This window comes from Sceloporus undulatus, chromosome 2 (assembly GCF_019175285.1).
Source record: "Sceloporus undulatus isolate JIND9_A2432 ecotype Alabama chromosome 2, SceUnd_v1.1, whole genome shotgun sequence".
Taxonomy (NCBI): Eukaryota; Metazoa; Chordata; class Lepidosauria; order Squamata; family Phrynosomatidae; genus Sceloporus; species Sceloporus undulatus.
Window position 1 is genome coordinate 236,495,621 of NC_056523.1, and position 72,089 is coordinate 236,567,709.

The window sequence follows — 72,089 nt, forward strand, 5'->3', positions numbered from 1 at the left end:
TGCCACACAGCACGGCCACAGAGGGTCAGAGCAGGGCTAGCAAGGCAGCTGGCCAGAGACTCACCACTGCCGGTGCCGACGCCACCATCACCGTCAAATGGTGCAATCACAGAGGGCTGGAGCAGGGCTGGCAAGGAGGTGGGCTGGAGACTTGCTGCCACTGCCACCACACAGCAAAACCATAGAGGGCCAAAGTAGGACTTGGAAACCAGAGACCCACCACTGCCACTGCTGTTAAACAGCACAGGCAATGAGGAGCAGAACAGGGCCAGCAAGTCAGAGACTTTGCTGCTTCTATTGCTTCTGCCACTGAATCAGTGCCCCATTTGCTCTTGACTCTGGATCACCATGGCTGGACCTTCATCAGATGAACTGAGGAGGATGGATAGAAAGGGAAGATACCAGATCCAGACCACTGAGGACTGGAGAGCATGAGGAAAGTGGGTGATAAAAAAGAGTGGGGTTTTTTTTGGGGGGGGGGCAGGGAATAGACCTGAGAGAAAGAAGACCAGGGAAGCAAAGAAGGGAGGAAAGCAAAACTGGAGGATGAAAGGAAGAAACTGAGAGAGGGTTATAAAGAGAGGATCTGGAGCATAGGTGCCTAAGGTGGCAACTACTGGACAGCAGGAGTAGTGGTAGATGAAATTGAGGGAGGATGTTTCTGATATTAAACAAATGACACTGCATGGTGTGTTAGCACTGCATGGCGGGAGGCAAAGGTGAACCTTGCAATAACTATTCACCAAGAAAATCCCAGGATGGGACAATCTAAGACAGAACAAGAAAGAGCAACAGAACACAAACAAAGAGCTAAAGAGGCAAAACAGAGGGCAAGTACAAACAGAGATATGGTTAAGGGCACAGTAGAACTAAATAAGATGGGAAACCATGCAGGAGAGTTTATTTAGTTAAATATAGGCGGGGTACAGACCGCCAGAAAGAGGCGTCAGGGAGGCGCCTCTCTTTGCTGTGCAGGAGCGCCGCAACATACAAATTGAGTGGCACTGCTGCACAGCAGAAAAAGAGCTCCAAAAAGCAGCTCCTTTTTGTGGCGCCGCAAAGCGCCAAAGACAGCACAGTTACGTCGCAGTTGCGCAGCACCATTTGGAGGCAGCACAGCTGCAACATCATCATTATGCGTGCTGGCCAGTCTGTATGGCACTGCGTAATGGCGGCACGTGCACGACGTGCTAGGGTTGTGGGGCATGTGCATGCGCCACCCCGAGGCAACCCTAGCACGTCGTGGACACGTCGCAAGGGCCCATCTGTACAGGGCCATTCTTAAATAAGTAGCTGATGCAGTCTACTGGCCACCATTTCTGGTTGTGTACATGGATAAAGCACACAAGAGAGGATACTTTCTATATTGGCTTGCCTTAGGTTCATGAATAAAATGAGATTAGAACTGTGAGTTACCTAGCTCTCATTCTTTGTCGAGATGTTGCTGCAACTGTAGCATCCATATTTCACTGGGATATCAGTTATGTTCCTCACTGATGCTACACTATTGCTGTTCCAACCTGAGTAGTGTAGCACATAGAAGATTTATCAGACAAACTAGGACATTCCAGAGGTTCACCCAGAAATTAATGGAGTTTGTCTGCAGTTACTTAGAAGCTATAAATGTTAGATGGAAACCTATATCTTAACAAAACTGATTACAGCAGTAAGTACATGCTGAAATGCCAGCTTTGTTTTCTTGGGAGTGGGAAGGAAAGGTGGGGGGGAAGCATATAAATAATAAAAATAATAAACCCTTTATCTTTCAGCTGTAATGTGCAATTTTTCAAAGAAAATCATAAAACAGCTCTACAAAACTGTTCAGCAGTTCATTTTCAGAGCTGTTCAACACATTTTGCAGACTGAAGTGTAGAATTCTGGACAGCACCATTTCAGATTGGAAATGAGGGGCAGGGAAGATGAGATGTTCATCTTTTAAAATTCATTATCAAGATGAAGAGGGGAAAAAAAACTTCTTCCATGTACTAAAGTAACATATTCAGGAGATGATTCACTTTCTCATTAGCTTCTCTACTGTACTGTAGAATCTTCTTCAGTTGTTCCACGAGTACAAAACACATGAAGGCACTTCTGAGAATGCAGTAGCCAGCCTTGTCTTCTAGAAACTGGCATACATTCAGTAGTGTCAGTTTGGAAAGGGTCCTCCATACAGATAGTTTTCATTCCCATGGAGAGATTTCCATTTGCTTTTAAACATAAGAAGACTGTGATAGATCAAACCAATACAGTGGTGCCTCGGGTTACGAAAATAATTCGTTCCGCGGCCGCTTTCGTAACCCGAAAAGCCTTCGTAAGCCGAAAACCCATAGGCGCTAATGGGGAAAAAAGCCGTGGCTCTGCCGCGGCTCCATTTAAAATAGCGCCGGAGTTTTTTCGTAACCCGAAAAAACTTTCGTAACCCGAAACAATAAATCCCTATGGGATTTTTTCGTATCCTGAAAAATTCGTAACCTGGGTATTTCGTATCCCGAGGTACCACTGTAGTCATGTTTAGCTCAGCACTCTGTTTCCACACTGAACAAAGAGATGCCTCTGGGAGTCCACAAGGAGGACACATGCAAAATAGCACTCCCTTGGTTATAGGCCTCAGCAAATGATATACGTACTTTCTTTGATATGGGAAGCAATGTAAAGTTATCCTGACTACTAGGCACTGATAAGTAGCAGCCAACACTACTAGCACTTGGAAAAGTGGTTCTTTAGGCTATAGTCTTTAGATTACAGTTCAAGGCAACCTCCAAACATCACAGCCATTGTTCATGCTGGGTTTGGGTATTTTAGGAAGTATAATCCAGAAAAGTGATCTTTTGGGGGGCTAGGAGGGGAAAGTAATACAGTGGATCCTTTGTATTGGTGGATGGGCAAGTCACAGATTTGATCACAAATGGAATGCCACACCCCATATTATTCAATGGTGGTGTTTGCAGGCAGATGTGCTGATGCATCCATATGCACATCATTACGGTGAATAATATGGGACCATCCACTTTATTTGCTATCCACAGGGGCAGAACCATATCCCTGAGGATGGAAAGGATACACTATACACACATGTATGTATGGCAAGCATCACCTTTTGTTAAATAGGGGCATGGACATGATCTGTACTGGAATCTCAAGAGTTGGGACTAACAGCCTGTGTTGTTTTTTAAAAAATTTGACACCAAAGTGTGTGGAAAAACATTAGAAATTATGAACCACCCAGGCCATAAAATACTGTTTGATAACACTGAAATCCTGGATCATGCCATCAACTATCAGGTCAGAATGCACAGGGAAGCCTTTGAAATCCATAAACATCTGGATAATTTCAACCGGAAAGAAGAAATCCTTAAAGTGAACAAAGTTCAGGGTCAGGGGCTTTCCCAGCAGTTAATGATCACCAATTAGCAAACACTAATCCTCTTTACATATCCTCCCGCCCTGAGGCCCTGCCATCAACAACAGAACAATACACAGATTAACATGGAATTTCCTCCCTACCCAGGATCACACACAAAGAGAGAGAGAGAGAGAGAGAGAGTACACACACACACACACACACACACACACACACATATCCAGCTCTCTTCTATGCCAACATTCTCTAAAGATGCCAGCCACAGACGCTGGCGAAATGTCAGGAATAAACTCTTCTAGAACATTACCACATAGCCCAAAAACCCCACAAAAAACTATGCATTCCGGCCATGAAAGCTTTCAACTTCACATTATTATTATTATTATTATTATTATTATTATTATTATTATTATTATTATTATTAACCTTTATTTATAAAGCATTGTAAATTTACACAGCACTGTACATACAATCTTTTAATTAGGCGGTTCCCTGCCCTCAGGCTTACAATCTAAAAAGACACAACACAAAAGGAGAAGGGAGTGGTGGAGGGGAAGGGGATGAGGGCTAGCAGTTCTTCTCTACCTCCGAGGTCTGGACCAAGGCAGATGGACTGGAGGGAGGGCTTGGCTTCTTAATGGATGGGTAAACTTCTTCCAGGGAGGCCTGTTGGAGTTAGCCTGCCTCTCTAGTAGGATAATACATATAAAATACATAGCAATACAGGAAATGATTCAATAAAACAGACAACAAAAGAACATCAAATAGCAAGTGACAATTATGCCGTGCCTGGGAACGCTTCTCTGAACAGGATGGTCTTTAACTCCGTTTTGAAGCTGGTTAAAGAAGACTCTTGCTCGCGGGGGAAGAAGGTTCCAGGAGTGAGAGGCAGTGAGTGAAAAGGGGCGAATCCAAAATGGGGCAGAGGAAATCCTGGGCTGGGACAGCAGACCTTGACTACCAGAATGGAGGGCCCTATAGTGGGAAGGTGAGGAGAAATAAGGTCTGATAAGTAAAGAGGGGCCAGCCCATGGAGGGCTTTAAACGTCAACAGCAGGAGCTTGTACTGAATGTGGAAAGGGAGTGGGAGCCAGTGAAGGGATGCCGACACAGGAGAGATGTGGTCAGAGCAGTGGGCGGATGTGATAATGAGAGCAGCTGAATGCAGGACAGAGATTAAAGGACGGAGGTGAGAAAGAGGAAGCCCAGCCAGAAGGACGTTACAGTAATCAAGTCGTGAGACCACTAGGGCATGGACCAGGATCTTGGCAGTAGGGGCAGGGAGATAAGGTCGGATTTTGGCAATATTGTATAAGAAGAATCTACAAGCCTTGGCTGTGGTCTGGATCTGAGGGATACACGCACTTCTGAATTTACTATTCAAGTCTAAGCAATCTACTTGATATTCCAGTTTTGCATATTTCCATTCATACCTCCTTTCTGTCTGCTTTGACCTAAAAATTGTATTTAAAAAAAATTGCACAAAATAAACATGGAAATATGGAGTGTGGGGGTGTGGAATGTAAAACTGAAAAGATAACCAAATTCAAAACTGCACATGAGTCAGGGATAATCACATTAGTTTTTAATCGGAATTCTCAAATAACTAATTCCTGAAGCATTCCTATTTCAGTCTGTGATCTCATTCTGGCCAATGGTTATACCAGCGGAGTGTAGACACGTTGGTGGTCCAATGGCTTATGACCTTTTCTCTTTCCCCAGGTATATAAGGACAGCTGAAGGCACACAGTACCACCCCCCTTCACTGATTTGTATACTGGCTGCAGGAGAGGACTTAGAGTTTTAATTCCTCAATGTAACTTTTTCAAGCTTTGACTTGGGCTCTGTCTTCACAAGCCAAATAAAACACCCCCCCAGTCCTATCAGCAGGGAGTCTGGATGACACATAGCCCAAATCCTGGTTCCAGTGTGATAAGTGTGGATGATGTTCAGCCTATTCAGTGTGAGAACTGGGATATACTCCCCCTTATAATGTAATAAAACATTATTCTTTGCTCCGAATCTAACTGGAAGATCTGGAACCCTTCTATACCACCTGATGTGACTGCTGCCATGGTGCATTATGTGCTCTGAGGTCAAAACAAGGCACCCAGCCATGAGGTCAATGCTGGGTACCTCATTCTGATTTCAGAGCGAGTGTTGTGACACAGAAGTGGCTGTGCCAGATGATACAGTGGGATATGTGTGTGTGTGTGTGTGTGTGTGTGAGAGAGAGAGAGAGAGAGAGAGAGAGAACAGCTGCCTGGCACCACAATGGAGGTCTTGTAATGGGAGGCCATTGGGACTGCTCTGGGGCCAAAATGCTCTGGGCCACTCCCAAGGTATTCTGGCCAGTACAGACACCACCGAAGAAAGCAATGGAAGAAGGAAAGTGAGATAATCTCCAGACAGAGACAGTAGGTCTCCATTATTTGGAGGTGGTAAATCTACACCATACAGGAGCTACTGCAGATTTTATGGGAGCTATCCAAAGTAATAAACCCTATTCCCAAAATAAGACCAGCAGTTTGCTTAACTTCCAAAAATCTGAGAATACCTTCTGTAAAACCTAGTATGGATTCACCACCAAGAGCCAATGTTACTACTCATTGCTCCTGCGAACATCATTTTTCCAAGCCACAGAAATGGGAATGGAACAACATTCTTTAGTACAACCATGGAGATATTAAACCAAGGAAGGGGGGGCCACTGCCATCTTTTGAAGAGGACAATCCTCTACTGAAGAGGTAGCAGAGCCAGTCTTCTCTTTGAAAGTGCCCTTTGTTTAAATGAGTTTCCATCCTGAGTGTGGTTTAAAGATAAAGAATAATAAGAAGATTAGGAGTAGGAGCCTTGAGCACTTTCATCATCAGATGTGTTAGATCAGCTCATAGTCACAAGACACCTGGTCACCATCTCCCTCACTCTAAATTTGCATCCATACATATGCATCAGTATATGCACAATTGATGGAAATGACCTCATTTTGGGGGTGAAATGTAAGTGATCACTTTGCATTCAGCTAAATGGGGGGAAAGAAGAAGATGTGTGCACACTAACTTTGATTCAGTGTAACTCTTTTTTTTTTTGGATAATGAAAAAAAATCACAATTTCATCCAAAAATATGATTGAGACAGACTATCTTAACAAGGTGATGCAGTGTTCAAGGATTCAGAATGTTTGTAGCATCTTTTTCTTTGGTGAAACTAGTGAGTCACATACATTAAAGAAAAAGGCTGATTGCTCACAATGTTACACACAACTCACCAAATGCTACTACCTTTGAAAGGTTTATGAACGAAGACTGCATTAGCATAGTTTAATTTTTTTTTACATTTACCAAAATGCACACAAATTAGACACACAAACACACACATTATCTATAAAGCAGAAACCTCTTCCTCCATTCTGTTTTCAAAACCAGGAAGCTCCCAGTTTTGCGAATTGGCTGGCTGAGTGCAGCTTCTAGCCAGAAGGTTACACCCGGCCTGTGGCATTGGTGACATTTTGAGTATGATAATGTCCAGATGCAGCCCAAATTAGGATTCAAACCAACAAAGGTGAGCTGAGCTTTTTTAAGCTATGTGCTAAACTCCTTAGAAAACAGATTTTTTTTTTTGTTCTGATGTGTTAAACAAGGATATAAACACATACACAATTTCTTCACCACATCGTAACAAAAGCTGGGTTTTTTTTAGTTGTATGCTAAACTCCTTAAAGTAAGCAGGATAATGGTTAGTACCATATTTCTCCATCATTGGTGTTAGCAGGTTTATCATTGTTATGGTGTTAGAGTTTTGCTGAGTTCTCCCATCATAACTCAATAGAATATTGAGATCCACAAACAGTAATTTGCAAGGGTCATGTTTTTTGTCTGTTGGTTTTCAAATATATGGAGGGTGTTGAACCTGTTTGGCTCTGATTTACAGGTATCTCACTAACTTTAATTCTAAAAATGTGGATTTAGAGGTGAGTTTACAGCCTTGGATTTTAATTAAAGTGTTTAATTGATTTATAGACAGGAGCTGATCTAATGCTATTGAGTTCAGAACAGCAATTTGTAAATATCTTGTAAATCCACTGTAGCATTTATGGATTTCTTATGTTAACTTTTAAAAAAGAGCTTTTAGGAACTGCAGTTCACTAGAAGAGTGAGACTTCAGTAAACACTTGCTTTATCTTACAACAGTAATTATGGAAAGACACAATACTATGGGCATTTAGAGAGTTTGAAAATGTTACTGTTTGGATGGCAACTTCTAGAAAGGCTTAAATATCCTAAAGGGACCAAATCCTATCTGATCCTGGAAGCTGAGCAGGATCAGCCCTGGTCAGTACTTGGATGGGAGGCCACCAATGAATACCAGATGCTGTAAACTCTGGTGGGGTACAGATCGCCAAAAAGAGGCGGTCTGGAGCTGCCTCTCTTTTCCGCTTAGTCGTGCCACAGCAACCAAATTGCACGGTGCAGCTACGCAGAAAACAAAGGAGTGCTGAAAAGTGGCTCCTTTTAGCGCTGCCATAAACTGCTGGCGGCTGTGTGAGCACGTCACTGCTGCGTGGGTCCATCTGGACCAAACTGCTGGCAGCAACCCTAGTACGTTGCCAGGACGTGCTAAAGGGCCTGTCTGGACCGGGCCTACATTTCAGAGGAGGGAACTGGGAAAAACAGCTTTGGGATTTCTTGCCTGTGAAAACTCTATGAAATTCATGGGATCGCTATAGGTTGACAGGTGACTTGAAGTCACATAAAAACATTTTTGGCTATTGTTACTGATGAAGAAAAAATACAGAATAGAGTGGCACTATTATTTCCCTCTATCTAGACACAAAATTCCTGTTGATGCAGACAGGAATCATTGTCTTTTTTAGCTGCCACATCATACTGCTGGCTCAAGTTCCTCTTGTGGTCTACTGTGATTCCTAGGCATGGGACAGACCACCCCAAAAGGGCGGACTACCAGTGCCTGTTTTTCCGCCCGAGGGAAGCCACAGCTGCCAAACCGCATGGCTCCCTGCCAGCAGAAAAAGAACCCGTGAAAAGCGGGTTCTTCTAAAGCCGCGGCAGCATAATGAGTGCACCACTGATGTACTGGTTATGTTAGACCCGCACAGTGGCGTGCGGATGTCATGCAGCACTTCTGTAACAATGCCAGCGCCCATGTATACAGGGCACTGCCATTGTTATGCACTCATCACGTGCTAGGGTTGCGGGGCATATGGCTGCTCTGCCCCCAGGCAACCCTAGCATGTGATGAGGGCATCGCAAAGGGCCCTAGATTCCTTACACATGTACGGTTGTTAAGTCAGATGTCGCCCATTCTTTATCTGTGCCTTTCATTTTTCTGCCTAAATGTAGTGCCTTACATTTCTCCCTGTTGAAATTAATTTTATTAGTTTTGACCCAACTTTCTAATCTGCTAATGTCATTTAGAATTCTGATCCTCTCCTCTGGTGTATTAGCTACCCTTCCTAATTGCTTTTGGGAAAATAAAATTCATGTGGGACACTGCAGTGGGGGAACCAGCTATATCACTTGGACAAAAGGGACAGTATGTGTGTAATAAACACTGAAAAACACAAACAATGTATTTTGCTCTTCAAAGGCTTTCATACTAGTCTCGAAGCAGAAAATGTTACCTAGGCTTGTCTTCATTTGCCCCCCATGCACACAGTCTTGTAACCTCTATACCTTCTGTAAATTAGAACAAATACATTTTCTTTGATAAGATGCAGTCACTGTTCCCTTGATAGTTTTCTACCTACTAAAAACAATAGTCAAAACAAAATAGCAGGTGTTTTTTCTCTCTCCAATTACTATTTATTCAGGGTATTGATTTACACATGTAATACACAACAGAACCCCCCAGGGCTCAGTAAAGTTGCATTAGTAATGCCAAAAACCATTCCAAAGTTGCATTTGTTCCAAGAATAAAACAAATGTTAAACCAACCTGTAATGACTCATCCATTTATACAGTTTTCTGCACTGTTTGTGCATCTTAATTCCTGCTGTGGAATATGTTTGTGAAGATGTTAAAATAATCTCTGAGTGCTTAAATTGGACATGTGAAGGTCCGGTTCCACTCATGGATTTTCTCCAACTATCTCCAAATAAATAGTGTCTGTGTAGCAGAAATACCAAAGGTTATTTGTCAAGAAACATTTTCTACTGATTGGAAATACAAAACATGCAGAATTTAGAGGTGGATTAACGAAGAGTCACAATATATTGTCCCAAATACTCCTAAAAAGACTATTGTTTCCTGATCAGCTCTTTTATATAATTCAAAGGTGAAAGTGATGATTTATATATTCCTACATCCTTAAAAGTTACATCTGAAACATTCTACTTCATTCATATAAATTCAAGTTCAGCACTACTTTACAGCTCCCTGAACATCCAGGAAAATCAGAGGTCAAGAACTAAGGAAGCAAGTGTAGGGCGATGGAGACAGGTCTAACAGGCATGGTCCCGTCCCTCTACTTGCTTGGAGCCCTCACATATTCAGCTAAACACCTGAACAGAGCTAAGGTTTCATAAATGTTTGTAAATTTAGATTGAGATAACAGCTCAGGAAATAAGAAGGTCATCCTTACCAGCATAGTAGTGACCCTTGAATTGCCCCCTCCCCCAAATGCATGCAGCAGAGATGATAAGAAACCAAAAGCAAAACCCTCCCATTGACACCAAAAGGAGGTAGGTGTAGCTCTCTGTGTGTGTTTACTATCTATGAACTGTAATGGGCAGTGGTGTCACTAGGGGTGTGTGGTGGTGCAGTCTGCACCAGGTGACACCCTGGAAGAGGGTGACACCAAATCACTCTCCCTGGTGCTTTCAAGTCATGTTCTCAAGGCAGTCCACATACACTCCCTTTCCCACATGCCACCTGGGCCCATGCTTCTCCTCATGAGGAGGAGGACAGAGCAGGGCAGCACAGGGAGAGGGAGCACACATGCCCTCTATTGGTGCCACCCTTCCCTGTGCTTCTCCTCATGAGAAGGAAAACAGGATGGGACAGGGTGGCACTGGGGCAAGGAGCATGCATGGCCTCTGTCACTGCCACCCTTCCTTGGCCTTCTCCTCATGAGGGGAAGGATGGGACAGGTGGCATGGGAAGAGGGAGCACACACAGTCTCCATCAGTGCTGCCCTGCCCCATCCTTCTTCTCATGAGGAGAAGGACAGGATGGGGCAGCACAGTGGGTGGGAGCACACATTCCTCCATCAGTGCTGTCCTGCTCTATCCTGCCCTGTCCTCCTCATGAGGAGAAGGATGGGATGGCACAGGAGTGAGGGAGCATGAGTCGCTCCAAGAAGCCCCTAAAAGCCCCATCCCAGAAGCTCTGCCCCAGAAGCTCCGCTCTGCATCCCAGGTGACACTGCTACGGCAATGCCACCCACTGGTTGTGGATGCTTTTACACTGTACAAATATTGCAGTTTGATACTATTTTAAGTGTTCACTCCCATGGAATCCTGGAACTTGTAGTTTTGCAAATTCTTTGGACTTCTCTGCCAACGCAGGCTGCTGCCTCACAAAACTATAAATCCCAGGATTCTGTAAGATGGAGTCATGGCAGTCAAAGTGGTTTTAAACTGCATTGTTTCTGCAGTGTAGATGCACCCAATGAGGTTCATCACTGGGAAGTGAAAGATTAAACCACTTCTCCTGTACACAATCCTGATCACTGCCACACTCACTTTGGAGTACAGAAACAAACACAATGGATACAAAGAGAGTTGCATGCTAAGGATGTGATGAATATTCAGATTTTTTTCTCATCCTGTGTAAAATAAAATGAAGGTAACATGTCTCTGCATGAGAGTAAAAAGGCCTATACGTTCTTCTTTTTGTTTATGTTTGTGCACAAAAATAATATTTTATGGCAATAACTTCACAAAATCTTTTGAAATGCAACAAACAAATAAACAAATAACAGAAAAGGCATGCCAAAATTTTCATACTCTCAGCAGCAAGGAGACTTCTGATTTTTTTGTTTTCACGTAGATGAGTGAAATATACTATGAATTCCATCTCTGCTGCATATTTCATATTTACCATCATGTGTCATTCAATTTTGTGTGGCAGAACCAATGTCTAGTACAGTCAGGGGTGCCATCATTTCAAGGAAACAAAAATGTGTGCCTTACTGGGGTCCGGAGTGAGAGAAGTCAAAATAAAACAAAGAGAAGTTCTGGAAAATGAAGTCTAGTGGTTTCTGTGGGGACTGTGTGTGTGTCTGTGTATAGCCCCATGAAACTGTTCACAACAGATGGGTGGATCAGTCTATTTCTCGTCCATGTGATTAAGAAATGTTTTTTCTTACAAGTTTGTTTCATGCTGTCCCTTCATTAATGTGTCATTCTACCTCCCCCCCAAAAAAAGCATGCATTTTTAATTTTAATACATATTACAAGACATCCCTCATCCAATTTTTTTTTGCCCCCAATGCATTTCATAACATATTTTATTTCCAAACACTGATTCCTAAAAAGTATTTTGATATATTTTCTTTTTGTTCGAGCTGAGCACTTCATCACAACATTCAGAGAAGTGTGAAATCTGATTGATAGCTACGTTGCAGCCTGAACATACAGTTCAGATCAATTCGCATCAGAATTCATAAAGGTTGAATTTTGAAGCATCGCTATTGTTCACCTGTGGCTTATGACCTTTTTTTAAAGGCTGGGGTGGAGAGACTTGGTACCACTTGCCTTTCATATTGAAAGTAAAAACTTAAAATCTTTTCAGAATCTTTCAGATTCTGAACTCCCAGCAACTAATGATGGCTTATGAAAACATTGGATATGCTACAATTACATAGATTAACTAAGGCCTGGGACAGACCGCCCCAAAAGGGCGGCCTGCCAGCAGCCTATTTTCCTCTGCAGGGATGGCACAGCCTCCAAATGGCACACCATCACTGCAGAGGAAAAAGAACCTGGTATTTCTGAGTTCTTTTTGGGCGCTGTGACGTAAGCTATGTGCTGTGCCATGTGGATGCCGCTTGGAGCTTACTTCACAATGGTGGCACCTGTATGAGCGGGACACCACAATTGTTATGCCGCCACTGGGTACTAGGGTCAGGGACCTTGAGGTTGCCGCGCAGTCCCTAACCCTAGTATTGGCGTCGGTACGCCGCTTGTTGATGATGTGTACCGGGCCAATGTTAATTAGAGGAAAATCAAAGGAGAAATGGGGAAAAGATTGGGAAGTCTTTAAGTATTGTAAGAAGAAATGGTCTGTTGAAATGTAAAAGGACAAGACCAATAAAGAACAAATAGATGGTGTGGTAAATGGATAAGGAATACAAATGTAACCAAAATTAATATATGATTGTTTAGTATATAAGCAGAGTGAAAGAACAGAATTAATATTTTCAAAAGGAAAAAAGAGGTAATTTACTTTGTATGGAGTGAATTGATTTAATTATTTATTTGATGAAATAGAAGAAAGAATGGAAACTAGCTAATAAACTAGGTCATTGTTATCTGTATGTATTTGTAAGATGGGCAGGGGGATAATTTGTAATGAATTTAAAATGGAACCAACTGGACTTGTTTACAGAAGTCAGCGTGTTATTGTGTTTAAAATGTTAACTTTAAAACTCTACGCAGGCTTATATGATAGTGAGTCTAGTGAGAAGGTGTGTGATGAAAACCATCTTTCCTCTTAGGGACATGGGAGAAATTCAATTCAATTATTTTTTTAGTAATATGTACCCAGTTTATACCTCCTAGTCCTAAATATGGACCCGGATACAGTCTACAATCAGAAATCTATAAATGTGCAAATCTGTAGTCTGAATCACACACAGTGGATCTCCCTATCAGCGTGGCTAGGAACCTTATACTATAGTTTGTAATAAACATATAAGTACTGAATAGCATCACTAGCCTCTTAAAATGCACTTTAACCATTAATTATTGCAACTGCTCAGAGATACATACAACCCTGCAGTACCCAGTGTTCATAGGAATTATTATCCTTTATAGAAAGCAATACTTGTGCAGAAAACAAATAGTAAAATGTTTCCTGCATTGAATTTAGTGGACATTTTTATTTTATTTTATTTATCCACAATAATAAAAGAAGATGTGTGTTTGTCAGAGCCCTAGCTCTAAGACTATGAAACTTAAACACTTGAAACGTGATGTGCATGCGAAGGGATCTCAGGGGTGTGTAGCAGGGGTTTATTTGGATTTAAAATTAATTTATTTATTAAAATTAATTTAAATTTGCTGGCTTCCATGAAGCCTGTAGTACTACTTATGAGGTGGTTTTTTAAAACTAGCAGCCCTTTATCCTTTGGCCTACTCACAGACTATTATAACCTTCCCTTTCGGGCTATTGGAAGACTGTGGAAACTTTGAAAATTTCACCTGAGAACTCAAGACTTTGAGAGGTTCCCTTACTTTCAGCATATTCCCACATGAGCCTCATTCTCACCACCGTTGCATCAGTGAATAGAAATGGAAACATGCCCATTTAAGACGAACCGTCATCACATGTCTTGTCAGTTGTGTGACTGGGGCTTCTTCTGTCACCATGCTCTTTTTTGCTTTCCCCCTTAAACCTGTTTCTGTCCTATGCCCTAGCATGTCTTTCACTTTTAAATTTTTTATTTCATATTTACTTTTTAATGTAATTATAGAGTTCTGCTAATGACATTTAAGTTTTTAAAAAGAAGAAAAGAAATAGCGGGGGGGGGGACCCATGAAAGCAGGCTGCTTGGGAATAGTGAGGGAGAGGGGCAAGATGAGAGGAGACATTGACATCACATGACTGCCAATATTGCAACTGCCCTGACAGCAAAGTTTCGCACTCAAGGACCAGCGTGACTGTGAGCTCATTGACTGGTTTCCCATGTCAATGAAAAGGGACACCTTAACCTTGTTTTCGGTACACAGCAGCTATGGGTTGGAGGTGGCAATATGTGATAAGTATCACCAAATCTGTTTTTTTCCAGCTGTTATCATGGTTACTACAAGCCATGTGTAGTAATCTCCTCATTCATGTGTCAGAATCCACCTTCAGTTAAGTATTCAGGGTGTCTTCTGCCAGATAGATAGATGGATAGATAGAGGGTAAATAGATGGATAGATAGATGGATAGATAGAGGGTAAGTAGGTGGATAGATAGATGGATAGTCGCCAGGCACTCGTAGGGTTTGGGCCAGATAGATAATTATAGGGATGGATAAATGAAGAGATAGATTGATAGAGGGATAAATAGATCGACAGTCAGACAGACAGACAGATAGATAGATAGATAGATGGACAGACAGCTAGAGGGATAAATGGATAGTTAGAGAGATGAATAGATAAACCGCCAGACAGTCAGACAGGCAGACAGACAGATAGAGGGATAGATGAACAGACAGATGCATAGATAGATAGATAGATAGATAGATAGATAGATAGATAGATAGATACATAACCAAATAGGCAGCAACTTTGAAATGAGTGGGGAAGGGTTCCATGGGGAACGAGCCGGATGGTCACGTAGGACATGGCAACAGGTAAATTATGAGGGGCAATTGGGAATCTGAGCCCAATCCGGTATACAGCCTTAGATCTCTGCGCCACAGGAAAAGCCAGGAACCAAATGGTCAAACCCCCACCTCCATTTTACAAATCAAAGGGAAGGTTCCTACATCAAAGGGAAAGGTGCTGGGAAACAACTCAATGGGAGGGGTTGGAGGGAATCTTAAGGTTCTGATTTCATTCTGGGTCTTCAGTTTTGGCAAAGACGTGGCAAGGATACTTTGTTCCAGTTCTATCAATAAATTTTCTGCTTCATCTGAAGTTTGTTGTGGATTTTTGGCCAGAGTATTCCCAAAGTCTCACATCATGATGGAATGCTTTTGAAATCCACTGTAAATTGTTACTGTATATACTTGACTGTAAATCAACCTCATGCATACGTTGAGGGCACGTTTGGGAGCCAAAATTATAGATTTTGAAATGACCCATAGATAGGTAGAGGTAAAATTTAAAGGCAAGTAACAAGTCACATTATATGGAGCAAAGGATGGAGTAAAGGAAAACAATGTCAAACAATTTACAAAATTCCAGCAGGCATGACTGTTTGTGCTCACCCTGAAGGCTGGATGGATGAGAGAGTAGAGGGAGGCCAGTGCTTCCAGGATAGATTACACTCTTGCCTTTCACCAGGGGATGATTCTTTTTTTAATAAGAGTTAAAGTATAGTACTTACATTGACCCATAGATAAGTTTACTCAGGTTTTTTGGGTCATTTTTTTTTGTCTAAAATTTCTAGACTTATACCTGAGTATATATATCGTAATTGTTCTTTTTCCTCCCCCCCCCTTTTTTTTTTTTGAAAAAGCAGTAATGAGGATTTCCCTGGAGAAGGGTTCCAAATCCTACTACTAACAAAGCCCTATTGCTCCATAAAAGATAATTGCTCACTTCCGGTAAGGCATGGGGAAACTCTACTCTATGGCTGAATTTAGCCAGTGGGGTTCAAAGCCAGCCTGCCAGTTTCTTCCCTTTCTTTCCCCCCTCTCCTCCCTCCCTTTAGTAAAGGAAAAGTGCTTATCTGCATTTGATTGATGATATGAAGTCTTTCTTGGTGAGCACTGAAGAACGGCTTTCATTCTTAGCAAAAGCTTTTATCATCTGGTGATTAGAGATAAGATCTTTTCACCACAGAGGAGTGGGTGGGTTGTACCTGAAGAGTTGCTAAATAATTTGGTCTAGCACAGTTCTGAGAGCAGTCTTGCTTACTTCTAAACAATCATAAAGAGACTGCAGTTTGGCCCTTGTATAAAAAAAAGGTTTGCCTTCCTGCATGTAGAAATATAAAAGTCCAAAACAGGGATATAAAGACTACCTGGATTTTTTTCATCCCTGGTGAAAAGACATCCATTGCAAAAATGGCAATTTCCCATGAAATTTTTCATCCCTAAACCAGACTGAAAAGGCCAACTCTCTCACTCACTCACACTCTCAAAACAAGAAGCAAGCAAGCAAGCAAGCTCCACAAGTGGGTTATGCACAGACACATTGGCTGGAATCCTATGGGGAAGTTATCAATGTGTAATTAACTTGTGTACAGAACTATACAGTGAATTTTGGCCCAACATCCCACAGTCTCCATTTCCTGGGAAACATCTGATGTGATCAATGACAGTCCATTCCCCTGTCATTGAAGAAGCTTCTGACTGCCATTCCCAACCCCCTCTTGTGAGTGATCTCTTTCCCAACAGGCAGAAGTAGTATTCCTGTCACAATCCTCCCACCATACTGGAAATCACTCACACAATGGGAAGTAGGAACATCAGTGACAGGGAATGGACCCACATTGATCACAATAGCTGCTATCCAGTAATTGCTGATTCAAGGACTTTTACAGTCCCTACATGTACCGGTAACTAGAGGCTATATAGGGGTCATAATTACTACACATTTATGAATGGGTAGCTGCAGGTTACACATTCATAACTCCCCAACATGATTTTGGACACTGTTTTTTATTCAGGAACCAATACATTTGCATCCTGAAATGTGAAAAATCATAGAAAAAATGTACAGAACTCTCATAATCTTGCTCAGTGGAGAGAAATGTTTTGGATTCTTTGTTCTTGCATGGGAAAATAAAATGAATGAAGATTTATTTCCCTAGCCCAGACCAGCATCCTGAATGTGACTCAGAGATGAGTAGGCACCCAGTGTAATTGATATGCCACATGTATGTAGAAATAAACAATGATCTGAGCACCCATCACACACAAACCATCTAGGTGCTCCATCCTGTATCAGTTGCAGTTTCTGTAGTAGTCTCATTTGTAGTAATCTGCCATCACATCAGTGAACCAAATCTAAGTCAGTTTCAAGAGTATGGCACAGTTTGCCAACCAGCCCAACCTGGTAAAAATTGTTCCTGGAAACCCATATCATTTCACAGAGAGTGTTGAGTGAAGGAACATTTCCAGATTGTACATCTGGCTCATCGTGAGTCAGATCTAAACATCCATTTAGATTAGAATATTTTTCAGTTCACATTACTTCCATCTTAATTCTGATTAATCTATTTTCAATACTTCCTTCAGATAGCTTTCCAAAGTTGCTGTCCAACAGGATAGGACTAGGTGATAGAAAAGAGAAGTATGACTGTGTAGCATCCATATATTGGTAGATGGTGTATCCCAGGCATTTCATGTACATATTGGAAAAAACATGGGAGACTTAGTCGTATCATGAGGTATTCCAAATATCAATAGCCAGAGAATGAAAGAAATCTAACCTGTATCACATGTTGGTCCCTCTCCAAGGATGGGATCAGCCTCTAAACATGATCAAAGTGAGGTGGCCATTAAATGTGTTGGACATGATGTGAGATTATGAGAATGTACTTTTTAAAGAGTTTGATCCATAATGGTTGTTTCATATGTGACAAAGTCATAATCATCAGACTGCAAAGTTTTAAAGAATCTTATGAGATCCATTAACTAAGGCCTGTAATAGACAGTCCAAAAGGACTGCGGTGGGACTGCTACAGTGCCATTCCTGAACCGGGCCGCCATAAAGGAGCGGATTTTCCACTCCTTTTGGCCTGGTTCTTTTGGGAAGACATAACATCGGTGTGATTTCCAGGCATGTTCAAAAGGTATGTGTCATCTAAACACTACACCCCAAACATGGCCAGAAACCGTGTCATTTGGGCTGCCTGTTTTGGGCCTAAGAAACCTATTTGGTATTCATACATAGGGAGAAAATAAAAATTATGCCATTGAAAGATTAAAGCAATGACTCTAACAAAGGCATAGTCTTTCAAATGTGTGTCTGGGGAATTTTTATAGCTAATAGCTACACACATCTATCCTATTCTACCCTATCCGCAGAGGACAAGATTTCTTTTTCCTGCTGAAGCCAGTAGGACCTTAACAAAACAGACTTCTAAAGGCAGGATCTACATAAATTCCCCAAATACCAGAACAACATGCAATGTTTCAGCCCATTATCTGAAGTATTTTTTTCTTTCAATTCTTTTTTAAATAACTGAACACAGTATCACAGAGCAAGGTTAAGCAGAGTTGTTGTGGTCGTTGTTAACCTGAGCTGATTGTGCAGATTTTTAAAGGTCTATTTATTAATTTATTTATTGTGAGAAACAAATCCTAAAGGGCACAGAATTTGCTGATGGCACGCTACTTAAAATAAAATAAAAGGCACATAGAAGCCTCACTGTATGTACTATTTTTGAAACTACAGAAGGATAAGGAGGAGGGGGGGAAAGGTACTCAGACCATGCAAAACAGATTAGTCAGGATTATTCCTGCTACAATTCTTAATTAAATGTACCATTAAGGCATGATCCATTTTTTCATGTACTTTCATTCATAGTTATGCCTTAAAATATGCACAGGGCAAGAAAATATTAGACAGGTTATCAGCAAGAATGCCTGTCAGCTGTCAGTGCTGAAGTGTGAAGCAATCATTGTGTTTTGTGTTGGCTATGGTGGAGCTGATGAAATAAATAGAATATGTAACACGATGTCTCTTTCATCTATAAAAGTATCAGCTCAGAGGTTATGCTTCATTAGCTTCAAATGTAGCATGCATAATGAAGGGAGAAGGCTTCACATTCCTTTGAATCATTGTAAGAAAGCTTATCACTCCCACTTTCAAGTGACACTTTATTAAATAAAGTGAATAATGGGGAAAAATAGGCTTGCAAAGACTGAAATGCAATTTGGCAGGGGGGAGGGGATGCCTATTGCAAAATATAGGTGACAACTGTGCACTCCTATATTTTAGAATACAGTGGGTGGAAGGGATGCATGGATCACTCTGTAAACAGCTTGCCTTCAGAAATGGGTATAACTGAACACATGAGAAGAGAAAAATTACATGGAGAGAAATAAAGTGATTGTCTGTCTTGTTCCATAATCAGGGTTATGGTGAGGAGTAACATAAAATAGAGATTAGAATATGAACCAATGGATCCAACATCTTTATCAGTGTCTTGGATGATACAGTAAAGGGCATGCTTACCAAATTTGCAGATGACACCAACATAGGAGGGGTTGCTAATATCCCAGAGGACAGGATCAGAATTCAAAGTGACCTCAACAGATTAAACAGTTGGGCCAAAACTAACAAAATGAATTTCAACAGGAAGAAATATAAGGTACTACACTTGGGCAGTAAAAAATGAATGGCTGAGATATAGGGTGGGTAATACATGGCCTGACAACAGTACATGTGAAACAGATGTAGAAGTCTTAGTAGACCTCAAGCTCAACATGACTTAACAATATGGAGCAGCACCTATAAAAGCCAATGCAATTCTAGGCTGCATCAACAGGAATGTAGTGTTCCAATTTATTCTGCTTTGGTCAAACCTCAACTGGAATCCCATGTCCAGTTCTGAGCACCACAATTCAAGAGGGATATTGACAAGCTGGCGTGTGTCCAGAGGATGGTGACCAAAACAGTGAAGGGTCTGGAAACCATGACCTATAAGGAATGGTTTAGGGAGCTGGCTATGTTTAATCTAGGGAAGAGAAAGTTAAGAGATTACATGATAACAATATAGAAAACATGCAGGGGGAGCTGTGCTGGCCATTTGGCAAATTCAAACAACAATCCACCAAACAGTGATACCTTTATGCACAATATACTTGTTGCAAGCTTTCAAAGCTCCATGGCTTCATCTTCAGGCAAGGTGTTATGTTTAAATATTGGAAGGGAGGTCATATTGAGGATTAAGCAAGCTTGTTTTCTGTTGCTCCAGAGACTACGAAATGGAGCAAATGATTCAAGCTACAGGAAAAGAGACACCACCTAAGCATTAGGAAGAACTTCCTGACAGTAAAAGCTGTTTGACAGTGGAATACACTGCCTTGTGGTTTAGTGGAGTCTACTTCTTGGGCGGTTTGGAAACAGAAGCTGGATGGCCATCTGTTGGGATTTTGTTGATTGTGTGTTCCTGCATTGCTGGAGGTTGAATGGGATGACCCCTGTGTTTTTTCCAACTCTATGATTTTATTAATCAAATTACATGAAAGGAGATTCCATTGAAATATTTGAAAAACTTTTTTATTTTTATTGTAAGAACTGTTCAGCATTGGAATAGTTACCTTGGAGGACTCTCTTTTGAGGTTTTTAAGCAGTGATTAGATGGGCATTTTCCCAAGGTGCTGGAATTGTATATTGCTGCATGGCAGGAGGTCAGACCAGAATCCCTTGTGGTTCCTTCCAACTCTAAGGTTCTATGATTCTATAATGAACCACGGTGGACCAACAATTCCAGCTGGAATGGGTTAAAATCTGTTGTGAAAGAAGTGCAAATATGGCACATGTCTCATCTTTGGGACAATATTCTCACACTGGTGAAAACTACCCCACCTTATGGGTGTATAGCATGAGCAATAGTAGTACTGCAGTGGAAAACAACAGCAGCACTCCTGTATTATGCAACAATAAGCTGTCTGCCATTTTGTTGTTCCCATGGTGTCTCTATATAGTGCTATTCAATGGCATGATAGGAATACTGAAGGGGATACCTCCCTAAATGCTTGCCATTTCGGTCCCAAACAGACAGGAATGAATGATGCCCTATACAGGCATCCATCAGAACAGGTGCTACCCCTTCAGTGATAAAAATGGAAAACTTAAACTGGCAGATAGTTATCCAGTATTGCGGGATCTAGCCTTTCTGTATCAATATTGTAGGGTCTAGACTTCTTTTTTTTCAATAGAGGCCTTAAAAGAGCCTTTTCAAGCAAGTTGGAACCCTGACTTGAGATATTATGCATGCAGCTGTATCTCTGTGGCCTGATTAAAGAGCCTAAAACAAGATCAGAAACACCTGTCCTCACTCTAAAGTTCTGCTATAATATGCACTAGCTGATTGTGACTGTGAGCTTGCTACCATTTTGATATCCCCATAGTACTGTCACTCTCCCCATTTGTAATCTTTATGTCACTTTTTGTATATCCCCTCTTTCCCTTCCTGGTTTCATTTCCCTTCTGTTTTGTTGATGTTGATGATGATAGAACATAAAATATATGTGATTAAAATTGATGAAAAGAAACAAATAAGCATTAATAAAGTTTTAAAAGGTAAAAAATAATATAAAATGATACATTTACAATAGAGTGTTATAACATTATATGTTGTTATTTTGAAGCCAGATTAAGAATCAGAATCTGTCTACCAACCCCACCTCCATGCAAAACCGCATAGCCTTGGTTTTAATCAAAAGTTTTACTTTGCTATGGTAGTAATGTTGGTGTTTTATTATTGTGGATAATACCAGGCAAACCTTTTATTATGCAATTGCCTTGCCTCAAAGATGAAAATTCAGGGACGTTCCAGGTAATGTCATCTTCCCAATACTTAATTGTTTGTTTGTTTGTTTTTAATCCTTTATTTATTTCATTTCCACAAAGAATACTAAGTCATCAACAACAGCATAGGACATGAGTGAACAGAAAAGCACATATTAACAGGCAGTTCCATCAGGATAGTTATCTGGGTGGCGTTGTACGAGTAGGATGAACACAAAAGTTAATTGAAGGACCACTTTCCTTCTGTTTTGAATGCAGAAATATTTTCTTTTTGGGGGGAGCCAGAAAGGTGGTAGAGAGAAAAGAAAGTGGCCAAAACTTTTTGAATAAAGTCATACACATAAATGTAAAAATAAATCAATGGGCCTTCCACTGTGTCCTGCCACTGAGGTCAATACACTGTTTGGAGACATGGGAGATGATCCTCTCAGCTATGGTACCTCAACTGTAGCATGCCCTTTCCTTGGAAACCCAACTAGTACCAAGTCTGGTTTTATTTAGGTGCAAAGTCAAAACATGGCTATTCATCAAACCCAGAGGAGGGAGGGGGAGCTAACTGATTCACTCCAAAATATTTGCGTACATGGTTTACATTGCTTTACCTTTTAGGCCCACTTTTAATTTTTCAACTTAATATGTTTTAGTCTATGTACTCTATTTTTATTATTTTCAATTGCTGTCATCTGCTAATATCAATTTTAGTTGTACACAGTCCTGAGATCTCATGATATAAGGTATGATAAACATATTTTAATAAAGAACATAAATAAGAAACTATTAAAAATATTTCTGCAGTTTGACATGATAGTAAAGATGTGCATCACTTATCCTGAGTGCTGAAATTAGATATTTTTAAAAAAAACTTTGATAAGCAAGTTGTGTTCCTTTTATCTCATTCAGGTGATATGTCTGATACTGCCTTCTGGCTGTATAGTAATATATGTATACCTATGGTTAAAGAAATACTTCCAGATGGTCTATATATTTTATCCTAGCCTTACTTAGTCTTCAGAAACAGATGGTTGGAAAAATATCTAGCCAGAGGTAGCAACTAGTAAGTTATAAAAACTGTGAAGGTGCCAGTTAGTGACTCATGCTGTCACATTTAGAGTTCTCCTTTTTTAGAATTTATACTTTTATCCTCTTTTCCAGGACACCATGCATTCCAAAATGGCTATATTTCCAACTTTATTTTGGTATATTTGGGAACATTTGACATGGGATTCAGGTTGTTAAACATATGACAGAAGATCACTCAACTGTCTTTTGAATATAGCACAAAACCTTAAAGGTTCCCTAATGGTCAGCTGGTGAGTTTTCATATTTATGTCTGATGATATGATCTTCCCATACTCCACTGAACTGTACAATGGATTATAGTATATCTTAGGCCTGGTACATACCTCTGAAAAAGGCTGAACTGGACACGGCCTATTTCCCTCTGGAGGTACGCTGCAGCAGCCAAACTGCGTGGCATCTCTCCGGAGTAAAAAAAAAAACACAGGGAAAACCGGGTTCTTTTTATGGCGCACGTCACACATCACAAGTGAACCATTGGCATGCCGGTGACATACACAGTGACATGCATACACCGTTTCCCTTACGTCAAGATGGCAGCACCTGTGTGGATGGGACGCTGCCATGATGCCACCGCCATGCCATGCTAGAGGTAGGGACCATGCGGTTGGTGCGTGGTCCCTAACCATAGTATCGATGGTGGCATGCCGCTTCAGGACTGTCTGTCTCAGGCTTCAGTCTGGATAACCATGTTTATACTGTGTGTTAGTTTGTTGAATTGTCATTTGTCCTCCACAATAATATCCATCGATGATAAACTGAAGTGTTCTCTGTGCAACCCTCAGTGGCCAGGATCTTCTCTACACTTCATTTTGATCATGTTACCCTCTTGTTGTTATCCCTCCACTGGCTCCTCATTCCTTTCAGAATCCAATATAAAATTCTTCTCCTCACCTTTAAAGCTCTTCATCAGTTGGCTCCCTCTTATTTGTCAGCACTCATCTCTCCTTACCGCCTTTCATGTGCATTGAGATCTTATGACACCAGTCTCCTGACCCAGCCAAGGGTCTCTTCCTCCTTTCCTTGAATCCACCCCTTCTCATGTTTTGCTCCTCATGCCTGGAATCTCCTCCCCACACAATCAAGAACTGTTACTTCCTTGGCTAATTTTAAGGCCAAACTGAAGACACTCTTGTTTAAGGAAGCATTCCAAATTATTGGTTGTTAATCTGGTGCTTACTTTGTTTTTATTGTATGCTAATTTGTATTAGATATTTAAATAATGTAACATTGTTGTTTTAGATTGTATACTGCTTGGAAGGGTTTTTTCCCCTTATTTTATTTGACCCTTACTATGTAAAACACTGTGCAAACTTTACAGTGCTCTATAAATAAATGTTAGTAATGATAATTATATTTATAATTATAATAATTATAAATCAAGGAACCCAACAAAATCCTTTTCCTTATGTCTTTCAACAAGTGTCCTGTCAATTGCATTGGTCCATTCATTTAGATTTTATTTCACCTCTGATAAGCAGGCTCATCCTCATCTGTTCATCTGAAACAGCAACATGAAATGTTATAATGTGAGTTACTTCTCCTTTGTTATGTATGGTCAAATATCCTACATGATTTCACTGAAACAAAGGAGGATAAATCAAGACAGCAAAAAGAACACCTCAAAGAAATCATAGTATCACAGAGGAAAGTCTGCGTCCAGTTCTACATATTATGTCCAGTTCTACATATTATGTCCAGTTCTACATATGATTGCCAGGGAACAAACTGTCAGATTCCTTTTGGCACATGTCGGACCTTATGGTGGCAAATTGCCACTGGGCTGTACTGTCAGCCAATTCCTGCCATTCTCAGACTCCCATTGGCTCCCCTCCCATTTGCTCTTTAGCTGCATGGATGAAGAAGCCCATTCAAATTCTTCCCAGGAGCTTAGTTTACAGCTCCCTGGATCAAAATGTAGAAGGCTACAATTGCTCAACTGTTAATTGTCCTTCTGAATTGCTTCTCAGGGAAGGAAAGCAAATGTTTGGAAAGAAGTAGAAGTATGGCTTGGAGACAGGGATCAAAGAAAATAGTGAAATTTCCCCAGTTCGGGATCACTTCTTTTTTCAGTGGGTGATAGAATATAAACTTCCCTAACCCTACTAGTACCTGAGCAAAGAGATGCCAGCCTTCCCTGTCAAGAGGATTCTTGGAAGGTCCCCCCTCATGCTTCTCCCTTTCAAGATGAAAGCCTTGTTCTTTTCTCCATCCCCAGATAGTCTCCAATTCTAGTTGTCAGGTATTGGCTGAATTTCATTTAACAGAATGCTGTTAGTGAGCTGTCTCAGTCTGCAGGGTACCTGTTAGGGTCTAAAAATAGCTTCCTCCTTGTAAGTCTGCTGCCTGAGACCCCTGTAATGGTAGAATCCCCTACCAGGGCAGCCACTTCTGTGCTAGATGGCTTTGTTTGTCTTCATCCAAGGTTTCATGTGGGGCAGGCTGTTCAAAGAGCAGGAACCACCACTCCCCCATCTCAAAAGAACATCCTCTTCCACCCTCCCTCCCCCTAGCTATTTTCAAGCTGGTAGGGAGAAAAGATCTGCAGACTATACACAGGCCACATCTCAATTGGCCCTGACCGCTCTAGGAACAACAAAGTCCATGAAAAAAGAAAAATAACATTTTTTTTCATAATTTGAGAATAAAGAAATGGCCTTACCCCTCCCCTTCAAACCCTATGAAAAAGCAAACATGTTGGTATCCCTTTGCAGAAGAGACCATTGACTTCCTGAAGTATCTATTTTGTCAGGTAAATCATGATGGTAAGAAGCAAACTATGTAACTTTACCTTTGGTCAGGGAGAAGAATCTCTTAGAAAATTAAGTCTCAGTTTAAAATGGTATGCATTTCTCTTTGTTGGTGTTATCAAGGACAGTATTTTTTTTTAAGTTCATGAGGCTCAACATTGTCAGGTCGATCACTATGAATTCTGTTTGCTTTCTAATACTCAATAACAATAACAACACTTCATGAATGTCACTTACTCAGAAATGACTCTGAAGACTTTATCAGACAAGGGAAATTGGAAGTATAATCCAATGGCAATCCAAACGCAATCATGAGCTTTAACGATATTGCATGATAGACTACCACACGCAATTTCGGGCAATGGAAAGTCAGTCCAAACGCAATCATGGGGTTTCACGTTATTGTGTGAGAGATGATCACACACAGTTTTGGGCAATGGCAAGCTATTTTCGGGCAATGGGAAGTCAGTTCGAATGCATTTCAGATTCACATAAATTCGCTGAACTAGCGAATTCACGTGAATGCATTCTGGCCCCACTTTCTTTTCATTCGAAATTAAGAGAAATTCCTCCCATGTAATAAACTCCTGAGTTCAAATGGTGTAAGTAAGTCTTGCCTCTTTCATTTTTTCTCCAGCATATAAAGTAATAAATGGTTACAGCAATCAAGCTTGCTCCATTCTCCTACTCCTGGAGATAAGCCCACCACTTGCTCAATGAAACAACTATACAACATACATGTTTCCAAGGATTACTGAGAACAGTGATCACTGTATATCTTCCACTGTGATTTGGAATCTAGTCAGGCCATCACAACAGTTATCATAGTATCTGAGGGCACAGTCAGGGGAGAACAATATTCTCATCAATTATCATCCATTAAGCCTTAACTATGAACACTGTCACAGGCACAATGTGTACCTGCAAACAGCTTCATATACACTTGTCCCTCCATATTTGCTAGGGTTAGGGGCACAAGACCCTTGTGAATATGGAAAAACAGCAAATACCAAAAACACAATGTTTTTACCTGAGGGGACACCTCTTTAGGAATTTCTAGGTCCTCCAATGCAACTCTGTGGTCAATGTCCAACAGACACTGACCATAAAACTGCACTGGAGGAGCTACAAATGCCTAGTAGAGTATTCTCTCTAGGAATCTCTAGGTCTTTCAGTGCAACTTTTGGTTAAAGTTGACCATAGAGTTGCACTGGAGGACCTAGATATTCCTAGAGAATATCTGTGAATAATCAAATCCGCAAATATCAAATTCGCAAATATGGAGGGATGGGTGCATTCAGTGTAGCTTTCTCCCACCTCAGCTGCCACTGCTGCCACTCCTTCTCCCGAGAGTTTCAGTGATTCAATTCTGTTTGATTATTATGGGTGTGGAGGTGGGGGGGATGAATCATATATTATTTGCTTGTTTGTTGCATGCTGCTTTTGCTTTAAAGAACTGCAGGAGACACATATGCTCCCCTCCCCTTTGTCCTCACAATAACCTCATGGGAATGACAGTATGAGAATGACTGATTATCTAGTGATTATTGTGGGTGAGTGAGGATCTGATCCTGGCTCTTTCCATTCCTAGTTCAACACTCTGATCACTCTACCACGATGGATGTTTATTGAGCTCAGAAAACCAACTGAATTTTGTTTCTCTGTAGAGCCAAAAGTCATTGAACAAATGGCTTTTGTTACTTGTGAGCTCATTTCATGAAATGTGGTTCTAATTAAGAGTTTGCATCTTTCCTACTCAGTGTCTGAATATTTCTGGAAGGTTGAAGTCTTAACATATTCACACCCCCAGTAACACATCCTATGTAACTGCAGGTGTTGCAAATAACTTAACAAGGGCTTTGGGAATACTAAGTCTGAATGTGGAAAGGATAGCAATTAATATATTCTGATTATTTATTTATTTATTTTTATATCCTGCAAACAACAAAGAAGGGGTTGACACTTATTGCATCTGAATAATACAATACCATGGAATGTCACCACACAATTTCACAAAAGTGGGCCTTTCTTAATGGTGCCAGCCATCCTGCAGAACACCCTCCAACATGTGATTCTCAAGGGAGAAAATGTGGCACAGTGTTCTGAAAATCTACCTGCTTACACAAGCTTTTCTTTTACTTGTGAAACTGATAATGAGGCTGCTCTGTTTTACTGTATTTTTTGTATTTTAGACATAGTTTCATATCATCTTTTAGGTCAGCTGTTTTGCATTAAAATTAAGTGGTACATAAATAGATAAATGTCAGGAATTTAATTTGAAAATTTGAAGAACCTTCGTTCATTTACACCAAATAAAGGTCAGGACATATCAACTTGAAACCAGTGGCTATATTATGTCTGAGTGGTTTGAGCAAAAAGCCTGGAAGGAAATATTCCCCTGATCTTCACTTGCAATCCTTACTGATTCAAACAGATACTGAAATCTTTACAACAAGTTCTGTGCAACTTTTACAGCTCTTTTCCCATGTCCTGTGTGTTATAGGGATATCAATAGGCTGAACAAAAGACAACGTGATTTTGTAATTTACATTGTGCTCCATTTTTTCAGTACATTGGCCAGAGATAAAATATATATATATATATATATATATATATATATATATATATATATATATATATATATATATATAATGTTCTGGCACTAAATGTGCAGCTATCTTGAATTTTAGTATTAAAGGAAAAATCAGTTTGTATCTTTTCTCATGCCTACATTTTTATTTATTTTTTATGCTGATATTGAGACAAAATGCATATATTTTCAGTATGTTCATGGATATATATGATTATTTATGTAAGCATTTTTGCAATATTGTTGTTTTTTAAAAACAACAACAACACATACCACATGTTTTGCCCTCTTCTTCCTTAACAGCACTGACAGGACCACAAATTTTATTTCCCCTGGGATCATAGAACCATTGAGTCAGAAAACTGGAAGGAATGACAAGAGTCATCTTATCCAACACCCGCCAGTGCAGGAATCCATCATGGCGGCACCTACAGAAGTAGTTATATAGCCTCTGTTCAAAAACCTCCAAAAAAGACGATCCCACCATTTCCCAATGTAGTCTGTTCTACTCTTAACTAAACCATTGTTAGTAGAAATCTCCCTTTGATTCTTAGATCCATGTCCTAGTCTCTAGGGCAGCAGGGAAAATCTCACTCCATCATACCATGACGTCTCTTCAGATATTTAAAAGGTAACTGTCATGCCACTTTTGGGTCTTCTCTCCTCACAAGCTAAACATACCTAGTTTCTTCCAACTGTTCCTTATACGACTTGGTTTACTATAACCTTTTCCATCTTGGTCATTCTCTGGGCAGTTCCAGCTGGTCAATGTTCTTCTTGAACGGTGGTGCCCAAAATCTGAAACAATGTTCTACATGAGGTTTCACTAAAGCATAAGCAGAAGATTGTTAGGTTCCTGCCATGTGAGCTTTAGGAACTACTTGTGGGGAGAGAAGAATAGGAGAGCTGGATCATCCCCTTCTGTGTTCTTGAAATTGTACCATTATTTCCTTTCATCTGTTTATTTCTTCTTCTTCTTATCAATGGAATCACAAGAGATCCTTTCGTTCCTCTCCCTTCCCAGTATCTGTTAAGAAATCCATCTCTTCATGTTTACCTCACATTTCTTCCAGACTAGTTCAGATATAAAGGTGTAGCATAAGGTTTTAGTGTAATATGTACACATACACACTTCTCATTCTTATTATGTCTTCCACTGCACTGTACAATGGTATATTATTTAGTACCCATATTGACTAGACAAATCACTCTTACCAATGCTTGGTGGAAGCCTTATCTTCAGTTTCTCTAAATTCATGGTTGCCTGAGTTTTTACTCAGTGGTGTCATTCCCTGAGAGCCAGTTGGCATAGTGATTTGATCATTTGATCTGGAGATGAGTGTTTGATTCCACACTTGTCCATGGAAATCCACTGGGAGACCTTAGTCAAATTACACTCTCAACTCCAGAAAACCCCATGAAATGGTCTCCTGGGGTCATCATAAGTCAGAAATGACTTGAAGGCACACAACAACAAGACTAAAATCATTCCCTACTGGTATTATGCTTGGTGTCAACCAGCTTTTTGAGATTGGTCTTCAACAATGCCTGGCCGATCTCAGCCAAACTGAACTCAGCAGATCCTACCTCTGAGTTAATATTCATATGATTGTACTGTAGGTGTGTGCATGTGTGTTGCAGACTTCTTTGATGTTTAATGCAAGTTGAACATCTGTAAACTTAGTAAGAGAATGTAAAGACAATCAGCTTATACTTGTGGAAACAGCACTAGAAACAGTTGCTACCATGGAAATATAAGAATGATTCATACTGGTAAAGCTTCCTATTACATATGTGATAGAAAACTTTTGATCATCTTTCTAACTGCTGCAGTTGTATGATAAACTGTGCATGAATTTATAATATTCATAATCATGTAGCATAACTCAGAGCATAAATTTCACAAGGACTGGGTCAAGGTTTCTTCCTTTAGTTCATTGCCTAAGAATCTAACACCACAGTCTAGAGTATATTACAAGTTCGAAAATACTTGAAAATAATGTGTTAAAGACACAGGAAACATGATAACTAGAGCTGGGAATTGTTACTTTTTTGAACTACAGCTCCCAGTATCTCTCTGCCAGAACTGGAATTAGAGAATTCAATGGCTGCATCAACACTGCAGAATCAATGTAGTTTGAAACCACATGGTGCAAAGATATGCAATCTGTTGTTTGTGAAATATTTAGCCTTCTCTGTCAGCTGGCTCTGGTGCTACAACAAACTACAAATCCCAGAATTCCAAAGGATGGACTCATCACAGATAATGCAGTGTCAAACTGTATTAATTCTGCATTGTAGCAGCAACCTGGGAATCATAGTCTTCAAGTGTAATTTTTCCAAAGATTCTGACCAATTCTGACTTAAGCCATTGGTAATTACTTGACATGAAATATATGCTGCACCCTATTTACATGTATTTATGCACATCAGATTATTTATAGAATAAATGCATAATCAAACGCCCCTTTTTGTGATAGACCTTGTTTGCACTCGCTCAGCCTCTGAGTGCCCATTACACACAAGTAGGTATTGATAAAAAAAAATAGAGCTTATAAAGACTGTATTTTCCAAATAACAAACAAACTAATTGACTACCTAAAAGTATTCCTTTGTACTACATAATGAGGACTCTTTCTCTGGCAGCAAGTTTAATTAAGCCTAGTTAATATATGGGAGCTGAACTTCAAACAAAAATAATGCTCATAAACAACTACTCATATTTTTAATTTTTTTTCCCTTCAAAATTTAGGCAAGAAAGATTAATTCAGTTTAGCTGACAGCTTGGTAGAGATACAACTGAGATGTAATAGATTTAAAGTGAGGGTAAGTATCTAAATGGGGATATCAAACAGGCCTGTAAAAAATAGATGCTAATTAAACAGAGGGGTGGTTTTTTTTTATGTCTCCTTCTGTCTGCCCTGTTTTTATATCTTTCATCTTCAGCATCGTCAACACATATTGAAAAGATCTGATTAACATCAGAAGTAATTAGGAACACAGAAGTAAGGTTTCTGGAAAAGAAGTTATTTCCACACACACCCCCATCTCATTTCAAGAAATGCTTTTTAATCAAAGACTAATGCCCAATCACCAAGACAGCTAATTAAAGCCAAAAAGGTGAAAGCTGAATGCATTAATGTTGTGGCAAATGTTGCAGATTTATATTAAAGTTAATATACAAGGTTTGTAAGCAAGCTCAGTATTTACTTTGAAAAACTTCCTTCTTTCACTGTAATTTTTGTCCATTGATATCATGTCTCCAAATCATGGAAGTCAAGGTACATGAGTTCCCAGAGGGCAAACCCTTCTGGATAAAGAATACGCTAAGACTGGTTTAGGGGCTTAGCTTAATGAAGAGCCCTCTGATCCTCTCTTGAGGGAGACGATCTTTAGATATCTGAAATAAAATTCACTCTGGAAGTGGTGTGCTCTAAGTATAAAATTCCCCACCCAGTTGGAAGAAAGAGATGACACACAAAGGTATGGGTAAACCAAGGTTTTTCAGTCTTTGGTTTGCCAGATGTTTTGGACTTCAATTTTCAGATGCTCTCACCATGGGCCAAGCTAGGTAGTGTTTCCAGGAACTGAAGCCCAAACTCAATAAAGGACCAAACACAGGGATAAACACTGGCTGATGTTATGATCTATTTAAACCTAATCTGCAGCAGGGTACATGTTGAATCATGAGTATATATATCTACATCGTCTCCAGTATGTCAATGTGAGCAACCTGGGTCCAATAAATTTAGCCATGTCCATGAGATGCTTTGATCACAAAGAAGTGTTTGTAGACTTTATAAACAAAATCATTTTTGTAATGAAGCACAGCTTATGTATACAGATGTTGATAGATGCCCAATGGGAGAGTAGGATGTCAGAAAAGGCTGTTCAGGGATGAAAACTAGGGATGGAAAGAATATTTGAAAATATTCAAAAATTGGTTTAAAAAACATGTTTTTTGAGTGTTGGGAAATCTCAATGAGAAGAACTATGGACTGATGAACATCTTTGCAGTACAGGACTTATTCTACACAAAATTCACATATAGTTGTTTTATGCAGAAAGCAGCATTTTCTGTGCAGCATTTTGTTTGTGAAAAATATTTCAATGCAGAAATATTAATCCCAGTGCAGAAAATGATCTTTTCTGTGCAGAAAATTCTGTAATTGGGAATTTATTCTGCATAAAGTTCACTCATGATTCGTGTTGTGACAAACCAATTTTTCTTCTCTTCCTGTCAAAAAGTATTTTTCACAGATTTCTTAAATGAAAATATAAGACAAGGGAGGCAAACATTTTTACACTAATTACCTGGCATTTCAAACTCAATAAGCATGTCAAAAGGAAGTTTGGCAGAGGTTTAAAGAACATTCCTCTGCTATCAAAACCCAGTATGAATGGTAGCTTTGCTTAAGCAAAATACTCAAATCCTGGCCATCAAATTAAAAACCAAAATTCTTACCCGTTGATCGAGAAGTGCTCATAATTTCTTCTCTTTAAAAAGCTTTCGAAATCTTTGAATATCAGATGTTTCTTCTGTTTATCTAATTTTGATGAATATTCTTTACATCACTACTCATGATGGATTTGCATAGAAAACAGCATTTTTTGCACATGGATGAAAATTCATATTTTCAGAAAAATGCTGTTTCCTATGCAAGACAACTACACTGAAGTTTTGACAGAATAGGTCCTAAATGGCAACTAGCATTCAAAAACCGTGTCAATTTCAAACACGCAGAGCAGGAAAAAAATTGTTCAAATTACTCACTGCTACCTTCAAGAAGATATTCAGTGAATAATTACATTCCCAATGAGGCCCAATTTTGCTCTACCTCAACTGGATTGCCAGCCAGCCTTTCATTTTATATAGGAAAAGCAAAGGAAGGCACAAAGCCCAAGAGGTAGCTGAAGAGGAATCTCGTGATCTTCAGATCACCCTTTGTTTTGTTTTGAAATGAATAGTTGGACATTCCATTAGAGTCTCATATTTAGTTCTGTTTGTGGGGGGAGCATTGGGGAGAGTAAGTGGTGTGAAGGAAGGGTATCGAAGTGCCAACTCCTTATTTTTCATTATTAACGTGTTTTTAATTCCAGGGAAGGAAAATGGTACATGGGGATATGCATGTAGCAAAATGCTTTGGACCAATTCTGTTGTTTGTCACACTTTAGGAAGACCAAATGTTGAGAGTGTGATTTAATAATAAGTTGTTGTTTTGTCAATATACTTACATATACAGTGGACAGCTGAATATACAACACAGGTAAACTGATATATATACACTGCATATTAATTGTGGAAGTATTTTGTGAGTTGCAGAAAGTTATCTCCAGGTCTTTAAAAGCCCTTCCCTCAATTTCTCAAAAGTTCTTTGCATTTGTTTACATTTTTGTCTTCCTTTTTACCATCTGCAGAAAAACCTTCCATTAGAGACACATTTACACAGAACTTTTCTGTTCTCTTCTCCCTCCTCCACAATACTGTTTTGTTCACCTCTAATTTTATGTCATACACAATTGCTTTCTTTAAGCCATTATGTACAAAGCATGAATTTCTTTCACTAAGATATCTTTTTATCGTTTCTCCATTTGCCTTCAAGAAAACAGAACCATTTGTTTTCATCCACCCCCCCCCCCCCCAAGTCTAGGGCACTGAATTTTATTTTTTATTCACTTTCTTTCCACAGTGTATAAAAGGTACAAAAGCACTTGAAGACCATTGAAACCTCTAACAACTGGGAGTTTACTCTTTCCAGTTGTTTACTACAGAGTATTAAGAGGCCCATCAATGTTGGTCTATATGATTGGCCCCTGATTGCTCATAGCCTCTCTCACACTTAAAAGACAAACACACACCCCGCCAACATCCAGAATATAACATAACTATCAATCTTGATGCTGTGGAGTAGTAGCAATGAACTTGTTGTAATCCTTTTGATATCTTCTAAAGTGCTCTTGTGAAGCAATTTGTACTCACACAATTCCATTTTAGGCTGAATGTTGTTATAAGAGTTGTAAAAAGGTCTGTATATGCTAACTTGGATTTTTATACCAAACTTGGATGGATAGGCAGATACAACACACACACCTTCGGCAAACCTGAATTTCTTTAGAGGAAAGCTTTGCATGAGTTCCAATATATAATATAATATAATAAATATAATATAATATAATTAATATAATGTAATTATTATATTAATTATATTATTATCCCACCCTATTGTACCTATAGACCGGGATATTGTTGGTGATATATGCAGGTGTAACTTGAGACTCTGGACTTTACCGCACAGGCTCCAGGCACAGGACGAGAACAGTCCAAAAGGGGCCAGGAAGGGAACAGAACGAGTGGGGGATGCATTTTGCTGCACACAGGAAGTCCTTCACTCATTCTGTTCCCTTCTCCTCCATTCCCAAGCCAACACAGAGGAGGCAATTTTTGAGAACTGTTCTGAACAGTTCTCAAAAATCGTGTCCTAAGGGATGGATTGGGAATGGAAGGGAAGGGAATGGAATGGAATGGAGACTTCTGTGTACAGTAAAATGCATCCTCCACTCATTCCTCACTCGTTCCTGGCCCCTTTCATTATGTTCTCATCCCGCACCTGAAGCCCCTGTGTGATAAGATCCTATGTCTGTGCATGTACTTTTTTGGACTTTGAGGAAGGAAGTTCCAGAATATCCTCTTGCAACCCAGTATACCACAAAAGCTAGGGTCTGCCAGATGCAGCACATCTCTCCAGCCATTGATCAGCTATAGTGATGGTCTGTACCTTCATCTGGCTGCTCTTCAGCATCAAGGGAGGAGGAAGCTGACCTAGATTAGAGTTAGAAACTGCTTCTCAGTCTCTCCATGTTCAAGTGCAACTAGAAAAAGCCTGAATGTGTCTCTGCTTACTATAAGAGGGAGTTGCACCCAGTAGCATTCCAGCTGTTGTTGCACACCAGAGCAAGCAGCTAAGCAGAGTGTGCAGTCTCTAAAATCTGTAAGTATACTCGCACATATTTATGCTGCACCAGTGTGATGTGGAATCTTGGCCATGTTGCTTCTTGCTCCCACACCTATTTGAAATTTGTCTCACAGGTATCATTAATAAGTGATCTGATTTAGAGACATTACAAATAATGAGCTGCATGGTTGTCATTTCAGGGACATCATAGGCCCTGGGCTTACAGAGTCAAATTGGACATTTAGGAACAGTACCTGGTCCCATTAACGACAGGTCTTCACAGATCACATATACCTTCCTTCCTTCCTTCCTTCCTTCCTTCCTTCCTTCCTTCCTTCCTTCCCCCGCTTGTTTTATTTAACAATCAGGTTGGTTCAGGACAGGCCCTTTTCCACAACAAAAAGTGAATCAAAAGTCATTTCCTGTTTCACTTCCTGTTAGAAAAATAAAAGCTTTCCTGAGCCTAAATCTATCTGGGGAGGAACATGATCAAATTGTCACTATGCCTTTACACAAAATTTGGGGGCAAAATAAAATAAAATAAAATAAATGGACCCTGAGAGTACTTTAAGAACCACAAAAATGGTTCTGAGAGTCCTTTGGATGCACTTTTCCAACTGTTGGACAAGAAAGAAGAAATGAGGGAGAAGACATACATGGGCAAGAGAAGCAGAAGGGCTAGGTGAGAAAGAGGATGTGGGGAGAGTACATTTGTGACTGGAGAGAAAGAAGATGAGAAAGAGAAAAGATAAATAATTAAGAGAGAAAAAATGAAATGCATAAGTAGAGCTGAAGAGGATGGATATTTGTGTCACACACTTTCTTTACAGTAGTGCAACTCATGCATGCCTGAGAGGAAGAAGGGAAATTGTATCATGGTTTCAACAATTTAGGAGAAGGTGAGAAAGTTGGGAATATAACAGGGAAAGTTAAAAATACAAAAAACACCAAAAGCAACAATCCTGTACTCAGGGACACTAGAGGCAAAGAAAACTATGGTAGCTTAGTATTTCCCCACGGAGACCAATCCCTCTCACTAAAGTCTGATGGCATCTACAGTTTGAGAAACTTTTTGGCAGGGTTAGCTGAGGAGGTGACTGGGCAGACTCCCTGGAGAGCCCATATCAGCAGCAGGGGATAGCGGCACACAGTAAAAAGAAATAACAAACTTTCTTTACTAGGCAGTGCTCTAATCACCACCTGGCTTGAAAACATCAGAAAGGAATCCAGGAGTCCTAGTAGACCACAAGTTGAACAAGAGTCAATAGTGTGATTTGTTGTTGTTATCCACCCTCAAGTAGATCTCGACCTATGGCGACCCTGTAGATGAAACATCTCCAAGACGCCCAATGCTCCATTGCTCTGCTCAGGTCCTGCAAATTTATACCCATGACCTCCTTAATAGAGTCCATCCATCTTGCATGTGGCCTTCCTCTCTTTCTGCCTCCCTTCACCTTTCCTAGCATGTTTTCCCCCCATTGAGTCGTGTCTCCTCATTATGTGGCCAAAGTATGACAGCATCAGTCTAGTCATTTTGGCTTCCAGCCAGATTTCTGGTTTGATCTGCTCTAGGACCCATTTGTTTGACTTCTTGGTTGTCCATGGTAACCTCAGCACTCTTCTCCAGCACCACATCTCAAATGAATCAACTCTCTTCCTATCCACTTTCTTAACTTTCCAGGTCTCACATCTATACATGGTAATAGGGAATACAATGGTATGCATGATTCTAACTTTTATGCTCAGTTGTATGTCTTTACATTTTAGGATATTTTCTAGTTCTCTCATAGCTAGCCTCCCCATTCTTAGTCTTCTTATGATTTCTTCATTGCAGTCCCCACTCTGATCAGTATTTGATCCCAGGCATGAAAATTCTTTTACTGTTTCTATTTCCTCAGTGAAGATATGCCTCACAGGAATGGAGACCTATTGGACTGCAAAAGAGGAGTCCTTGTTGATGCAAATGAACTTGACATTTCCTGGACTTTGCCCAATTGCACGGTGCCACTTCCGCGTTTCGAAAAGGAGTGCTATTTTGGCACTCCTTTTTCGCTGCGCGGGGAAGCCTCGCGGTCTGGCCGCTGGGGCTTCCCTATGCAGCGAATGGGCTGTTTGTAACTCACCATTGTGATCCACCTTGGCTCCCTTTTTGGGAGAAAGGCAAGATAGAAATAAAATAAAATAAATTAAATGAGTATAGTGTCTAGATGGAGGCAAGTAATAGTACAACTCTATTCTGCTTTGGTCAAGCCTCACCAATGTCCAGTTCTGGGCACCACAATTCAAAAAGAATGTTGAGAAGCTGGAGCATGTCCAGAGGAGGGCGACCAAAATGGTGGAAGGCGTGGAAACCATGCCCTATGAGGAACCACTTAGAGAGCTGGGGATGTTTAGTCTGGAGAAGAGAAGGTTAAGAAGTGATATGATAGCCCTGCTTAAGTATTTGAAGGGGTGTCATATTGAGGATGGAGCAAGCCTGTTTTCTGCTGCTCCAGAGATCAGGACCCGGAACAATGGATGCAAGCTACAGAAAAAGAGGTTCCACCTTAACATTAGGAGGAATGTCCTGACAGTAAGGGCTGTTTGATAGTGGAACACATTTCTTCGGAGTGTAGTGGAGTCTCTTTCCTTGGGGGTCTTTAAAAAGAGGCTGAATGGTCATCTGTTGGGAGTGCTTTGATTCTGTATTCCTGCATGGCAGAGGATTGGACTTGATGGCCCTTGAGGTATCTTCCAACTTTATGATTCTATGATGCTCCAACACTGAGGTTTTGAACAAACACTGGCATCCTGCAGTGCTAGAGTGTTAGACTGTGTTGTGGAAGACCCAGTTTCTGTTTGCCACTGAACCATGAAACTCACTGGGTGACCTTGGGCCAGTTACATTCTCAAAATATGAGCCACTTCACAAGGTTGTTAGGATAATAAAGAAAGGAGGAGGAGAGGCATGTATGCTGCCTTAAGCTTGGTGGAAAAAAGTAAAATATAAATACAATAAATAATTAACTAATAACGTGGATAATTTTTTTATCCTGCCCTTTCCTCAAGAAGCTTGGTAGCTTCAGTACACTTCAAGTAATGGGGCAAACTCACTTGTGTGGTAATTTAGGTTGAAATGTTGAGTTGAATCCTGGGCCTCTGGTTTCCAATTAGTTCTGAGTGAATAACAACAAACCAAAATTAGTGACATTTCTGTGCTGCTTAGTGTCAATTTGAACAACTATTCAAAAAAATAAATATTCAAATTTGCTTTACAATTTTTTTTAAAAAAACAAAAAACTACCCTCTGTTTGAACAACCATCAGCAAATTTGGGCATTACCGAAAACCAATTTAGCTTTTAAAACTAATCTATGACTTCCCCCCTTCTATATGTTGACAATGTCGGATTTCCCCCCCCCCAAACTTTACTTTTGTGGTGAGTTGAACAATCGCCTCAGTTCAGCATCTTTTCCCCTCCCTTATCCTGATTTCCATAGCTCTATTTTAATTATACACAGCCTTTCAAAGCTTTGTCAGCTGAAGTGTCTTCACAGCTGTTTTGCCACTTCCTTTAGGCTTGAGATCATGATCACATTGACTCCATTCATGAGGTATGTGTGAAGAAGTTCTCTTAACTCATGGGGGTGGTGAGAATAAGCACCTGAGTATAATTTTACCTGTGCCTTTAGCCCATTATAAAGTTAATGTTCATATGGCTATAAGGGGGAGGAAAGAAAAACACGCTGGATGAGGCATGCACAAAAAGTGTCCTTGTGCAACATGCCCATTTAGTCAAGAAGGAATTGTGAGAATATCCAGTCCCAAAACTAGCTCTTACATGTAGAGTTGCACCAACTACAGCCAGCCCTTCCCTTACATGGGGGATCTGTTCCAGATACCACCACCCCTGCTTGCACCCCATTGAAATCAATGGGGCATGTGTATGCAGCGTGATGCTGTGTGGCGCAAGTGCCATTCATTTAATTGTACCGTGGGTTCAGTGTAAGCTGAAAGCTGTGTAAGAGAGTATTGGTGCAGGATGACTGTGTTGTTTCACTGTGATAGTGCAATTGGAAATAACTGTTACAGAGGCTTTTTTAGGCCTGCTCAGAGCCACTATTTCTTCTGGTTTCTTGTTTTGTTGCACACCCCCTTTCTTTCTTCTTCTTCATGATTCACACAGATGGCTCCAATTGCTGACAGATTTTGCTAAATGATGGGATGACTGAAGTGAGGTAGTGGAGAATTAGAAGAATATATCTGGGATCATCCTCTGGGGTGATTCCAGCCAATTAGAGGCCATGCTATAAGCATCAGCATATTACATATCTAGTCAGATTGGTCTACAACAACATCACAACACAGGATTGTTTTGGGGAAGGAAGAGGTCTGAGGACACTGATAAGTAGAATTTCTCAGGCAGGTTCCATACTCCTTTAAACCAGACATTGAGAGAACACACAATTCAGCCTACAGAATTCCTAGGAGGGTGAACAGGGCTAAGAAACTTAATACCCTCCAATATTTCACAGATGAAATCTCACAGATGAACACATGTGGCTGAGCAACAACTGAGAGTGATCAAGATGTCAAAAGCTCAAGTAGAATACTCAGACTAAGAGAGGCTGCAGCAGTTTATTTAATTAATTCATTTAAAACCTTTCTGTATTGCTTCCCAACCCATAAGGGCTTCCAAGGTGATGAACAAACAAAAACAATGATCTATGCAATTTTTTTAAAAATTGAAATACTCTTTAATTTTTTAATTAATTTAAAAACAATTCTAAAATACAATTTTTAAACAGTTTAAACAGAGCAATTTCAGATGTTAAAGGTCATGCAAGGCTGTATTGTTTTGGCTGTCCATCAGAAGCTTAAGGGAAATGCAACCAGCCTAACTTCCTTGGGTAAGGAGTTCCAAATTTAGGAAGCTGCTACAGAAGAGGCCCTGTTACATGGATACACCAGCTTAACTTCTCATGGTGTTGGGACAGGCAACAGAGCCTCCTCTGAAGATCTCAAATTTGGGAGAAAGCAATCTTTCAGATATCCTGGCCCTAAGTCATTTTGGACCTTGTAGGTTGAAACCAGTACCTTGAACTGAGCTCAGAAGCAAATTGGGAGCCAGTGCAGTCCTTGTAAAAAACAATGTTATACAGTGACTAAAAGGCACAACTGACCCCAGTCTGGCTACTCCATTTTGGATTAGCTGCAGTTCCGAACAGGTTTCATGAGCCTGGAGTTGTGACGCCACCACTTGCTCTAAGATTCTACTTAAAAATGGGAGGTTAGAGACTGGCCCTTTATTATCTAGGAAGGTGGGGTCAAATTAAAGTTTCTTTAATAAAACGGTTGAAGTTGCTTCTTTTTTTAGTGTGGCCAGTACTCCTCTGGCAGCTTTAATTAGCCAAAATGGACATGGGTCTAATAGACAAATGGCTGACCTTCTCTCTCTAAGTAACTTGTCTATACAATTTTATTTTGCTTCCCCTCTGGCCCCTCTAAGCCATCGCAGCTCTTTCCCATGCATTATGTCCTGCCCATTGTCTGAGGTGGTTTCACCACCCTATCTCCATTTCTGTAGTTCCAAGTATACAGTAAAACAAACCAAGCTAAAATATCTTCCCAAGCTCAGTTATAGTTTATGAAGGTATCCAATGATGAATTATCAGTGGTGTCCTCACTGGTTAAGGGCCAATGTGCTGCTTCTGTTGCCAGGCACACAGTTGTTGTACAATGATGCTGTCAAAAAACACTTCTGGACAGAAGGAACCTGTAGAACTTCCCCCCTCCCTTCTCCAATTGTTGAGGACTGTTATAACTCATCCTATAGTGTCAGATGGCACAGATGGAGAACAGGAGACAGGTTGGCAGGATTCTGCAATTCCTGATTATGATGGTGTCAAGGGAGTCAGGGAAGCCAGGAGCTGAGGCATAGTGGGTCTTCTGCTCCCCAGCAAGAGGTACCAGACGTTGGGGGAAAAAATTCCCATCATTCCTTGAATGATGAAGAGACAAGGAGAGATTGCATTTATCCCAGTGCTTGATAAGTAGAGATGCTGACCTAATTAGGCACCTGGTGCTTTGAGACTGCTGACTATAAATCTCCCAGCCACTGCCTGGCAGCTTTGTTGCTTGCAATCCTCCTTCTTGACAACTAGCAATACTCTTCAATGTTGGTGATTTTTCTGATGGGCTACAATTTCCAGAAACAATTTCCAAAGGGAGAGATGGGCAGGCCAACTCCAAGCCTTGCCTGATAAAGCAAAAGGACCCTCCCTCTATCCACCATCATCCAGAGGGACAGGAGGGCAGGCCAATTCCAGGCCTTGCCTGAAAAAAAGAAGGGTCGTCCAGCTATCCACCATCATCCAGAGGGAGAGATGGGCAGGCCAACTCCAGGCCTTGCCTGAAAAAGAATCAGAGAGAGAGAGAGAGAGAGAGAGAGAGAGAAGATCTGCTGAATTTATTCCCCTTCCCACTGACATTCCCACCTCCTTTTGTGTCTTGTCTTTTCAGATTTAGGCTGGGGAAATGTCTAATTTTTTTTTATAAAAAAAGTAAGCTGCTCTGATAGCCTTTTGGCTGAAGTGTGGAGTATAAATACTATAAGTAAATAAATAAATAATTTATGACTCTGTTTTGCTTCTTACTGACTTTTTAAAATCTTGACTACTGACTTGCTGAACAACTTCTGCACTGGCTGAGATCCATCCTTTTGCTTCTAACATCCTACAAGTTACCTGCATTGAATTAACTACTCAACAGCTCTTGTACTGTAACCACCTGATTACTAGGACACTTCCTGACTGGAGGATATCCATACCATTTCCCAGCTTTTGAATGAATGAAGAGGTAGGTAGTGCATTAGGTTTGCTGACTCTGAGATTTAGATCTTGCATATGCCAAAGAGACAGATGGTGAGGAGAGATGCCCCAAACTGACTCCTTCCTCAAGCCTGAAAAGGACCGAGGGACAGCTTTGAGGCCGTGCCGAGGTGGGGAAAGATGGACCAAAATGTGTAGATTTAATCAGCTTCTGCTGATGGCCTGTTTGGGACTGTGGCAGCAGCCCACTTTGGAAGTGGACTGTGTGGTTGCCATGGTCCCAGTGTGATTAGGGCTGGAGTGGACGGAGGCCACTCCTTCCGGGCTGTCTATTTCAGCCTTATGGCAGTCCTGGGAACTTTAACCTTTCATTGTCTCTACTATAGCCTCCTCTGATGCAGAAAAACAGGTTCTACAAATTTCTGGAGCAGATTTTAAAGGTTTTTAGGGAATGGGAGGTAGAGCAATAAGGCTGGATTACATCTCTTCTGTTGTACTTACAGTGGCTGCTTCTGTGAGTGCATAAACAGCAGTGATGGCCAGCCTTTACTATCAAAAGCACAGCCTGAGTTGTAAAAAAAAAAGTTGCCAAAAACCTGTTGTAATCCTTTCCTTTCTGCACATAGTGGAACCAGAGTGGACTGGCAGCTGAATCATGTTTCAGTAGTAGCAATGGGATAGCCTCTTCCACTGTATCTGGGAGAAGCAGACTGGCTGGGTGGGGACACAGAGACAAGGAGAGCCAAAGAAAATAGTAGGGGTGACCCCAAGAAAATAGTAGGGGTGACCCCTAAGCTTGTCACCTGAAGTGACAGTTTTAATCTGTGCCCTCTGCATGCCACCATATTCTTATTGACTTGTTAAGCCATTCAAACTACACACATGTCCCCCTGGAATTATTTCCAGTAATGCTGGCAGCTTTGAGTTACTGAGCAACTCATTTAACTACTGTGTGTTTTACTAGCATTATTAGCCATTGTGTTTTATTCACAATGACTGCTGTTTCTGGTGCATTTTATTTTTTCACTGTGAAGTTTCTTTCGAAATATTTATATGAAACATGCTGTTTTATAATAAAATGCTATTCTTTTCCCTTTGAGCAGGTGAGACAAAATACATTATTAATTGCACCGTTATTTTTGCGCATGAAGTAGCAGTAAAAAGAAATCTGAGGTTCAAAGTGCCATATGAAGCTTTTAAAAAAAATCTTTTCTTATTTTTTTTTCTGTCTTGGAGCTCTTTCTCCCCAAATCCATTAAAGTAATTTATTTGTATTAACGCTGAATAAAGACACAGCATAGTGGTAACAAATTACTTATAAAAATGACTATTTAGCTCGTGTATAAAATTTATCACTGAACAATTTACTCTATTTACCTTTTGGAATTATTTCCCCCCTCCCTTTTTTGAAACAGAAGAGAAATTGAAGGGCTGACTCTTGTGACTCTTCTACACTCTGCTGTAATAGTGGGGCACAAGGGAGCATTACATATACTCTGGATTAGTTCTGGGATACTTTGAGTTTCAGACCTTGACAAAGAGTGTATGCCACTGAGTAAGGACTCTATCAGAGACATTCTGAGTACCCTCTGTCAATTCAATTTATCTCTCTGCATCAGTTCCCCCTGAAGGATAGCAGGGCTACTTCTCATTGCTGTGTGGTACTGTCAGGAAGATAAATTTGTTAACTTTCTGTACTACTCAGGCTATATGTAAGGGAGTAAGATAGATAGATAGACAGACAGACAAATAGATTGACAGATATTAGATGAATAGATAGATAGACAGAAATAGAGTTGTGTCAGATATGTATATGTATAGGCCTTGTTTGCACTACATCGATGGGACAAGGACCCTTTGTGCATGACAACACTTGACTATTACCATCTGAGGTTTATCCAGTGCTGCCTGACCTTGAACTAATTGAATAAGTCTCAAACATAGCTGCAATGGTAATGAATGTGTGCTTTTGCTGATAGTACAGCAGAGGTATTCAACACTTGACAAGTCAGGTACATTGATAGGGATGATCTTAATTCATATATATATGTACAGTATATGGTTACTGTCACATATTAGGGACATCGGAGCTTCCCCACAAGCCAGGTTCTCAATGACTGAGATTTGTCTGAGGTGTGGTGTAAGCGATTTGCAGTTTCTCACACCACATTGACCTCTTTCATTGCACAAGCGTTTGATGTGATGCCCCATCACTCCAGAATGTACACATGGTGTTGACCTCAAATATTTTAACCAACATTATACCTGCACAGAAAATCTGTTCTAAGAAACAGAACAGGGAGGTATTCAGGTGGCTGATTTAATATGCTAGGCTACCTTTGTAAGAGGAAAGTTTTTTTCACATTATCATTGTAACTGAATGTTCTGCCAACAAGGTGCAGGTGTAAACTGCAGAAACAAATGAAAGTGAGATTGTGAAGGATGTTCTCAAATTCTATCTATAGAACTTATTCATCCCTAAAGTGTCTTTGTGCATCTGGTATACATTTCTAAGTGGTTTCTCCTATTCTTTTCCAGGGCTGAACTTTTCATTTAAGGTAGAATACAAAGATACTTTTTCACTGTGGGTGTATGCTGCAGCCCCAATCCGGCACTGAAAGGGGCGGTGTCAAGCCACCACTTCAGGGCCATCTGTTTTGCCCCTATGTATTTATTTTAATTATTTATTGCCACTTTCACAGGAAAAAATAATTACCGAGGAAATAAAAAATGAAGTAAATTCACAAATTGTGTTAGAGACACAAGTACCACAAGAACTGTGGCTGAACTGATTACAGAGACAGGAACCTCACCTTTCTTCTTAATGAGACCATTCCTTTATCATTCATGTGCCTGATCATTCTTATTTTAAACAACAAGAAAAATGATATGGTGTCTGAAGGGCCACATGAAGGAGAATCTGTTTTTGCTAGAGATCTGCTTTCAGTAATGTACAAAGAATAAAATATTGTCTAACAGGAAATGCATCACTCAGATTAGTTGCAAAAATGAAGCAGCTACATTTCCATGGATAGAAATTTTGCAGAAAGTGACACTAGTTTGATATGCAAGTGCTTATGAAAAATATAATCTAATAATAATAATAATAATAATAATAATAATAATAATTTATATCCCGCCTCTTTGAGGTCAATCGGGGTGGCTAACAGCAATAAAATACAATATATTATACATCAAACATTCTCAAACTTGTTTGTGTGGTGGAATAACTTGCTCATGCAGGACATAGAATACACACTTTAGAATTTCAAGAACTGATCAAGGGACCAGGTTGCTTGTCAGGGAGATATACAAGCCAGATAGACAAGCAGAGCCTTTGGTTACAACTCCTTTCCCTTAAATATGCATGCCAAGAAAGCTATCATTTGCACACTGACAAACCCAGATGGCAGGAAAAAAAATGCTGGTAAATTATACAAAGGGTTGAAGTAACAGAGTAGAAATGCTATGCTTCACTCACCTTTTAGGACTGATTAGTAAATTTAACTTATTTTCTAAAGGTCAAAATTTAGCTTTTTTTTATTAGACGGCACAATTAGAAGACATTTAAGATCCCCGTCATACTGTTCATTGGATCAACATAGTGTGATTAAGTCTGAACTGATCTCTCTTTGGCCACCAGATCTTCTTATTTGCCTGTGACAGTGGCAGATTACTCCTTTCTACCCTTCCTCCTTTTAAATAACATAAGAAAACCTGTGAGAGACTTTGAGAAAATTGTACCAGCCAGGTATAAGGCGGGAAGAACATTGAGCTGGGCTCCAGCAGAGGAGCAAGAGGTAAGTGATGCTTCACTGTCCAAGCCACAGAAAGGTTATGATGTGCCCATTCTATATTAAAGACATGCAAAGTTGCAGTTCTTATCTCACACAATTACAAAGTTTGTTAACAGCTGTATCTGTACACAGGTGGTGAGCTCTCTAATCATTTTAAGGAAGGAAAAAAAAAAACAATTCATGGGCAGTTGTATATATCTTCACAACCAAAGGATCTTAAAAATCAAAATGTTAAGCTGCCAACCAGAGAAATTTTAAGTTGCCAACCAGACAGGAAAAACAAAACATCAGCCAATTTGCCAGTGTCAAATACTCTGGCAAGATTATTCCTTCCTCAGGGTTTTGGCAGCTAAGGCTAACACGGAATGGCTCGACAATATGAAGATTTAACGTTTGGCTTGCAATAGTAGCTTTAGCTCTTGACTTTCATCATAAATACATGATCTGTAAGTATACTGATGGCATGGCAAGTTGGATCAAGCCTTAGCCGTAATTAGGATGGATCCATTGGAATCAATGGAATCTTAGATAAGCGACATTTAACATAATAATGGCTGCCGTATATCCCATTATTCAAAAGGATTTACTCCAACAATAACTACGCCTGGATTCAAACTGTTATCTTTGGCTCTATCGAAAAATAGAATAAATTTAGATTTAAAGATGTACTGAAGACAACAAGAGAGGCAGATATAGAAATGCAAACATGTAAAGGTTGAGCCTCACCTATCCTGAATTCCAAAATGCAAAATATTCCTAAACCGAAAATGTTTTTCTTGGGTGGCTAAGATAGTGATACTTTTGATTTCTGATTGTTCAGTGCACACAGACGTTGTTTCATGCACAAACATTTAAAAAATATTGTACAAAATTACTTTTAGGCTCTGTGTATAAGGTACATATGAAACATAAATTCTTTTTGTGCTTAGATTTGGGTATCATCTCTAAAATATCTCATTATGTACATACATGCAAATACAGGTATTTCAAAATCCTCCAAAAATCCAAAACCAAAAACACTGCTGGTCCCAAGCATTTTAGATAAGGGAGACTCAACCTGCATATCTGAGTTTACTTACAGTGAAAGTAGAAAAGATGCTTATTGTCTGAAAGCAATTAATGTCCCTGGCCTTATTCTTTTTGTTTTTATTTAAATGACATCCCAGAAAAGCAACTACATTCTCAGGGCAGGAGATGTGAGAATCCTTTCTCTCCATGACATGCTCCCAACCTAAGTCACCAATTTGAATTGACTATTTGCACTTTCCTCCCAAGTCCGTACATTTTTGAGGCTTCTCAATCTTCCTTGCAGGGGCTATGTACATAATGAAAACAGAGCAATGAAATATATTTGCACAATGAAGCCATGCCTACTTTCGTCCTCATTTCACTGTTCTGTGTGGTTTTTCTACTGGAAGAGTTCAACCTTGTAAGAAGAAAGCTCAGCTCTTGAAAGGATGTCACAGTGCCAAATCAAAAACATTGTTCAGTGGTTTCTAGCAGTGAAGAAATATATAGCAGGCTGATGCCAAGTCTACCCACCAAAGCTACTTTGCTGGGGAAATTTCTTGAAAGTAAAATGAATGGTGCTGGAACCACAACAGGAGAAATCATGGATTGCTGTCAAACAACAACTAAAGAGCCAGTATTAGAGGTTTATGCTCCAGGTAGATGCATCAAAATTTCAGCTGATGCATCAGAGTCTGGGTTAGGAACAGTCATCCTGCAAAAACATGATGACTACTGGCAACTAGTGGCTTATGTGTCTGATTCAATGACTGATAGAGATAAAAGACACAAAAAGATCAAGAGAGTTTTGGGGAATCTTCTTTGCAGGTGAATGCTTTTATCAACATATCTGGGGCCAGATTGTCAATGTGGAACTAGACAGGAAGCCCCTCAGAGCATTGTTTAACAAACTACTAGATGACTTGGTTGAAAAATTCAAAGTTCAGGTTGCAAGAAAGACGGTATTGACTGTCACTTTCACACTGGATAATGTATATTGACTTTAAATGCCCTATTTTCCTAATGCAATAGGGGATGCCAGATAGAATCATAAAATCATAGACCCATAGATTATAGGTTTGTGAAGACTAATTTGTCAAAGCACTTATTGTTGATGAAGGGATGGGAAAAAAAATCAAAATAAAAAGGTGACAGTTAATCTTAAAGGAAATGACCATTCAAGGATACCCAGAGGACAAAGGCAGTTGTGCTCTTTTTGCAACTGTACAATCTCACATGTGTCTATTCAAAAGTCATTTCCTTGGAATTAAATGTTCAATGTATGCACACTTTTCAGTTTATGAGACTAAGGAACTGTCATGAATGGTCTATTCACTAGTATGGTTGTGGGAATGTAAGAGAGGGCCTTCTCAATGGCTGTTGGGGAGGCTAGAATGGCTCACTCCTTGCAAAGGCCTTTTTATTCTGACAGACTTTTAAAATGGAAAGTGGACTGAGGGCACTGTATTGTTATAACCTGAACTGCTTAAGATATTTTTTATCTTTTAGTAGTATTTCATCTTTTAAAGCATAATTTTAAATAATTTTAATACTGTTTTAATGTCCACTTTTTTGCATATTTTCACCTGTATTTTTTTTTTTAAATTGTAAGCCACCAGGAGTCTCAGTTTTGGGTGACTCAGACAAATGCAGTGATGATGATGTTGTTGCAGAAATTTGCTTTGTCACTGTTTAATGGTATATATTCAGCAATTGACAGTGACATCCATATTAATGGGCTGGAGAATCTCTTTTGGTTTTAGGATGAAGAGCTATCCACAGTGTTGAATACTTTGCCCAAAATAAGTTCAGTAAATCTTGGATAATTCTCTGACACTCTGGACTAAAACCCAAGACAAATTCAATGTCCCACAGACAATGGAAGCTAAGACTTGTTATATCTATTGTCTAGCTATGGAAGTTTGTTAGATGGAGGGAAAAGTGTTAATACCCAGGAGACGTCAGAAGTAAAGGCTAGGAAATATCCAGATCTCTCTTTGTTGAGTGGGGCTGCATTTGCACTGCAGATGTAATCCATTTTGACAATCACTTTAACTGCATGGCTATATGCTATGGAATTCTGGGGATTGTACTTTATTATGGCACCAGGGCTCTCTGGCAGATTAAGCTAAGGCGGGTTACAGACAGGCAGGGGAGGACGTCTTGGAGGTGTATTCAGCTGAATACGGAGCCTTCAGACGGCCCGCCCCGGGGGTGTGCTTCAGGTGTTGGGACTTCCACACGGGGGGCAATGAAGACGCCTCACCTGGGTCCGTTTCGGACCCATAGCTTCCATACCGCCGCCTTGGAGGACGCCGCAAAAAGAGAGGCAGCTTCCGCATGGGCGGCCCAAACCGCGGCTTTTTTTTTCCTTTGCTGGCTGGCGGATGCGCAGCTATGCAGCTGCAGCGCTCAGCGGCGGCGTCAGTAAGCCTACTTTTCCCCCCGCTCTGCCCAAGAACAATGATGGTCTCCTGCCAGCTGGTGATCAGCTGGTGTTGGCATCCTTGTCCGCTTGCACTTTGCCAGTGTCACCAGCATCATGGATGCCTCCTCTCCTTTGGTCCCTGCAAAGGAGAGGAGGCATCCATGATGCTGGTGACACTGGCGACAAAACTTACAACTTCCCGCGATTCTAGCAACGCATGCGCACATGCAGCTCTAGGGTTAGGGTTATGAGACTTAAAATGCGCTGTAGCTGTGCCGCAGCTTCCACAGCTGCATGGCATCGGACGCTGCAATTAAAGCTTGACTGCAAACCGCGCATGTCCCGGACCCTGACCCATTATGCGACGCAGCTGACACGGAGCTTTTAAACCGGCAACTTATATTTGCGGCGTAGCAATTCTGACGTATTGGTGCAGCAGCTTACATACGGAGATGCGCAGGTACGCCGCAAATCAAAAAGAAGCGGAAAAAAGCAGCACCTTTTTAATGCCGCTTCTTCCCACTTGGGGCGGGGGGGGGGGGGGGTGTTCATGACGGCATTCAGGTAAGGCCCGTCTGAAGGCTCTACCTTCATGACGTCATGAATACACCCCTTTTTGCCTGTCTGTAACCCGCCTAAGTGTCTCACAAAAAATACAGTTCCCAGAATTCCATAGTTAAAGTCATGTCAAACTGGATTATTTTTCCTGTGCAAATGCCCCCCCCCCCAAAAAAAAACCTGGGCAAGTGGGAAGAGGGAGAGGAAATCCATTCCGCTGTCAGATGCTATGCCATCAGCAGGAGCTCCTAAATGAATACACCCATTTCTTTTCTTCTTCTCCTTTAAGTATTTCTTCCCACTGTTACTAATTTGTCTTTTCCCAACCAGGTGGGAATGAACTTCTATAGGTGCAACCTAGACAATTCAAGAGAGGTTTTTTTTCCCCATCTTTTATGCTATTCTGCCAATTTATCTTACTGAAAACAGTATCGCTAAAGTTCTTTTGAGACTAACCTATAAAACTAACACTTCCACTCTTGAAATGGAAGTACTGTACAACATAATTGAAACTCTTTGGTAAGACTATAATTAGGAGCTTAGGAGCCAGGAAAAAAAAATATCTTTTGGGAGAGTCATTTTCCTGAGATAAAAAAGAATGGCCAGATGCAGTCATTTTCTTGAGGCACTTCCATTAGCCATGTTTTCTTTTCTTTTTTTAAATAAATACATTACATTTTATTGCGGCTACATGCTTACTGTAATTATGATCTTTCAGTTAGGCAATTTACAATCTACTCTGGCTTTCTTTTTAAACTTCATTCCCTCCTTTGCAACACTTTATAAAAAGATAATCATTGAAAAGATTTATTCATTGATCCCCTACAGAGCCAAGAAAGGGGTAGAAACAAACTGTTGAGCATGATTTCTTTTTTTAAAAGAAACACTTCATGCACATACTCTCATAGCGTATTGGCTAATTAAAAAGATTCTTCAGAATTAATTTCTGGGTGTTTTCTTCAGTGCTCACAGATATATGTTTACAAGCATAGATGTACCTTACAAAGTAGCCAATATGGACAACTAAAAATAGGTATGGTTGAAAGGTATGCTCCAGGACTAGGTACAGAAGCTTCAGTCTTTATCAGCAGTTGAGTCAGAGAAAGTTTAGATATGCTTACCTTTAATTCAGAGAGATACATTGATATTAAATGTGAATTATGAGATCATATGGGCCACAGCAGCTTTGCCCTAATGTGAGGATTCCCACTACAAGAGAAAACATCAATACACTGGGTTAGGGCCAGACTTATCCATACTTTAAGGTAGCCTGCTGAGATAAATGGGACCGGTTTGTCACATGAGAAATCTAAAGCTCACTGGTTTCACTGTGACCATTCTAAGTAACCCTGAGTCTAGACCCAACTCATTGTGAGTTATCCACAAAATTTTCTAAACATGACATAATGGCCTATGCACTAGCAAATGCTATCACCAAGATAGCAATGCCTCACTATGCAGGCTGGAGGCATGTGTGCAGACTGCCCCCTCCCAGGCTGCCCACAAATTGTGGCTTGCATTGTGTCCTATAAACTAGTTGGCTGCTTTCAGACGCAACAGAGAAAGTTGTCATGTTACCAGTGTTAAATAAGATTGAGTGGGCAGGCCAGTCAGCTGTTTTATTGTCCTTGAGCTTGTCTGGAGATTATAGCAGGAGAATGCAGTTACCACATACCTTCAACCAAAGAACGATACACTGCTCCTGTCTGGGATGGTCATCCCAAGTCCCCCAAGTGCACAGCTTTGAGAGGGCTGCACTTGAAATGTTAGGGAGAAAGGGTAGGGAAAAAAGTGGAGATATGACTCCAAGTGCTCAGTGAATGGTTGTTTTTATTTTATTTTTTTATTCTGGAAAAATCCCCATGTATTTTGGCCTATGTATGTATTTCAATGAGCTTCTTCATTAAAAAAAACCCCACAATAAATAAATATATACAAATATAAATTGTAGTAGAATTATATTTTTTGTTGGAGCCCTGTAAATTGTAGGTGGCATGATTGAAGGTGAGAGTGCAATGGGAATGGTTGGACCGTGATTTCTCTTGATTTTTTAGTAGTTCAGAATTTGCCTTTTGAGATGCTTTATGTACACCCTGGACCACCACAACATGTGGATACACTCTATAGGCATAGTTTTTTGTGGTTTTTTCGGGCTATGTGGCCATGATCTAGAAGAGTTCATTCCTGAGGTTTCGCCAGCATCTGTGGCGGGCATCTTCAGAGAATGCCAGCCACAGGCACTTTCACTAGACCAGTTCTATTTCAATCTAAGGAACTGCCATAGGGGAGACTGCATCTAAGTGATCTGGAATGTGAGCTGTAGTATCTTAAATAAGTGTTGGCCTCTGTAGGTTTTCTATACAGGGGGGCTGTGAGGTGTCCCCCTGTTCTGTTTTTTAAAAAAAAAACTTTGGATCTAAAAAGTTGATTTTTGCTTTATTAAATTCTATATCCAATTATGTATTGTTGTTCCAATACACCACTTATGAATTCCATTAGATCAACTGCAATCACTCTAAATTTGGAAGAAAAAACCTCCCCTAAAAATTTGACCCAGAATACCAGTTTTTTTAACCCACTTCCAGTCAGGTAATTTCACTTTCACATCTCTCCATATATAGATTTACTACCTTTAGGGCCATAGCGTATCCCTTATCCATTTCATTTATCTGTTAATAAAAATTGTCTTCAAACCTAAAGAATTTTTTTGTCAAGGCTATTTCATCCAGAGATGCTAGGTAGTGAGAGGCAGGCTGTCTCACTTCTCTCCTTTCTGAAGTTTGTTGTATGGCAGTCAAAGCTTGCCCTTTTTGTATACTGGTGTAAGAGAGCTCACATCCATAATAACTGGCAAATTTCTCTCCTCCAAACTTAGAGATGTTATTTTATTAATAAAATTTGAAGAGTTCCATACATATAATGGAATTTTGGTACAAAGGTTTTAAAAAATGGTCCATAAATTGAGCAAGTACTTCTAAGACTAGGCCTTTATGGTCCTCCCCCCAATAATACATAAAGAACAAATCTTCTTAGATTAGATTTTTTTTTAAAGTTATCCTTCTGATACATAGCCTAAACCCTTCTCCACAAAATTTTAATAATTTTGGTAATAGCCTCTATGAGAATGTCCTTACACAGGCTTTATGCTGACCTGTTTGACAGCTGCCCAGATATCTCATTTCTATAATCCACACTGTGGAGGAAGGAAAAGGATACTCACTTAGCTAGTCAGATCAGCTGAATCAACCCTGGCAATCAATGAGGTGACAAATGTTGCATCTAGATCACCTTTACATCCCTATATTATAGTAAATAACCAGTCATGGGGTGGCGGGATGGCAGGCTACCTTGTTTTTTGTTTCATTCCATGGTGGTGGTATTGCATGCTCCTGTGAGTCAAGGTGCCGTATTGACAGCAGCATTGCTCCTGTTCTCTCACGATAGATAGGCTTTTGGTTAGGAGCCGGACTAAATGTGCCAAACAAATACTGGGCAGCAGCAGAAGTGGATGGTGACACTATTGGAGAATCTCTCAGGGGATGTCTGCACAGGCCAAATGCTCCAGTTTCCCTCATGCCTAGTGTTGTCTAGTTTAGAGAATGTAGACTCAAACTGTCACAGCAGGATCAGGCCCAATTATGCCAATACAGATGCAGATCCAGAGGATCCAGTAAAGTAAGGAGTGACCCCGGGTCCTGAGTCAGTATGGGGACAAGTGTGTGAAAATCCACTCATTCCTATGCCAACCCAGAAACTAACCCTCGGTGAGCACCAGGGGAAGGATAGCATGAGTTCAGCCTATGCTATCCTTCTCCACCTGCCCAGGCCATTAGAGACAATGACAGTGGCACTTGTGCTAACTCTTGGTTGTACTGCATAGGAGCCTCTAGTAGACCACTTCTAAATGTCTTATATCACAAAAACTCTATAATGAAATGATCCAGAGTGAAACGAGAGATTATGCCAAAAGATGAGACTCCCAAGTCAGAAGGCACCCAACCAGCTCCTGGGGAAGAGCAAAGGAAAGAATGAGTAGCTCAAACTGCCAATAAACTCAGATATTAAAAAACAAAGTCTGAAGGAATGGGAATGTGGAATGTGAGAAGCATGTATCCAGCAGCTATTAATACAGGTGGATAGACTCAATCAAGGAAGCCACAGCACTGAGTTTCCACGACCTGAGCAGGGTTGTCAATGACAGGGTGTCTTGAAAGTTTCTCTTTCATAAAATTGTCATGAGTCAAAGCTGACTTGACGCTGGTGAACAATAAATAAATACCTTATGCCAGGCTTATGTTAACCTTGATGCTGCTGAATCTGAAATGTGTAACATGAAGCGGCTTTCAAGTGGCTTTGAAGATACATCTGCATGGGCTTCTCTGGTCAATTGTACATCCTGATAACCAGGAACCTTAATTTTTCACAAGGGAAGAGCCCACACCAAGTAAATGTATACTTTTGGAAAGCAACAATACCTATAAACTTGCATCTGTGCAGACAAACCAAGCTGCAGAGATTTACACTAGAAAGAACTCAACCTCATTTTTGCTAGCTATTTTATCTTTTGGATTTACCTGGTCCTGACAGAATGATGAATGTTGTCATAGATTTTCTGGCATCTATTAAATTTTTTTCGATATTCCAATTTCCATGCAGAAAAATAAAGCAAGTTAAAATATTTTCTCTAAAGCCTGGTGATCTATAATAAAGCAATTCCATGTCACTTGTGCTTTAGACCCAACCTATTGTCTTGCCATTCTTCTTTGACAAGAAGACCCTGCCTATCTTTTTTCTCCCTCTAACAGCTACTTTCAAGGGTGCAGAACTTAGCTGATAAAATACTGTTTGATCTAGCTTATTTCTCCATCTGCTTCAGGTGTATGTGACAGAGAGCATTGTAACAATGATATTCTTTAAAAATCCAATCAATTTTGTACAACAGAAGGCAAACATAGCTTAATTAGAAACTCTGCTAATTAAATGGGAATTTGCACAATACCATCCTTTGGAAAGGTCTCAGAATCCTTAGCGCTAGTGTGGGCACTTAAAAATTAAAAGTAACAAATGCTTTCTGCATTTATCAAGGTGGCAATTTCATTTGTTTTTATGAAATAATAACTTTACATTCCAGTGGCTGCTCACTGTTGTAATCTAATAACATTGGCTGGAATTTTGTTAGGGATTTACACCTTCATAAGTGGATTTACATCTTCAAGAATTACAATTGGGCAGTTTTGCAATGACTATATCCAGTAAGGAACGGCCATTTTGTTTCTATGTAGGGACACCAAGAAAATAATGAATGCACTCAGGAGTGATGCATAATAGAATCAATGGCGCGTTACAGACTGCTGAATTGTGGCGGTCTGCTGCCGGTGCCACTTGCAGTGTCCGGGAGCCGCAGCTTCTAAACCGCGGGACTCCCGGATGCTGCAAGGAAGGAGCGCGGAAATCGCGCTCCTTCCTGGGGCCCGGAAGTGGCGCCGCAAAGCGCAAGCCGTGCTTTCGCGGCGTCACTTCCGCCGCAACATGTCTGGACGCTAGGCGTCCAAGACGTCAAAATGGCGGTGGCCGTGTGGAAGGGCCGCCACCATTTGTTACGGACAGAGTCCGTAACAGGAGTAGGGGCGTCTAGAAGAGATGCCCCTTTTTTAAACTGGGATGTCCTAAGGAAGTCCCAAATGGCGGTCTGTAACCCGCCATAGGTATCAATTTTATGTCTTGGTCCTGCTGTAGATCAGGACAGTGGCTAGGGAGTTCCAATGTACATCAGTAGAGCCTGTAATGTCCTGTCTCTACCTAATTCAATGAACACACTTTATGTTGGAAACCAGAAAGAGTTTATTGAAAAGATCAGCATGTTAGCACATTCTTTGCTAGATCTGAGTTAATAATCCAAGGGGTGAAACAGACTGGTGGCTTGGAGTGGCATCTGGCTGCTCCAGCCCTGATCAGTCCAGAACTGGAGCAACTGTGTGGTCCTGGAGCTGGCCACCGGCAAGGAGCATGTTTACAGCAATTCTTTTTTGTCCAGTTTTGGGCTGCCTTAGGTGGCCACAGAGCAGCTTCCAGCCACTCTGGGAGTATTTGGCATCTGCACACCTCCCCCCAAAAGCAGCCAGAAGCAGTTCTTTCCTGCCCGTCTGTTTTGAGCCTGTGTTTCATTTCTATACCCACTCCAGATTCACTCCCTCCTCCTTTCACATTCTATTTGCATGAAAAGTCAGGCACTGTATGACCTTGGTTCACATACAACAATTTCCTGTAGCGGCTTACCTCCCTCCCTTTACACCCAAGCTCCCAACATGGCTACAACATGGCATAACAGACCTAAGTAACATGGTAGAGGGAGCCATAAGGCACAACTCTGACAGAGCTTGGTGCACATCAAGACAGTGTCTTGTTACTCAACTTTGCAATTCACTAACAGTGGTTCTTAGCACCTATGATAGGTAGCTAAATACACTTCAATTTATGTAATGAAAACCATGATAAAAATTCCGGCCATTATAACTTGTTATAATCTAATTAGGGCGCTTTATAGACAGGCCCTATTGGGCACCATCGTTACGCGCGAGGGGTGGCGCTTCCTGACATGCCTTGCCCCTCACACGTAATGAGGGCATCAAAATGGCGGTGCCCTATACAAATGGGCGCCGCCATTTTGACGTGACGGACACTTAGCGTCCGCACATCATGGTGCAGTTGTGATGCCACAAGGGCAACATTGGTGCCTTGCGGCGTCATAACTGCACTGCAAGAACAACCCGCTTTTGCTGAGCGGAGGAGCCGCATGGTTTGTCCGCTGCGGCTCCTTAGCGCAGCAAACAAGGGTGGCGACAGACCACCCTTTTGGGTGGTCTGTAACGTGCCAATGTTTCCCAAATGAGAGTGTAGCAACAGAGACAACTGTATCACACATGCTATTTTTCCAGCTATAAGGGGTTCCAGAATTGTAGGATAAGAAAGTACCTTTTCTAAATGCTGAACATTGGACATTTGGCCTGTGAAACATGCTACTTGAAAATTAATTATGGGTAGCATCATAAGATACATAGCATCATAACTCATCATCATAACAGACTGGGTTTACAAAGACTCTCAAGCAGAGTCAGTGTGTACTGTTAATATTATGTTTGAACATTTGCTCAAATGACCCAGTAAAAAGAATGAGACATCTGGATATTTAATATCAAAATTCAAATATTTGGTCTGCTCTGAACTATTTGGGTAATGAGGAGAGGAAGTCTTGGACAAGTGGCCAAAGCTCAGGTCATCTCAAAAATAGCAATATCTGTTAAGTTCTCTAAAGTTGAGTACTCAAAGGGTTGTAAACTACAGTGGTACCCCGGGATACGAAATACCCAGGTTACGAAATTTCCGGGATACGAAAAAATCCCATAGGAAATAATTGTTCCGGGTTACGAATGTTTTTTCGGGTTACGAAGAAAATTTTTGGTGCTTTTTCCGGCTTTTTCGCACGAAACGCGGCTTTTCCCCATTAGCGCCTATGGGTTTTCGGCTTGCGAAGGCTTTTCGGGTTACGAAAGCGGCCGCGGAACGAATTAAATTCGTAACCCGAGGCACCACTGTACTAAAGACAAAACAAAACAAACACCCAACCCATAGATTTCCATAAATAATTAGTCAATTCAAAAGTGTATGACTACATCTATATGTGCATCTTACTTGGTAATCAAGAGCCATGGAATGATGCCCATATATGAGAGGGTATCATAAAGTAATAATTATCATCCAGAAGTTATGGTATATTGATGAAATTTTGTCAGTGTCATCATTGATGTCCTTTATTTTTGTCACAGGTTGTGCCAGAAGTGACTAAAGTGTAAGATGGAGAAGACTGACGCTTGCAGCATGATAATATTCCTGCATTTGAAAGTTAATAGTGCCTGGCAAATTCATGATGAGATGAAGGTAGTTTATGGAAATGATTGCCCATCTTATGACATTACTGGAAGGTTGAAAAGGAATTTCCAAACTGGTCACATGTCCCTCACAGATGGGCCGAGATCTGGAAGACCATCATTGATGGACGATGCGGCCATAGTGAAGAAAGTGGAGTGTTTAATCCTGGAAGATAGATGAGCAACCATCCAAATGAATAATCCATTTCTGGGTTGCCGATTTGACAACACAAATGATGTCATTAATGAAGTGGAAGAGTGGTTTAAGGCACAATCTTCAGATTACTACAATAATGGTATTCGGAAGGTCAAGAAATGCTTGGAAAATGTATAAATCTGGATGGTGACTACGAAGAGAAAGGTTAACAACTACAAATCAAAACAAATTTGATGTCAATTTATTTAAAGGGATAATTAAAACTTTATGATACTCCCTCATAAGACCACATGCTCTCTTATCCCTTCTTTTTGGTGGTGGTCAGATTTCATCTCCTGTATAAGTAGTGGGTTGAATCTTGGCTCTGTCAGTACAAAACATCTTTCCTGTATACTTAATTAAGTTGTTACTGCAAGCAGTGGAAGTCTATTCTACCCAATCCACACAATTTACCAAACTCTAATAAAGCCTAATAAATGTGAAGTGAGGGGACCATTTATTTGGGTACCACAAATAAGAAAAATCAAGAATGTTTGCATATTTCATAAATGTTCTTCCAACAAACTTTCCATAGACTTCTGGCAAAATCTATGAGCCTTTAGATGTTCTGAGACAGATGGCAAGGAGTCAAATTGACTAGCATTCTCCTAAATATTAATTGTATTAAGTGGGAATATAAGTTGTGAGACCAAGCTTGGCTTCTATGTGTATTTATTTCTTGGAGGGGGGCAGAATCATTATCTTCCCTATGTAACATTATTACTTTCTCTGTAAAGGGATTAGGAAATAATCAGACTGAAGACAGTAAAACAGAAAATACACAACAGGACTTTTCAGACAAGACTTCAGACCCTTTCTGAATCCTATTAGAATGATTGCTATTATTAGGCAAATACAGTCTTGTTACTCAAGGTTTAATATAGTTTAATTCAAGTTACAGCCATATTCTTGCATTTCTAGTCTGCCGGCAAATCATTGCTGAGTCTGAGTCAAACAAATCATCAGACTGTGTGGAATGTATGTGGCAGCTGTTTGGGGGTTTCTTCCTTTTTCACTTGCAGTGTACAGTGAAGCAAACTGGTAAGGCATATAAAATGCTTGGTAGTATTTCTAGTGCAAAATCTTTGCAATTACAATATAATGATAGAGCATATGGTGGTATAATTGGAGGTGTGGTAAGAAATGAGAGCTAGGTGCTTAAAGCCATATGGTCTCTGCCATGGAGGGAGCAGATGGGGACATGCTAAGCCTGAAGAACAAGCAGCCTGGAGAAGTCTATCCAGAAGACAATAGGAGATTCACCAGCCAGTTTCAACCCTCATTTTTAGGCTCCCTTTCTTAAGCAACATGTGTAGTGACAGGCGTCATAAAACAATATCTGAGGTACATATTTGATTTTATATTCCTACAACTCTTTGTTAAGAAAAGAAGAGGATGTTAGCTCAGTAGTGCTTCAGCAGCACTTCTCTACTTACTCTATCTAATACTAATCATGGGTGAATTCTACTAAAGTTAGTTTGTATCGACACTTACAAGTTCAAGTAGAGAACTCTTGACTGTAATACAGCATACCACCCACAACCACCACAAAAGCTCTACATTGATTCACAGTGTCTGTCCCAGCAATTGTGCCAGCAGCAACAGCTGTCTCACTCCTCCTTCCCCCATATTACAGTGTGAGAGAACCAGTGGTACCATACAGGACTATTTCTGGAGGTCTAAGACTACCAGTGGCTCCCTCATACATTTATGGTAATTAGTTTATGACGATCCCCTGCTTTCGTGAAATTCTGGTACTAACCTGATGCTACAAATTCATAGAGATTTAAGAGATGCTACAAATTCATAGTGATCTATTCTATATGCTGAAGGGATATATCATTTCAGTCTGGGACTTTTCAAATCAGCCAAGAGCTAAAGATCCTTTATGCATGGAGAGTGGCCTAGCTTTGGTCCTCACCATCAACCCAACAATGGTTTTTATTCTCCAGTCACCAATGTTTTTGCACTGACATTGTACTGGAGGGATAAACAGATTGAAAGTCATATGAGCATTTTGTCTACTTTTATGAATACCTATGCACCATTATGGACTCAACAAATTCTCTTTTCCTTCTACACACCAGTGGGTGTGTCACGTATATAATTTCCATCCCAATTCGTGCATACTTCACCCATACAGAGAGAGAGAGAGAGAGAGAGAGAGAGAGAGAGAGAGAGAATGCACACTACTATTTTGATTGTCAGTGCCATGGTCTGGTAAGTGGCCAGTTGTTTGGTTGGTTGGCTGGAAGGAGTACTTCTGTAGTTCAGATTAAAATCTGATTTGTTGAAGGACTCAGCACTATAATGTTTGTCTTCAAGTATGAACTTATGATGACATGACATATGTGGTTTTAAATTAAGGTTTCCTCATTCTTGTTTGATGTTTCCAAATGGTTTGATAGCACCTGAGTTCATCTGGATGCTTTGGGGAACTATTTCTTTTGGGTGTTGGGGATTTGATCCTCTGAGAAGCACTATCATTGCATCTGTGCTTTAGGTCTGCTTATTTGGCAGATGCCAAGGCAAAAGGAGGAAATCTTAGTTTAAAACCAGAGCTAATCAATGGAGCGCCATGTTGAAATGCTAAAGATGTGATGGGGGGCTGCATGTTAAACACATACTCTTGACTGAAGAAGGAGTCACATTTCTCTTGATCTGTGCTTGATCTTGATCTCTTCTTGATCTTGATCTATCTTCTTTGAATTTACCTTTAGTTCCAATCCCATAACAGGCTTCTAAGTTACTCATTTAATTTTGTGGGTACAGATAAGGACTTGATGAAATTATTAGTGGGAACAAGTATCTATCCTAATCTACCCTGATCCTAAGCAACACAAAGGCCACATAAAGGGATCAAGTTTTTCCCCATCTCAAAATGATTGCAGGTTTGTGATATTTTATAATGGAAATATGAGGGGTCCATTTGCTTCTTTTTAAAGGTTGATAAATTGAGAATATAATGTGGGAAGGATATAGATACTTGCTGAGGTCCCCATTTTTTTTCTTACCCCCCCTTTTTTTTTTTTGAAATCCATTATGTAGTTCCATGTACATTTTTCATTATGGATACTTTCTCTGTGCAATTCTCACATGAAAGCATTTTTGTCTGGATTTTGCAATTGAATAAAGTGGGTTTGCATGCATTTCCCCCTCAGTTTTTCACATTTTATATGCATGCACATTTTCCGCTTGTATGTGCATTTTGGCTTGGTTTGTAAATTACATTGCAAACTTGGAAATAAATGTTTTGTTTTTCCTGAAAATTAAGTTTAGATTTGTGATTAGATATGGAAAATGCAATCAAATTGCATAATCACACCTCAGTATAAGCACGCAGCATTTTTCTAATCCATGCCAACAGCGAAGATAAAGAGTGCATCAAAAAAGTTATGGTGGTTTGATACCAGTTTTAACTGTCATGCCTCCACTCTACAGAAACTTGGGATTTCTGGCATGATGAGTTTCTGAGAATTCTTTGCTAGAGAGTTTTAGTCTAGCCCTAAACCACAGCATAATTCCAGAAGCTTAATACAACCAGGAAGAAACACACACAGGAGATGATTAATACATTTTTAAAACAAATATATGAAGCTAGCATGTGACAAGGAAAACATAATAAGTAAATTGGTCATTCTAGAATTACAATATAAAAACATGCTCAGATTAAAAATATTCAGATGAACCTACTCTTCAATACATATCATCACATCTCAGCATTTTAATAGTCAGATAAAAAGAATCAGGTACAAACCTTCCAGAAGACAGGAGCTAAAGAGTGGAGTTAATTAACTGTAGAACATTTTACAATGTTCAATATCTGTATTGTGGTTAAGGCCAATTAGCAACCCTATGGAGTGTTTCAGGTAGCCATGCAGTAGGGGGCAGCATGATACACTCTTATCTAATAAACCAGGCTTATTGTATTACTGTGGTGATTTGACTAATTAGCACAGGACTTTGGTGGTAGATAACAGATTTTTAAAAACAAGTACATCTACTGTGGCCCATCTCTGGCACTCAGTATCACTGGGGGACAACAATGACGTACCAGGAGCAAGACATCATCATTCATAATGGGGAAGAGCAGCCATAATAAAATAAGACCCCATTTTCATACAAATTCTCAGTGATTCATTCAGTGATAGCAATTGGATTAATCAGCATCTTCCCGCATAGTTTGCAACTATTAAGCTAATGGCATTGATCCTTATCAATAGGATATGGCCACAATTGATTGCAATGTTTTTCAGTTTATGCTAAAAAACAAATGTCTGAAAGCTAGGCCTGTTACAGACTGCCAAAATAAAGCTGCTTCAGGACTCTTTGGAGGTATGCTGTTTAAATGACGCATGCATCCTAAGAATCTGGAAGCTGCACCAAAGCTGCACTCCAGTGCTTAGGGATGGAGTGTGGCTTTGGCGCGACCACCCGACTCTTAGGACCCAGGCATCATTTAAATAGCATACCTCCAAAGAGACCCGAAGCAGCATTATTTTGGCTGCCTGTAACAGGCCTTAGTTTACAAAAAAATGCTTTGAAAATGTTGCTGCTCCTGCTGCTGTTGTTAGTCACCATAGCAGCGGCAGCATGGAAGGATTATTTTTCACAAGTGTGGCCCAGAAAGGGTCAAATATGTCTTGTTTACACTGGTAGCCTCTTGTTTATGGATGTGCCCGCCAGATGACGATCAATACAGTTGTTATGAAAGTGCATTCTGAATTAAGGAGACACTTCAGCATTCTGCATAATTGATTTTCAAGTTGATTTTAAAGCACACAAATCCTTACTCCGTTTGGAAAAAAAGAGCAACAACAAAGACAACAAAGAGAACAACATAAAAGCAAGTTATTAAAGGAATGGTGAAGGATTTGGGTGATCTCATAGTTCTTAGGCTAAGTTTACCACTTTGACCTTATGGGAACCTTAATTTAAAGGGCACTATAAAGAAATTAGAGAGCCAATGTAGTCTAGTTTTGGTTTAGGACTCCAGGAGAAATGATTTCAAATCCTCTGGTCAGCCATGGAAACCAACTGGGTAGCCTTGGGAAATTCACAATCTCTCAGCCTCAGAGGAAGGCAATAGCAAAGCTTTTCTGAATAAATCTCACAAAGATTTGTGAGAAATCAGAATCAGCTATTAATTTCCCTGCAAAGAAGGCAAATGGAATTAATGATTTTTGAAGCATGTAGAAATTGGGAGATGGGGTTCATATCTAGCTGTCATGGGACTCTCCTATTATTCTTGACAATGACTTCTGCTTCCCAAGCATCCCAGCTGAATTGACAAATAATACTACTACTGATCATGTAGCACTGAAATCAATGAAGCATACCAAAACACTGTACAAAGCCTACTCTATAATTTAACCACTTCAGTTGAACAAATTGGATGGAATAAAACAATTGGCAACTAACACCACACTTTGGGAGGCATTCAGAAATGCAGGACTGTTATGCATGTAATTTTAGATGTCATTTCTAAAGTATGAAATTAATTAACTAGGGACATCCAAGAAATTATTCAGTCTTTGCACACTCCTTGGCAAAAACTACGTGCTATGCATATCTTTGCCTCATGTGAGAATTGGAACTAAGTGATATTATTAGCTTTGTCTACAGTGGTCCCTGAATTCAACCCAATTCCTAGCGATTTCAACATACCAAATCATTTCATTTTACATACCTTTATGCAACAAGTACACACAACATTAAAACATCCATATGACTGTCATATTCAGTAACATCAAACATCCTAACATCAACAGCATCAAATACATTTCACGTCATGATCATTCATAATATCCTTAATCTTCTCCAATATTATTTTACCATCTTTATAATTCTTCTTCAATATTATTGTTACTTTATACATTTAATCCAAACACCACATACCTTCTCAGCAACTCTTCATCTCTCCTCTCCCACTCCCCACTTACCTTACTTTCTTCTTCACTTCTCTCTATACTACACCTTCTTCCGAATCCTTCCACCTTCTTCCCCTTCTCCCCATTCTTCAAACATCTTTTCCTGTTACCTTCTCACTTACTCCAACCTTCTTTTTGCATTCTTACATCTTCTTCCACATGAAATTAGCCTTCCTCCCTTGCCCTCTCTACTACTTCTCCCTACTATTAAATAACTTCCTAGGGCCATAATAGGTAACCGATGCTCAATCTACATTCTACGATCTACAATCTCAACCTACTTGAACACCTCAAGGTGAGATTAACATCTACTCACCAGAGAGCATTCTTGGCTAGGGCCCCAACAATTTGGAACAACCTTCCGGAAGAGCTTCGACTCATTCCCACCTTGGACACCTTCAAAAAGGCGCTGAAAACATACCTCTTCCGGCAAGCATACCCTCCTGAGCTTTTATTGATTCAACAAGTTCGCTACCTCCTGATTAGGAGTCTACCTCAGGTTGTGATAAATTTTTATATTGTACCAATTGTTTTTAGATGAGATATGTTTTATATTGTGATTTTAAATAACTGTTATTAGTATCATTGTGTTTGTATAATTCTGTTGTAATCCCGCCTCGATCCATCAGGAGGGGTGGGACAATATAAGTAAAACTTATTATTATTATTATTATTATTATTGTTACATATCTATTGTTTTCTTCAACCCTTTATACTTTAATTTTCCATTCTATAATATCTATCCTATGTCTTTATCGGAAAACCTATTGTTGCCAATGATTCCCCCAAAAAACTTTATCACCAATTCCCATTCTTCACAAAGGTTATCTAACAAGTTCTTTTTCAATAACTAGGGCGCGTTCCAGACACGCCAATAGTATGTGCTCGACGTGTACTAGGGTTACGAAAGGGCGTCCTTTCTGGATGCCCTAACCCTAGTATGTGCCGAGCACGTACAAAATGGCGATACCCTTTGTACATGGGCGCCGCCATTTTGACATAGCGGACACTTAGCATCCGCACGTCGCAGCACAGAAATGACGCTGCAAGTGTGCCATTGGCGCCTTGCAGCATCATTACTGCACCGCAAAAAGAACCCGCTTTTGGCAGGTTCTTTTTGCTGCGCCAAGGAGTCACACGGTTTGTTTGATGCAATTCCCTGGCGCATCAAACACAGGCGCTAGCAGACAGCCCTTTTGGGCAGTCTGTAAAGCGCCAAAGTTAGCTGATCCATCTATATTGCCCCGTATAGTATAGAAATCTGTTATTCCTCACTTGGAATATGTTTTGAGCAAAGAAGATTCAAGCTGTTGAAATCAAATAGTACATTATTTTCCAGAACTTTCATTCTAGTTCTTCTCTGAAGACACCTAAAAGGTAACATTCCAGTAAAATTTGTAGCTTAATACCCAGGATGCTACTTATGATATCATTAACTCTTTTTCAATATTTGTTTGCCAAATGACATGTTCACCAGCAGTGGTAGAGGTTTCCTGGAACATCACTGCATTTCCAGTACTTACTGTCTTTTTACTATGTTTTAGAAATTTAATTTTGGGAGACTGTATATCTAATTCCCTTATTCTATCTTCTCTCCAACTGCATTACATAAATCAGGTGGCCTATATTCTTTGTCCATATAATCATCAGCTCTTTTACCAACTCCTTTTCTGTGACAATTTTTAGCAAAATTCTGTACACCTTTTGTTCAGTTCTGTATATAATATCTTTTCTAATTCTGTTTTCTTCCCCGCAAAGCCTCTGATTTTTCCGTCCATTCTAAATCTCTCATGTAACTATACTGTATATATGGATACCACTGCAGACCTATACCTTCTTTGCCCAATTTCTCTAGCAATGGCTGTACCTCTTCTTGTTTTTTTTAAAAACTTTCCCATATGTAAGCCAATTACCCTCTATTAAAATGTCTCTCCTATGAAAGGTTTATAAGGGGAGAATGAAAGGGGGGGTTGGGGTAGGGAGCAATTATAGGTCTATACACAATGTTTATTAAAATCTTTGCTCATTTTATCTTTTTTGTACCCCAGATAGGCATGTCATTCATATAGGAGATCCTCTCCTTCCAGTTCTAAAACCTTCTATCTTTCAATGCAATCCAACCCTTTATCCAAGGGAAACAGCATGCTCCAATATAAAGTTTGAAATATGGAACTCCAAATCTCTTTCTTGTGCATCTTGAAGTATTTTTAACCTTACCCTTGGCTTTTCCCCTCTCCTTTTAAATCTTGATAAATCCTTATGCCAATCTTTAAAGGGGCATTCTGGCCTGAAACATATGGACCAAATAAAGTGGCTTCCAGCTGCTTCAGGGGCATGGCGTTTACATGATGCAGACCTCCAAAGTGGTCGGATGCCACACAGAGAATGTGCCAAGGTGGCAAGAGCCAGCCCCTAAAGGAGCAGATTAAATCTGTTCCCCAGTGGCCTGTTTGAGACCATAGTGGGCTGTGAAGTCACTGTAGTCCTGGTGCAATTTGCACCGGAGTGGCCAGAGGCCACTCCTTCTCTATCGTTTGCTTCAGCATTATTGGGATCATGTTCAAATTATCCAAATGAACATACAAAAATATTTCAACATAGCAAAATTAGGAATGGAAAAGAATGTTGGTGTTTCAAGATTCTTTAATATTATTCATTTCATTCCTCCCCAGACTTCTTATGAGACTAAGTGCTTCAGAAACTGACATTTTCAAGGCTTGCAGTACAAATTATAAGTACACAATCACGCACACCATTGGAAAACATGTGGAAGCACTTTAATTAAAGGGAAACTGTGAAAACAAAATTGTGCATTAGGAGATGTGCTCGAATAAATGTGTGCATTATAGAAATGTATATGATAATATGCACAAATTTTAAAGTAGGAATTACATTTTTCAGAAACAGATGTCAGCAGAAGAAATGGGGCCGAAATGAAGGTGCAATTGGCAGGAATGCACTGAAATGGAGATTGAGAATTTTTCAGATCCTTAATCAAAATATGCTTTCATTTAAATATAAAAGTATACAATTACCATGTATGATGAGAGAAAACACAAGTTTAAATCAATATTTTAAGATTTTTTTTTTAAAAAAATAGTAGATTAATGTATAATTATGTATAGAAGAGGCAAAGGTGGCCCAGAAAATGGAGGGCATAGTGTACATTTGCTACTGGTCTAGCTAATTACCTGACATAGGAATGGGAAACTACTGCATATGATGCATAAGTCTTTTCATTGAATCCAGTATTTAGCTATGGACAGACCTTACATAAGCATTTTAAAAAGAAACAACACTCAGTGCATACATATCTTTATTAGTAATTCATGTGTCACTTGACCTGAAAATTAGGTTTCATGTCTAAGTGCTGAAATATTACTAAGTAGCTATAATACCAAACTTATATTGAAAAGTATTACATTTTAGTAATTATCTGTGTCTACCAGGTAACTGTGGGATAGGTGGATGAAGGAGGAGTATGTAATGTTTTGCTTTGGTGTTGTTAATTAATGAGCTTGAAACAAGACTACTCCATGATTTTTCATGATGTTGAATATCTGTTTTTTTTTCTCAAGGTTTTCACAAGAAATGAGAGGAGAAACTCAGCAGTTTTGTTTCAAGACTGCATTTGTTTGAACCTAAACCTCAAAGCAAAAGGTGAATGAAAATTACAAAGCCACCATGAATAGAACTGAATAAAATATTTATGCAAACCCTATGAAGCAGTCTCAGAACTGGGCCTTTTATTAGGTACTTAAATATCTGCTTGGGCTTTTAAATAAGTGCAACAACTTCAATGGCCTTTTCAAGCAGAAGGAGGAGGAGGAGGAGGAATCTACTGCTCAACACTGGTATTACTTCCATTTGGTGGAAGGATCCATGATCTGAATTTGAAATGCTTGACCTTCTACTCAGAATGTTTCTTTAAAACATAAACAGTTACAATTTTTGTTCCAAGGGCAAATTAAAGAAAAAAGTCAGATTCAAGAGACAAGGCTCCTCATAACACTTTTCTTGCATGGATTCTTGTTCTGTTTTGCCATTCATCTTACATTCCCAAGGAAAAAGTCTTCCTTGCACTTTCCTGTTGAACCACATTCACCAAGAGTGATCTCTTGCCTTTTTGAGGAAAGAAAACTTTATGCCTCCATTAAGATTAGAGCACAGGTGTATGTGTAATGCAGTATAATCTACTATCAGCTTCAGTTTCAGTTGTGGCCTGATGATGCGAACAAGACACTTGAGTTAGACTGCCCCACCACATGTGAACTTGACCCATGCTCTAATAAAGTCTAGCAGGGGTGGCTGCATTGAGTGTGACTGCGGGTGGTAAATACCTCACTGTTTCAGAGGGAAGTGCTTGTTAACTTGAAAGAGACAGTAGTGTGGCCTTTCTTTAAAATGACCTCTCTGGACTTAAGGCATGTGACAACTACCACCCCATTGCTAATATCCCATGGGGGGTGTAAAGTAAGAGTGAGGTCAGCTAAATCAAGAAATTTCAAACATATCTTTCATTCTCAGCTCACAAACTCCTACTGGGCCTTCACATTGGCCAAACCTCTCCGGTAACAGAAGAAGGTTTTTTGAGCATTGTATTTTGCTCCAACCTTTTCTGAAATCCTTATTTTACCAAGGAGGTTCCCATGTCACAAACAATCTTTTAGTATTAAAAACTGTCTATAATGAACAAAAGGAATGTGATGGTTCAGTGGTTAACACACTGATTCTGACGACTGTAAGATCGGCAGGTCAGTCCAAGCACCACATGAAGAAGTGAGCTCCCATCACTAGTCCCAGCTTCTGCCAACCTACCAGTTCAAACGCATATAAAAGTGCAAGTAGATAAATAGGTACCACTTCAGTGGGAAGGTTACAGTGCTCCTTGCAGTCATGCTGGCTACATGATCACAATAATCTTTGACAACACTGGCTCTTGGGCTTAGTAACTGAGATGAGCACCACCTCTTACAGTTGGACACAACTTGACATCCTTGTTAAAGAGGAAATCTTTATAGAGAGCAAGCTATTTTTTTGCCTCTCATCAGTAGAGGGAAACTATCTCTAGCAGCTAAAACAGCTACTAACCAAGAAGCGCCTGTTATCAGCTTCGGCTGATACGCCAGCTGTGACCCTACATGGGTCAGGGGGACCTTGAAGCTGTGGTACATGCTCTGGTAACCTCTCGATTGGATTTCTGTAATGCGCTCTACATGGGGCAACCCTTGTACCATACCCAGAAGCTTCAATTGGTGCAGAATATGGCCGTGAGATTGGTCGCTGGTTATTCCAGGGCGGGCCACATAACACCCATCCTGCAAGATCTCCATTGGCTGCCTATTCGTTTCCAGGCACAATACAAGGTGTTGGTAATTACCTATAAAGCCCTAAATGGTTTGGGCCCAGGTTACTTGGAGGACCACCTCTCCCCATACAATCCGCCCCGCACACTCAGGTCAGCCGGGAAGAATCTGCTAAGGGTTCCGACCATGAGATATGCGTCAACCTCGCAAAGGGCCTTCTCTATCTTGGCCCCAAAAATTTGGAACACCCTTCCCGATGAGCTCTGCTCCACCACCTCCCTGGATCTCTTTAAAAAGAGACTTAAGACCTTCTTTTTCCACGAAGCTTTCCCCCATGTGCCCTGATATTATATGGTTCCCTCCCGATATGTATCTGCATCATTGACATCAACTCAGCTGGCTTTGATTTGGTTATATAGCTTTTTAAATTGTAATTGGTAATTTGTTTTATTGTTCTATTTTATTGTATGTACATATTGTATTTTTAACATGTATTATTGTATTCTCTGTATTTTTGTGCACTGCTTTGATCAATGTGGAAAAGCGGTATATAAATAAATATTATTATTATTATTATTATTATTATTATTATCATGGCTGTAAAGAAATAGAAATAAGATACTAATGAGATAGGATACTTTTAGAAACATGCACACACATTTTACATCAGAATGAAACATCAAATAGGATAAACCCAGATATCATGCATGTGAAACTTGGTTAGTGCTTTTCATCAGTATAGGTCAGGATCTGCAATCTAAGGAACACAGCAGATTTCTAAGTGGTCTCACAAGTCTTAAAAAAAACTCCGTACTTACCTTGGGTTTCCTCTTTTCTATTCACATTTTTTTCTAACCATGTCACTGTTATTTTTTTCTATTAGTGACTGAGCTTAGATTTCCTGAGAGTCTAGACTATTGCTGATTATCAGTTGCCAATGGGACTAGAACCCTGGAGATTGGGAAGTATGGCTTGGCTAGGCCTAGTTGGACCTGAATGCCCCTCACACTTGGTAGGTCAAGTAGAAAAGGCAGAGTGTGCAAAGGGTGGACTCCAGACTGAATGTGGACCTCAGGGAGAGGGAAGCTCTCTCGATCTCTCTTTCTCTCACCCTACCCCCTATATTTTATGAACCTAAGAACTATCTTGAACTTTCATGAAGTATAGAAGCTGGTGAAGAAATGAAGTCCAAGCCACATATTAGTCTTAGATGTCTGGATCATTAGAATTCACAAAGAATCCTCAAGAATCCAGGTGTGTCTGGGAGGTGAAAAATCAAATCTACATGAGCCAAAAACTTGCCAAATTTTGTGGACCCCAAGAAGAATTTGAAAAAAGGTACTGTACTTCACAGGTCATGCCTGGTAAATTCTGGGAGTTTTTGTTTTAACGGAAACATTATCTAAGCTCTGGCCTAAGGAACTTGTTTCTGGCGCCTCATACTAATATTTTGCCTTGAAACCCTGATTAAGAGAAATACCAATCAGCTAATCCTATGAAAGATTTTGAAAAACTATTGTGTAAGGGCAATCTTCCATATTCAGTATCCTATGCAGTACACATAAGGATGTTTTTTAAATGCTAATCTTTTAAAATACTAGTTATATATGAAAAGCTTATGACATTTTCAGGTAGAAAGAATTCTGAATCGGTGCACAATATGAACAGAAACACAGAAACCATGAGTTCTTTCTGAAATTCCTAAATTACTTAAACTACAATGGTCCAAAAGAACAATCCTGGACTCAGAAATGAATCCTATTGAATTCATTGGGACTTAGCCAATATAGAACGTAGAGGATTGAGGCCTAAAAGTCTGTGGCTATCATAAATGCTTTAACAAATTCAGTGCAAAATAAAAAGATGAATTTTTGTTTCTGGGTTGGTATTATTAAAATTTGGAGCTAAGAAGCTGGAAAATCAATAGCTTCAAGAGAACTTGGCACTGAAAAGAGATAGAATTGTATCTGGGTTTTTTTCTTTAATGGGATTCTTTCTTCCTGACACTTGGCCACATACTTTGTTCATCGACGTATGTCCCTTAAGTTAATCTTGTCCTCTGATTTCCAGTTGTCAATGAGTAATCAGTAATGGTTTCAAATTTCTTTGCTTTCATATCATCTGTATTTCCCCCTTTGGTCTATATTTATTACCCAGTTGACCTGGACATTTTTATGCTGATTAGTGGATTTCTTCTGCCCTGATAGATTTCTCCCCTCTTCAGATCAATAGTTGGCAATGGTGTAACTCATATCTATTGAACTAGATAGATGGGTACTGTTCTCCATTGCTCTCTAATTGCTTTGCATGACTCTGATGGTGCAAAACGATCAAGCCTGTACAAAACAGCATTCTTATCTGAGAGGGATGTGGCATTTAAATGACAAATAGGTCAACTGCACATTTATTGTACATTCTGCTTGCATCTAAGAGTTCTCTGAAACACACACACACACACACAAACACACGCACACACACTCAGGAATTGTGTTATACCTATATGGTCTTACATTGTCAAAATGAGTTATTATTTCTTGGGAATAACAGAAGGTGCTCAATTGTCTCATTGTTTAAATCAAGCCAAAGTAAGAGAACTGAAGAGAAGGGATTCATACGTTCTTGATAGAACTGGTAGAATATCTGCACTGTTCTGTCCCATGAAAGACTATGGACTTTATCACGTGCTGCTGCCAAAGCAGACTTACAGTAGCATAATAGCATCTGTGGCTTACTTTATCACACAATACCATGTCTGTTCTGGAGCTGCTTTGTCTTCCATTCACTCCTAGAGCTCTTCTTCTCATTGATGGGCAAAACTCATCAATACTTCCCAGTCACAGTGCTATTATCTTACTATTCCCAAGCATACTGTTTTTCTTTTCTTTTCTTTTCTTTGCATTTCTTTTCTTTTTTATTTAATCAATTGCTATGTTTGAGCAACTGAAAATAATAACACAGACCCAAATGCAACTGGGAAGGGCATAGTGCAGGAAGGCTGGGTTATGAAAGCTGAAGTGCAGAAAGAGGAGTCCTGGACTATAGCAGCCCTGTGGCACTTTTGAAGAGCTGTATGAAAA